This window comes from Pseudophryne corroboree, chromosome 3, assembly GCF_028390025.1.
Source record: "Pseudophryne corroboree isolate aPseCor3 chromosome 3, aPseCor3.hap2, whole genome shotgun sequence".
Classification (NCBI taxonomy): Eukaryota; Metazoa; Chordata; class Amphibia; order Anura; family Myobatrachidae; genus Pseudophryne; species Pseudophryne corroboree.
In genome coordinates, this window is record NC_086446.1 from 348749864 (window position 1) to 348815857 (window position 65994).

The 65994-nt window shown below is 47.2% G+C and overlaps 1 long non-coding RNA gene across 1 annotated transcript; it reads right to left on the bottom strand.

The window, feature by feature from the left end:
• Positions 1 to 19382: 19382 nt before the first annotated feature.
• On the bottom strand, positions 19383 to 60461 carry LOC135055538 (uncharacterized). The gene is made up of 4 exons (XR_010243770.1): positions 59924 to 60461; positions 40869 to 41007; positions 26474 to 26867; positions 19383 to 21637 (listed from the first exon to the last, which is right to left on the bottom strand). It is a non-coding gene; the product is annotated as an uncharacterized LOC135055538 (long non-coding RNA).
• Positions 60462 to 65994: the final 5533 nt, after the last annotated feature.

Here is a 65994-nt window from a genome sequence, read left to right on the forward strand (position 1 = left end):
AAGCTGGAGCCACTGGATGAGCTCCTTGTCTCGTCTATAGGGTTATATATCACTGCCAGTGCTGCTACTGCTCAAATTTACTGCAGTAGTGTATAAACAGTTACAAGAACCCAAAGTGATAACGACAACGTGTCTCCCGATACTGCGGCAGCCATTTATCTGGAGACAAGGCTAGAAGAGTCAGGTTGTGTCTATGTTCCCTCATGGTATTCGTTGCAGAGTAACTGAAAAATGTCCTGGCTAGGGATGGCCATCCATCGATGGTGGGAAACCACCTGGTTCTCCTCAATGGTGAAAGTATTCAACATCGTTCATAGACCATCGATGATTTTGAATCATCGATGGTCGATGGCCATCCCTACATAGGAGCCAGTGCCGCACTACCAAAAGCCGCCGACCGCTGCCTCCCCTGTTGCACTGCCGCCGCCCTCAGCCTCCTCTGCCACCCTCAGTCCTTCTCTGCACCACCTCTGAGGCCCACAGCCTCCTCTGCCCCGCGCCAACCACAGCCTCCTCCGCCCTGCACTGACCACAGCCTCCTCATGCACCGCAGACCACAGCACCCTCAGCACCTCCGCTGCTAAAAAGGTAATCTTACCCTGCTGCCTTTCTCTCTCCCTAGTCCCTACTGTATACCCTTGCTGTCCCTCTCTCTGTCACTCTCCCCATCCCTATGTCCCTGCTGTCACTCTCCATGAATTTTGTCTCATTCCATGTGGTATAATGTGAATATCGGCTCATTCATTGTGCTATAATGTGAATTTCGGCTCTTACTGTGTGCTATAATTTGAATTTTGGCTCATTCTTTGTGCTATAATGTGAATTTCGGCTCATTCTGTGTACTATAATGTGAATTTTGGCTCATTCTGTGTAGTCTAATGTGAATTTTAGCTCATTCCGTGTGCTATAATGTGAATTACGACTCATACTGTGTGCTATAATGTGAATTTCAGCTCATTCCGTGTGCTATAATGTGAATTACGACTCATACTGTGTGCTATAATGTAAATTTCAACTCATACTGTGTGCTATAATGTGAATTTCGGCTCATACTGTGTCCTATAATGTGAATTTCAGCTCATACCGTGTGGTATAATGTGAATTTCGGCTCATACTGTGTTCTATAATGTGTTTTTCGGCTCATACTGTGTGCTATAATGTGAATTTTGGCTCATACTGTGTGGTATAATTGAAAGGGGCACCAGTACTAGATAGTATAAGGGGTCCTACTATTGTGGTGTATAAGGGGTATGTGGGGGGTAATTCAGACCTGTGATCAGATAGTCACCTCCTACAGGGGGAGGATATATGGTGTGTGCAGGTGTGCGATCGCATTTGTAGCAGAGCTGCACAAACATCAGTTTGTGCAGTCTCTGCTCAGCCCAGGACTTACGCAACCGCTGCGAAGGATTCCTGGTAATCGGTGCCGGAGCTGACATCAGACACCTTCCCTCCAAACAAAAAAAAAGAAAAGAAAAAGGTTACAGGTGCACAATTCAAACATTACCAATTTATTAATAATAATCATTGCAATAACATTTTGCATTTTGAGCGAGGTTCTTCGCATAGTTATGGCCATAAGTAACAGCTTGCCCACTGCATCCAGGTGACCTCATTAGTCGGGCAAGTCCCTAAAATTTTGGGGGGTACATTTTAGAGCGCGGGACTTCCCAACATGAAGCAGCTGAGTGACCCCAGGGCAACACAAAAGTGAAAAAATATATAGTGAAAAAGTGAAAATAGGTTAGTGAGAGAGGCTGCTGAAAAGAGTAGGGGTAAATTAGTGAGAGGTAATGAACTGAGAAATAAAGTAGTGAGAGGTAAAGTAGTGAAAAGTGAAGGTAGGAAATGAATTACATTGAAACAAAACACCCGATAGGGATGAAAGTAAATATGAAAGTAAGTGTTAATATGTGTTGCTCCTGAGGCCAAACAGCCACAACAGTCCAGGGGGACCCACACCCCGGAAATGCACCCCCATCTGATAATCCAATATACATTTGTGCAGGACTCACCTTGCTCTGCATGCAGTCTAAGAAATGTCAGGATCCTAATTAAAACCAATATATAGGACAGGTGGGCATGGGTGCTACCACCAGGCAGAAGGGGTCTCTGGCCTTCTATTGTGTATGTAAATACACAGCATTAGGTATACAGGGGAGGGGTCCTGGGGTGCACACCGGTAATGATAGGTGCAACCCTGCGGAGACCTTTCAGTAGAACTGCATACAAAGAAAAAGATTGCAGGTGCACAATTCAAACATTACCAATTTATACTAATAATCATTGCAATAAAATTTTGCATTTTGAGCGAGGTTCAAGCCGTTACTTATAGCCATAACTATGCGAAGAACCTCGCTCAAAATGCTAAATTTTATTGCAATGATTATTATTAATAAATTGGTAATGTTTGAATTGTGCACCTGCAATCTTTTTCTTTGTATGCAGTTCTACTGAAAGGTCTCCGCAGGGTCGCACCTCTCATTACCGGTGTGCACCCAAGGACCCCTCCCCTGTATAGCTTCCCTCCAAACGCCTGATCTCACCTGTGTTTTTCCGGACACTCCTGCAAAATGGTCAGTTGCCACCCACAAACGGCCTCTTCCTGTCAATCACCTTGCGATCGCCCGTGCGATCACTTTTTCGCACCATCCTGTTCCTAGGCACCGACGCCCGATGCAGTCATACACATGCGCAGTTCAGATCTGATCACATGCTGTTCGAAAACACACAGCAGCGTTCAGGTCTGAATTACCCCCATGGTGTGGTAAACTACACTAAATGATACACCCCCTTTTGTATGTATGTGTATATATATATATATATATATATATATATATATATATATATATATACACACACACACACGTGTGTATATGTGTGTGTATATATATGTGTGTGTGTGTGTGTGTATATATATACACACACACACACACACACACACACACACAAAGGCTGTTGGCACTTACGGCTCCATGCAAAAAACGACTCAATCCAGTCTTGTGTGCATCAACGTTTCAATGTTTATATTAAAACATTTTCATCAGGACAAAGACATACCACATACAGCTTACCTATATATATATATATATATATATATATACCCCCGCCAGACTGTCCGTGCCGCCCAGCGTCCACCGAGCCCGCTCAGTAAAGATGACATCATAACAGGTCGCCGGCCCCAGCAGCGTCACGGAGAATCCACACCTGAGATGATTAAAACAAAAATCAAACCGCTCAAACCACTGCAAAACACATACATAGTATCAAAAACATGTTATACAGTGACATACTATTTTTTGCTGGCATGTCTAGTTACATAATTGCAATAAATAAGTTAGTGTCAATTTTAAATGCATAGATTATGCTGACGATTGGTGTCCGTTTAAATACAAAAAAAAAATACAAAAAACATACATGTGTCCAAGTATTAATTCCCATAAAGGACGTATCTAAAAGGTATGAAGGATTCCGCAAATCACATAGATACTACTGAATGCGTCTCATCAATAATGACAGCGCATAATTAGGAACCACCTATACCTTATCTTATGGTTACATAAAAAATATTTACGAACATCACTGTATTGCTGTTAATAAACGGATCATCAGTCACATGGAACAGTAAGAGCTGTCACCAGTGAATGTTGCTGATAGATTCTCACAAAAAGCAAACGAGACCTGACTGTTCATTTAAACCTCTATGTCAGTGATTTTCAACCTTTTCAAACTCGTGGCACACTGATCAAGATTTTAAAATTGCCAAGGCACACCATCAGTTTTTTTCCACACATAGCCTGCTCCCCCCAGTAATGCCACACACAGCCTGCCCCCCCCCCCCCAGTAATTCCCCACATAGCCTGCCCCCCCAGTAATGCCACACACAGCCTGCCCCCCCCCCAGTAATTCCATACAAAGCCTGTCCCCCCAGTAATGCCACACACAGCCTGCCCCCCCCCCCCAAGTAATTCCCCACATAGCCTGCCCCCCCAGTAATTCCATACATAGCCTGCCCCCCCAGTAATGCCACACACAGCCTGCCCCCCCCCAGTAATTCCATACAAAGCCTGTCCCCCCAGTAATGCCACACACAGCCTGCCCCCCCCCCCCAAGTAATTCCCCACATAGCCTGCCCCCCCAGTAAATGCCACACACCGCCTGCCCCCCCAGTAATTCCCCACATAGCCTGCCACCCCCAGTAATTCCATACATAAATAAAAACATGATTATTTGAATTTAACCTGTGGCTGTATAAAAGCTCTCCCGCTCAGCCTGTGGCGCGAGCAGTGAGGACTGAGGAGCGCTGAGAAGGAATGGAGACTCCGGAGTCCTGCAGCACGGAGCAGCAGTGGGCGGGCGGCAAGGCTACGTGGCGTGTGAGACCTATGAGTCACGCACGTCACCATAGGTCATGGGCCGGCTTGCGGAAGAGGACAGCGCTGCCCGAGACAGCTAGTGACAGCGGCGGTAGCCGGCAGGTACCTCTGACAGGCGACGGCATCTCTGGTGGGTGGTGGCAGCGGGCATGTCTGGTGGGCAGCGGCACACTTGGCAACCGCTCACGGCACACTAGTGTGCCGCGGCACAGCGGTTGAAAAACACTGCTCTAGGTGATAGTGTGTCTAGTAAAAACATCCATTTAGCCTCAGCTTTTAGTAAGCATAATCCCCGATTTCCTCCATGTGTCAAGGGAGGGATGTGGTCAATAATGCGGTGTTTAAGTACCGCCAATGTATGTCGGGCATTTAAAAAATGTCTGGCGACGGGCTGATCACTGTGCCCCGTCGCCAATGCTGCCCTAATAGATGTTCTATGTCCCGCCATACTTTCCTTGAAAGTGCATTCAGTCTTCCCAACATAATGGAGACCGCAGGGAATGCTTAAGAGGTAAATGACAAATTTGGTAGAACAGGTGACACGTGTTTGATCTTATAACGTTTTCCAGTATATGGGTGACAAAAACTGTCACCCGCCAGCATATAGCTGCAAGTTGTGCACCCAAGACAACGGAAGCAACCTGGTTTAGTTGTATTAAGAAAACCTCCCACTGGGGTATTATTAGCTAAAGGGAAACGTACATTGGTTTTAACCAAATAGTCTCAGAGATTCTTGCCCCGTTTATATTCTGGCATCAAGTTAGTATTGGGCAAAGATGAAAGGTGTTTACTGATATGTCTTATGTTGTTAAGGGTCCCATAACTAGAACGATATGTCTGAGGCTGAAGTCGGAGGCGATTTCCCTTGAACTCTCCCAGGAGCTTCCCAGGAGTGGTTCCATATGATTCCAAACGATTTGGTACAATTTAACTTTTTTTCGTATGCAATATATCGCCTGCGATATGTCACGAGGCGACATATCGCAGGCGATTTATCGCAGTGCATTCACAGGTACCATAAGATATATCTGATGGGCTGAATTAGGGTGCTAGGGGGGCTGGCTCAAAGGCAAATTAACTAACAGCAGCCAGCCCTGTGTACACTGCATTTATACAGTATGTGATTGGCTGGATTGGTGCTAGGGGCAGGGCCGGGTTAACAATGGGGCGGGTGGAGCTGCAGCTCCAGGCCCTCCCATGAAATTAGGCCCACAGAACTCCCTGCAGTGCTGTGCAGCCAGTATTGACAGAAGAAAAATCCTGTCACCAGCAACAGCCCAGCTCACCTCCCAGCCACCCCACGATCAGCAGGAGCTGTCACTCACATCTACACACAGAGCAGTCTGTAGCTCCGCCCCTTGGTCGTCTGTAGCTCCGCCCCTTGGTCGTCTGTAGCTCCGCCCCTGGCCGTCCGTAGCTCCGCCCCCTGTCTGTCTGAAACTCTGTCCCCTTTGTCTGAGGCTGTGACGTACCTCAGTTGGCTGAAGCCCATTCACGGCCCCTCCAGACCTCAGCCTCTTGGTTTAGTTAGCAACAAGGCACTAATGGTCTGATAGTAAATGCTGCTGTGGGTGGAGGCTGGAGCACAGGAGGAAATACAGTTGTCACTGGCTGTGCAGAAACCAGCAGACATGCCTGAACTACCTTCCCACAGGTCAGTGTAAGGTCTCTCCCCTGTCTATGTATTTGCATGTATCTGCCCCATAACGAGGCATCTGTGCGCCCTGTGCAGCACACGCCCCCTGATCGGCACCCTTAAATCTCTGCCCCATGAGGTGGGTGGGTGAAAGTGCCTTCTAGGGTGCAGAGGTTGTGGCAGCGAGTGAGTAGTGGCGTAACTCCCACCCCCGCAGGAACTGCGGAGGCGCCGCCACTGATTCAGAGCAGATTGACATGCGGACTAGCCGTCCGCATGTCAGTCTGCTAAATGTACCTTCCAAAATGGCCCACACTCACTACAACCTTCAGCGGAAGCAGCAACGGGGGGATCGGGCAGTTGTGCCCGCGGCTCACTACAACCTTCAGCGGCAGCGTGAAGGGGGGATCGGGCAGCATTGCCCGCGGCTCACTTAACAGGGGGGAGCGGTTTGGTCAGCATTACTCCCTAGCAACAACTAACAAGCATACACCCAGTGCATGAAATCCCTAGCAACAAGCATTAACCCCTGGCAACGAGCTTGACACCCAGCACATGAAACCTCTGGCAACGAGCATAACACCCAGCGCATGAAACACCTGGCAACGAGCATGATACCCTGAGCATGAAAACCTGTGGCACCGTGCATGGAACCAAGATCATGAAACCCCTGGCAACGATCAGGTAATTTAAAAGTAATTAGAAGCCTTACTGTAGGGCTTAATGTGTAATGGACATTGCGGTGTGTGGCATAATATATAACGGGCATTGCGATGTGTGGCATAATGTATCACGGACATTGCGGTGTGTGGCATAATATATAACGGGCATTGCGATGTGTGGCATAATGTATCACGGACATTGTGGTGTGTGGTATAATGTATAATGGGCATTGCGGTGTGTGTCATATTGTGTCACAGGCATGACAGTGTGTGGTATACTGTATCACGGGCATTGTATGTGGTATAATATCTCAGGGGCATTGTGTGTAGCATAATTTATAACGGGCATTGTGATGCATGGCGTAATGTGTCACAGGCATTATGGTGTGTGGTATAATGTCTCAGGGACACTGCAGTGTGTGGCATAAATTATAACGGGCATTGCGGTGTGGCAAAATGTGTCGCAGGCACTATGGTGTGTGACATAATGCGTCGGGGGCATTATGGTGTGTGGCATAATGTGTCACCGGCATTACGGTGTGTAGCATAATGTCTAAGGGCCATTGCAGTATGTGGCATAATGTATACTGGGCATTACTATAAGCAGGAATAATGACAAATAATGTAAGGGGCATGAATCAGGATTATTATTTTTTCCTGTGGTCGCCAATGTCTCAGCGTGCAGGTTGCAAAACTATGGTATAAGGTAGTCTTTTCCTGCAACGCCACACCCCTTTCAGTGAAGCCACACCCCTTTTGGCTTCAGCGCATGCAAATTCTTCACTTTGGATTGAGGGAGAAAAATTTCTAGTTACGCCACTGTGAAGGAGTATGGTTGACTCTGCCCTGCCCTTCTTAAAGCCCTGGCGTTTATATACAATACAGTGTGTGTAAACTGTGTATATATAGAGATATATGGGTGGGATGCAGCATTTATGCATATCGGATTTTACAAACACTGTATGCATGAAGAAAATTACAATGGACAGCTCTTGATGTAAGAGCTGTCCTTTGTGATGATAGGAATTCTGGGTTTAGGACCCGGAGTCCTATCTGCGTATGTGTTGAGTGACGCATGCCGTGAGGTGTCCGGTTTGATCCCTCTCATCTGAAGATGGCGTTGCCCACCACATCCAAGCATTCCGGGGCTTGGTGCATATGCAGCACACGGCCAAACCTCCAGAAACTGCATTTTCGGAGGTCTTATTGCAATTTTCCACTTTCTGCATCTCGCCCATTGTGTGTAAGACAATATATATATACTCCTCCTTCGCCAGGACATTGATACATATACAGTGCATCCGGAAAGTATTCACAGCGATTTGCAAAAAATCTCAAAAAAACTTTATTCACGTTGTCATTATGGAGTATTGTGTGTAGAATTTTGAGGGAAAACATTTATTTATTCCACTTTGGAATGAGGCTGTAACATGACAAAATGTGGAAAGAGTGAAGCGCTGTGAATACTTTCCGGATGCACTATATATATGTGTGTGTGTATATATATATATATATATATATATATGTGTGTGTGTGTGTATATATATATATATATATATATATCCACGGTGATCCTGCACTCTCATCCCATAAATTCCAACGTTGCGGGTGCTCCTAATGAACCCGGTCAGGTCCACTTGAACAACAAAATTTCCACAAGGTGGAAGGTGCACTCTCGCTATTAATAAATGAAGTCTTTTCATAAAAAGATTTTATTGTGAAAATCGAAAAGCCTGATGAGTCGACGTTTCGGTCCGTATGACGAACCTTTTTCAAGACTAATAGCTCTTTAGGTTAACATCATTCATCATAATCAAGTGTCTGTGAAAAAAACAACAAAGTATAGACATATTCACTTATGCAGGGAACTACGCCTCCCAGGCCAAATCACATCTGCTAAGCTTCCCAGAATAAATTCAACTGTGAAGCCAATCACCAAGACCAAATGTGTCAAACCATAATAATATACTTTGATTCACCACCATCACCTGTGCCAGAGCCTCCCAGACTCATAATGCCATGTGATATAAAACATAAAGCTCACCTGTGATCAGATCAGACTTAATCAAAGGAATGTAGCACAATGAGGTAGCATATCATGACGCAGCCATACTGGTCTAGGAAGTGGGTATAGAATATACATCTAAAATTCAAATTTCAACAATGAGTTATACTCAGAGTGAGCCAAAGGTACTCTCTAGTGCATCATAAAAGGTATTCACTCACATACCTGTTCAATCAGGTCCTGCTACCTAGGTACAGCTACAGGGTCACAGTCTATACGACATGCTGTATAAAAATCACAAAAACTGCATCCGTATCTCATCTCAATTGATGTTAAGTATAAGTAAATCACTCAAATCATAACACTTACTGGAGTCTGGAGGAGAGTAGGGCGTCCCTGTGCTGCATGCTAGATTGCTGCTGCGGGACTGCTATTTAAATGTCCCGGACCGGAAGTGACCGGATCCGTGTGGAGCACCTTGTAAAAACCTCCCTCGAATCAGTGTAAATAACCAAAGCCCCATACAGGGCCCTCAAGAGCACCTCCGATGGAACCACAGACTGTGTACCATAGGGCGCTACGTAGGGCTACCCACAACTCAGTCTGCAGAGGCTGACTCGGCCGCTCCGGCTGGACGCGGCCTTCATGCGTTCCACCTACCGGAAATGCGTTCCACGCAACCGGAAGTGTCGCGAGCGTGTTCACGAAAGCTCAGACGGGCTGATACTGAATTGAGATGCTTATAGATATTGGTTCCCAACCACTCGGGGCTGGAAATCAGGTGTCTGGGAGTAATGCATAGAGACATGTAACAAATCTCAAATGGCGGGCCATTAACGTAATGATGGTGGTGAAGGATGTGAAATACAGATGTCTAGGCCTGGGAGATAGTCCATGCAGACGAGAATAGCACAAAGGATCCATAATACACAGAAAGGATATGATATACAAAATGATAATAAAAAAATAAAAAAAATAAAAATGAAAAAAATAAAAAAATAATAATGAGTGAACAAAATCAATGAAAAGTTAGAAATAAAAAATAAAGAATTGTGGACTTATATCTTGGTGATTATTTTGATATAGACCATTGCAGCCTATTGGAATTAGGCTACCAATGTATACTCTACATAGAAGTATCAAATAACCAATGCTTCATACAGTTAGATCGAACTTGTATACTCAGTTTCATAACCTAATGTGGTCAATTCAGCATAGAATGGAGATAATCATCCTCAACAACATTAATATATGTCAAATGTTCTTAATAGTACAAATTCTGTATTTACCAAAACAATTTATATACGTGAATGGGCACCGAAACAGGAAGAGCTATTGAACAGTGTTACAAAAACACATTAAATGGATTGGATTCATTAAGTCCTCTGGGGGAGACCGTATCCAACCGATGTATCCAATAGCTTTCGCATCTCTTCAACAACAGGGTCCGGTCGCCTCCAGTCGGACATGGTGGGATCCAATCTATCAATTTGCATTTTAAACTGGCTACTTGATGTTTGGCAGATAAAAAGTGCCTGGCTACCGGTTTATCAGTTTTGCCTGTGATCAATGCAGTATGAATCGAGGACCGATGGTTAGCCATCCGGTCACGAAAAGGCCGTGTGGTCAGACCTACATATACTAACCCGCAAGGACATTTAAGTATGTAAATTACGTGGTCTAACCGGCAGTGTAGATGATATTTTAGCTTGATCACCTTACCAGAGTGAGGGTGATAGAACACTGGGCCAGTCAACATTGATCTACATGCGGTGCAGCTGCCACAAGAGTAGCTGCCTGGTCTGGACTGCATCACTTGAAATGGAGTTAAATCCTTTTTAGGGAACATGGTGGGGCGCATCAATAGTTGTCTGAGGTTCGCGCCTCTACGGTAGGCTACCATGGGTGTGTTCATTTTGGAAAAGGGAAGATTGGCGTCTGAGGCCACAATTGGCCAGTACTTTCTTAATGATTTGCGTATCGTGGTGGAGTTATCAAACTGCGTGGGAAAAATCATACGATCTGTGCTTTTGTTTGTCCTGCTCTGTTGACCTAAAAAGATCTTAGTAGCTCTTTTCAGACATTTGGCTAATGTTTTTGGTGAGTATCCACGATCCAAAAATCGAGAGGTCACTTCAGTACACTGTATGTTTCTACGATCAAGGTCGGAATTGATGCGCATGATTCGTAGATACTGTGAAATGGGAAGGCTTTCTTTTAAGGCCGGGGGATGAAAGCTATCCGCCTGTAATAGCAGATTTCGATCTGTAGATTTACGAAAGACCGTGGAGATGAAACCAACCTCTGTTTTAATAATTGTGACATCAAGGAAGTTGATTTCGGTGGAGGAGATGGTATATGTCAAACGAATAGGGCTGTCTAATGCATTTAATTCCTCGACCATACGAATGAACTCAAATTCAGTGCCCCGCCAAAGTAAAAAAATATCGAACTCAGATGTTTCCCAAAGAATTTGGGTCTTCTGTTTCCACCTCCGACGCTGATTACACCGAAGGACCTTCAGATTCAGTTAATTTTTTAGAGTCCGGACCGGAGAATACCACCGGACCCGGCAAATTCCTCAGAAGCGGCACCGACCGCACACGAGGAGGGGTGGCGGTCAAGCGAAGAGGTCGACAGAAACGCAAGTAAACACCGTTTTCAATTTGTCTTCCAAACAATTAAATGAGGCTGAAATAAAACTTTTATCCAGAGGGCTAACGTTTGTGCCAGTCTGTAAAACACAAACCTTCACTAAATTAGTGGACCAATACAAGTTTGGCAGGTCTATGAGGCTTCGTGAATACTTTTCAGGTAAATCTACCGTTGGGGAAAAGAGTAGATTCCGTGGTAAATCTAATTTCGACCCCCCATCTTCAAATTCAAGTATTAAAACATTTTTGAGATTAGTACAATCTGACATTGAGTCAGACCAAGCACCTAAGATGCATGATAATTTGACCCCCCCTGAACGTTTGGCTCTTAAAGCCCTTAGAGATAATACCTCAATAGTTATCCGTCCAGCGGATAAAGGGGGTGCGGTCGTAGTCCAGGATTGGGCTGACTATGACCAGGAAATCTTACGACAACTAGCGGATGCTAGCACGTACAGACCACTAGATAGCAATCCAATGATGAAAATAAAGAGTAAGGTTGATTCCACCATCCAATTCGGCTATGAGCAGGGTTGGATAAACGACGATTTAAAAAGCTTTTTGAGAGTTGAGCACCCCAAATGCCCAATACTTTATACTCTCCCGAAAATACATAAAACCTTGGTCCATCCCCCTGGAAGGCCTATTATAGCTGCCGACGGGTCCATTTTACAACCACTAGCTATTCTAGTTGACAGCATTTTACAACCACTGGTATTAAACATTGATAGCTATCTAAAGGATACTGGCGACTTTTTGACCCAGTTACATGGGGTACAGGTGGATGGTGAAAATTTGATGTTGGCATCCTTAGACGTCTGTTCATTATACACAGTAATTCCACACCAATTAGGGCTTGACACCATTAAGAAAAATCTGCTGAAGGTTGAGAACCTTGAATTCCCCATTGAATTCATACTAGAACTTACTGAAATAGTATTAACTCAAAATCATTTCCTTTATAAGGATAAATATATTTTGCAAGTTGCAGGCACCGCGATGGGGTCTAATTTGGCCCCTGCCTATGCCAATCTTTATATGGCCGATTATGAGAACTCACACTTATTGCCAAATTATGGCCATAAGATTATCTTCTACCGAAGATTTATTGACGATATTTTTTTACTTTGGCGGGGCACTGAATTTGAGTTCATTCGTATGGTCGAGGAATTAAATGCATTAGACAGCCCTATTCGTTTGACATATACCATCTCCTCCACCGAAATCAACTTCCTTGATGTCACAATTATTAAAACAGAGGTTGGTTTCATCTCCACGGTCTTTCGTAAATCTACAGATCGAAATCTGCTATTACAGGCGGATAGCTTTCATCCCCCGGCCTTAAAAGAAAGCCTTCCCATTTCACAGTATCTACGAATCATGCGCATCAATTCCGACCTTGATCGTAGAAACATACAGTGTACTGAAGTGACCTCTCGATTTTTGGATCGTGGATACTCACCAAAAACATTAGCCAAATGTCTGAAAAGAGCTACTAAGATCTTTTTAGGTCAACAGAGCAGGACAAACAAAAGCACAGATCGTATGATTTTTCCCACGCAGTTTGATAACTCCACCACGATACGCAAATCATTAAGAAAGTACTGGCCAATTGTGGCCTCAGACGCCAATCTTCCCTTTTCCAAAATGAACACACCCATGGTAGCCTACCGTAGAGGCGCGAACCTCAGACAACTATTGATGCGCCCCACCATGTTCCCTAAAAAGGATTTAACTCCATTTCAAGTGATGCAGTCCAGACCAGGCAGCTACTCTTGTGGCAGCTGCACCGCATGTAGATCAATGTTGACTGGCCCAGTGTTCTATCACCCTCACTCTGGTAAGGTGATCAAGCTAAAATATCATCTACACTGCCGGTTAGACCACGTAATTTACATACTTAAATGTCCTTGCGGGTTAGTATATGTAGGTCTGACCACACGGCCTTTTCGTGACCGGATGGCTAACCATCGGTCCTCGATTCATACTGCATTGATCACAGGCAAAACTGATAAACCGGTAGCCAGGCACTTTTTATCTGCCAAACATCAAGTAGCCAGTTTAAAATGCAAATTGATAGATTGGATCCCACCATGTCCGACTGGAGGCGACCGGACCCTGTTGTTGAAGAGATGCGAAAGCTATTGGATACATCGGTTGGATACGGTCTCCCCCAGAGGACTTAATGAATCCAATCCATTTAATGTGTTTTTGTAACACTGTTCAATAGCTCTTCCTGTTTCGGTGCCCATTCACGTATATAAATTGTTTTAGTAAATACAGAATTTGTACTATTAAGAACATTTGACATATATTAATGTTGTTGAGGATGATTATCTCCATTCTATGCTGAATTGACCACATTAGGTTATGAAACTGAGTATACAAGTTCGATCTAACTGTATGAAGCATTGGTTATTTGATACTTCTATGTAGAGTATACATTGGTAGCCTAATTCCAATAGGCTGCAATGGTCTATATCAAAATAATCACCAAGATATAAGTCCACAATTCTTTATTTTTTATTTCTAACTTTTCATTGATTTTGTTCACTCATTATTATTTTTTTATTTTTTTCATTTTTTATTTTTTTTATTTTTTTATTATCATTTTGTATATCATATCCTTTCTGTGTATTATGGATCCTTTGTGCTATTCTCGTCTGCATGGACTATCTCCCAGGCCTAGACATCTGTATTTCACATCCTTCACCACCATCATTACGTTAATGGCCCGCCATTTGAGATTTGTTACATGTCTCTATGCATTACTCCCAGACACCTGATTTCCAGCCCCGAGTGGTTGGGAACCAATATCTATAAGCATCTCAATTCAGTATCAGCCCGTCTGAGCTTTCGTGAACACGCTCGCGACACTTCCGGTTGCGTGGAACGCATTTCCGGTAGGTGGAACGCATGAAGGCCGCGTCCAGCCGGAGCGGCCGAGTCAGCCTCTGCAGACTGAGTTGTGGGTAGCCCTACGTAGCGCCCTATGGTACACAGTCTGTGGTTCCATCGGAGGTGCTCTTGAGGGCCCTGTATGGGGCTTTGGTTATTTACACTGATTCGAGGGAGGTTTTTACAAGGTGCTCCACACGGATCCGGTCACTTCCGGTCCGGGACATTTAAATAGCAGTCCCGCAGCAGCAATCTAGCATGCAGCACAGGGACGCCCTACTCTCCTCCAGACTCCAGTAAGTGTTATGATTTGAGTGATTTACTTATACTTAACATCAATTGAGATGAGATACGGATGCAGTTTTTGTGATTTTTATACAGCATGTCGTATAGACTGTGACCCTGTAGCTGTACCTAGGTAGCAGGACCTGATTGAACAGGTATGTGAGTGAATACCTTTTATGATGCACTAGAGAGTACCTTTGGCTCACTCTGAGTACAACTCATTGTTGAAATTTGAATTTTAGATGTATATTCTATACCCACTTCCTAGACCAGTATGGCTGCGTCATGATATGCTACCTCATTGTGCTACATTCCTTTGATTAAGTCTGATCTGATCACAGGTGAGCTTTATGTTTTATATCACATGGCATTATGAGTCTGGGAGGCTCTGGCACAGGTGATGGTGGTGAATCAAAGTATATTATTATGGTTTGACACATTTGGTCTTGGTGATTGGCTTCACAGTTGAATTTATTCTGGGAAGCTTAGCAGATGTGATTTGGCCTGGGAGGCGTAGTTCCCTGCATAAGTGAATATGTCTATACTTTGTTGTTTTTTTCACAGACACTTGATTATGATGAATGATGTTAACCTAAAGAGCTATTAGTCTTGAAAAAGGTTCGTCATACGGACCGAAACGTCGACTCATCAGGCTTTTCGATTTTCACAATAAAATCTTTTTATGAAAAGACTTCATTTATTAATAGCGAGAGTGCACCTTCCACCTTGTGGAAATTTTGTTATATATATATATATATATATAGCGTTGGGTATGCATTGCCGGCTGCCAGAATCCCAGCGGTCATCATACCGGCACGGGATCCAGGCAGCAGAATGCCAGTGGGGGGAAGGGGGGACAGGTGAGTGCAGCAAAGCCCCTTACAGGCTTGCTGCGCTCGCCACAGGTTCTATTCCCAATTTATGGGTGTCATGGATATCCATGAGTGGGACTAGTCCCTGTGGGTCATTCCGTCTGCCAACATTTTTAGCATTCAGGATTCCGGCATTGGCATGCTGACTGCTGGTAACATAACCACATCCCATATAAAGCACTTATCCACGTCACTCACCTATTCCTAGATTTGGGGTGCAGCATGGTGTGTTACCACATTGTTTAAATACTCACATACATACATAGACCCACAATTGGAAGGGCACAGGAGCTTGAGGCACACAAGTGAAAAGGAGGGTGGACAGTATGGAAGGCGTCAGAAGCCCTCCAAACACCATATAGAGTACTTGGGCACCTCCACTGCGCTGTGTGATGTTACACACCACTGCACCCAGCACAGAGGCAGAGTATCTACCTGTCACCTGATAGAGTTGAAGCTGAGGTAAATAATCTGAATTCTGAATTCTAGATTTTTTTGTCATTATAATATGTGGATTCTGGAGGGTAGATTAATGTATTTATATTTATGCCTTTTTTCCTCATGTTTTTATGTGTATATATATATATATATATATATATATAAAATATATATATACACTGGGGTGTACAGGACGGGTGGGGTATGTCACCCAGGTGATGGAGAACAGGGTGGCTGGGAGTGAGCTGCGGTGCATAGGTGACGTGGACCGCGGCTGGTCCTGCCTTGGCTCGGCTTTACTACAGCGCAGGCTCGGTGTGTTTGTGCTGACACTGGAGTAGATGTAAGATTAGTCGTTATGGGGGAGAAGTGGTATCAGGGCATGTTATGCACGCTGACTCCGCTTCTCCCCCTTGTATTACTGTGGAGATGTGTGTTGCGCTTGCCACAGGATCTGTTCCGGTGTCGTGGACACACACGAGTGGAAATAGCCCTGGTGCGCCGGTATTCCAGCTGTCGGCATTTCAACGTCGGTATCCTGAATGCTGGGATCTCAACAGCCGGCATTTTAACTGCATCCCATACATGCACGATCCATGTCAGGATAATTTATCTCCCCCACTGTCTCTGGTGCACACAGTATCAAGGGGAGCCAGGAGGACAGAGGCGGGAGTAAAGACGAGAGAAGGGAGGCAGGACTGTGCCTGGTGTGCCTTGTTTATCCAAGCATTCTTCCAGTGAGGTGTCTGACCAAAGCCACTGCCAGTGCCCAAAGCTAAAAAGTGTGAATTCCAATAATTTCCTATTATAGATAGACACTGTAGATATACTTGCAGTCTGATTTATTTAATTCCAGATGACAGGTAATAGTGTGTGGCTGTAATGTCTTCTGTATTTTGTGGTGGTAGTTGGAGTTCTCTATTTTATATGGGACTCATTACAATGTTCTTTGCATTGTATGGCGGTCACTTGGATGCTCTCTAAATAATTTGAATGTCACTGTAATGTTCTCTGTATTATCTAGCCATTACTGTAATGAGCTCTGTATTATATGGCATTGACTGCAATGCTCTCTAATTTATATGGAGGTCACTGCAATGATCTCTGCATTATTAATTTAGTTAATTTACTTTTGTGGCTAGGTATGAGGGATGAACACTAATAGAAGTATGGAGATACACATGGCACAGGCCACACCCCCTATATAGACCACACCTCCACATCACTAGTCATACTGCCACAACGCTAGTCACATTGCGGCATGCAATAGGCCTTTCCTGATTTTCAGCTCCAGGCCCATGTGGACCTTAATCTGGCACTGCCCACAGGTATCAACTTCTGTTAGCCTATGGTTATACGAAGCTGAAGCGTGAGAGGGATCTGAAATGGAAGAGGTTTTGGAGCAAGGAGTGGCTGTTGAAGAGGGGGACTCTCTCTCACATGTCGCTCCTGTCTGAGATTAGGGAGAACAATACCGAGGACTATCGGAACTACCTGCGAATGGATGATGCTACTTCCCAGGAGTTGCTGGTCCTTGTGACTTCCTACATCGAGAGGCAGGATACCAAGATGCGGAGGACCATCATGTTGAGGAGAGGCTGACTGCTACTCTGGGGTTCCTGGCTACAGGGCGGTCGTTGGACGACATGAAGTTCGGGATCCTCATCTCCCCCCAGGCTTTGGGTCGGATAATCCCTGACACCTGCAAGGTCATTGTGAAGGTGCTGCAGGACCAGTATTTAAAGGTAAATAAAATACACACCACATCTAAACAATAAATGGAAATTGGTACTGTTTTTTCTTGCGCACAAATGGGCAGCTCTAATGAACCAGAGAAAATGGGATCACACCCAGGATCCCCCACACTAATACAGCAAAAAATTCTTAACTCCAGTTCATATGTGCGCCCCAATAAGCAAAATGGTGAATAATAGGGATAGAATGTACTCCCCTGGTTTAGCACTCCTCTTCACAACTCCAATTTTCTTCCAGAGTGATGTTTATAACATGAAAGGGAAGAGAAAATGCAAAAATCCTTGTGTAGTATTGTTTGGATATAAATGCACATTCAAAGGCGGTTAACAAATCATCACACCAGTAGTGATATATAATTTATATCGGGGTCTTCACCCCCTAAATCAAACCACTCACAGTCGTGAGGAAAAGAAGAAGCATAAATAATCATTCATTGATGAAACACCGTCACCATAAATTTCAGGGGATGCCCCCTTCAGCAGAGAACTCACAGGAAAATAATTTAAGTAAAGCGTGATAAACACTTCGTCCTCATAACTCCATCACATAGGGAAATTGAGAAACAGGGGAAATCCCCTTCACCAAAAAACTCACAATCTGAAACTTGTAAAAAATGCAAAGCAGGTGGGTCTTTATTTTCCTCTGAGATTCACAATCAGCTTCCAAGATAAATCCTCAATGTAAAACGAGAGAATATACTGGTTGTGGATAGTATAAAACACTTTATTAAAAATTTTTCTTAAAAACAAGAACTTTAGAGGGCATACCCGGGTTGGAGAGATATCCAGGAATATGATGATGCAAGCATGAAAACGGGGCCCCGTTTCAGCAATCCCAGAATCCTCTCCTTACCAAGTAACGTCCCTCTTAGTGTCACAGGTGCCCCCACCAACGCGTTTCAATCCACGGATCTTTTTCAAGGTGTATCCACACCACATCTGTTTAGTTACTTTTAAACTGCTTATAGAAAAAAAGTATTATTTTTTTTTTTAACCACCTGTGCAAATTTGTGCAATTATTTGCCAACATGGCACATAGAACTTTGGCCCTCATTCCGAGTTGTTCGCTCGTTCTTTTTCATCGCATCGCAGCGATTTTCCGCAAACTGCGCATGCGCACTGTTTGCACTGCGGCTGTGCCAAGTAAATTTGCTAAGAAGTTTGGTATTTTACTCACGGCATTACGAGTTTTTTTCTTCGTTCTGGTGATCGTTGTGTGATTGACAGGAAGTGGGTGTTTCTGGGCGGAAACAGGCCATTTTCTGGGAGTGTGTGAAAAAACGCTACCGTTTCTGGGAAAAACGCGGGAGTGGCTGGAGAAACGGAGGAGTGTCTGGGCGAACGCTGGGTGTGTTTGTGACGTCAAACCAGGAACGAAACTGACTGAACTGATCGCAGTGGCAGAGTAAGTGTCGAGCTACTCAGAAACTGCTTAGAAATTTCTATACGCAATTTTGAGAATCTTTCGTTCGCAATTTTGCTAAGCTAAGATTCACTCCCAGTAGGCGGCGGCTTAGCGTGTGCAATGCTGCTAAAAGCAGCTTGCGAGCGAACAACTCGGAATGAGGGCCTTTATGCAATTAGTTGCCAACATGGCAGATAAAAATGTTAAAAACCAGCATATCACATTTTGTATGTATATATGTATATACAGTCAGGTCCATAAATATTGGGACATCGACACAATTCTCATATTTTGGGCTCAGACTTTCCACTTTAATTTGAGGGTATTTACATCCAAATCAGGTAAACGGTGTAGGAATTACAATGGTTTCTATATGTGCCTCCCACTTTTTAAGGAACAAAAAGTAATGGGACAATCAACTCAAAAGCTATTTCATGGACAGGAGTGGTCTAATCCCTCATTATTTCATCATCCGTTAAGCAGGTAAAAGGTCTGGAGTAGATTCCAGGTGTGACATTTGCATTTGTAATCTGTTGCTGTCGACTCTCAATATGAGATCCAAAGAGCTGCCACTATCAGTGAAGCAAGCCATCATTAAGCTGCAAAATCAAAACAAACCCATCAGAGAGATAGCAAAAACATTAGGTGTGTCTAAATCAACTGTTTGGAACAGTCTTAAAAAGAAAGAACGCACCAGATAGCTCAGCAACAGCAAAAGATCCGGAAGACCACGGAAAACAACTGTGTGATTGTCAGAAGAATTATTTCCCTGGTGAAGAAAAACCCCCTCACAACAGTTGCCCAGATCAAGAGCACTCTCCAGAAGGTAGGTGTATATGTGTCAAAGTCAACAATCAAGAGAAGACTTCACAAGAGTGAATATAGAGGGTTCACCACAAGATGTAAACCATTGGTGAGCCACAAGAAGTCCAGATTAGAGTTTGCCAAACAACATCTAAAAAAGCCTTTACAGTTCTAGAACATCCTATGGACAGATGAGACAAAGATCAACTTGTACCAGAGTGATGGGAAGAGAAGAGTATGGAGAAGGAAAGGAACTGCTCATAATCCAAAATATACCACCTCATCAGTGAAGCATGGTGGTGGTAGTGTCATGGCGTGGGCATGTATGGCTGCCAATGGAACTGGTTCCCTTGTATTTATTGATAATGTGACTGCTGACAAAAGCAGCAGGATGAATTCTGAAGTGTTTTGGGCAATATTATATGCTCATATTCAGACAAATGCTTCAGAACTCATTGGACGGCGCTTCACAGTGCAGATGGACAATGACCCGAAGCATACTGCGAAAGCAACCAAAGAGTTTTTTTAAGGCAAATAAGTGGAATGTTATGCAATGGCCAAGTCCATCACCTGACCTGAATCTTGAGCATGCATTTCACTTGATGAAGATAAAACTGAAGGGAAAATGCCCCAAGAACAAGCAGGAACTGAAGACATTTGCAGTAGAGGCCCGGCAGAGCATCACCAGGGATGAAACCCAGCGTTTGGTGATGTCTATGCGTTCCAGACTTCAGGCTGTAATTGACTGCAAAGGATTTGCTACAAAGTATTAAAAAGTGAAAGTTTGATTTAGGATTGTTTAGTTTGTCCCATTACTTTTGGTCCCTTAAAAAGTGGGAGGCACATATAGAAACACTTGTAATTCCTACACCGTTCACCTGATTTGGATGTAAATACCCTTAAATTAAAGCGGAAAGTCTGCAGTTAAAGCACATCTTGTTTGTTTAATTTCAAATCCATTGTGGTGGTGTATAGAGCCCAAAATATGAGAATTGTGTCAATGTCCCAATATTTATGGACCTGACTGTATGTATGTATTAAAAGGATTAAATAATGGATTATTTTACTTTTCACTCCCAATAAATATGGTGCAGTACTTTCACTCCTAAAATGGCGAGCTATATGGTGTTTTGGGCACAGATTAGATTGGGAGAATACACACATGCTGTAGAGTGCAGAATGAATGGTCCCGTCCCCATTATTATGCACCTACAGCATGCGTGTATCCTACCCCAAAAATCTGGGACCAAAACACCATATAGCCTATACCGCACCATATTTATTGGGAATTACAAGATGCCTACAAATCTTCAAACTGGGGCATGTCCTCCTCTGCCTCCAGCATAGCAGTATATGGCTGAGGAGCAGGTGGGTAGGGGAGTAGGCTGTGGTTGGGTTGGCGGAATGAGATGGGGTTGGGTGGGTGGAATAGCATGGGATTGGGTGGGAGGAAGAGAGAGAGGACGGCGGTCGAATAGTACGACATCATCATGTAGTTTCGATTTTCGGGCTTTGTTCAGCATTTTGAGACAAAGCCTCTCAATCTGCTCCGCTTGACCCGGGGGTAGTTTGCGCATTGAACAGGCCATAAAATCCCCAAAATTGGAGTAGTGGTCGGGGAGGCGGGCAAGTCTTGCCTTTATCTCCTCAAATATTATGTCTTCGCCCTCCTGGGTGGTGTTATATTTGGGGGGGGGGGGCTCTCTAACGGGGGTGCGGCAGAGGAGCTGGTTCTGCAGAGGTATCCCGGGTAGCGGGTGTTTCAGGGGTAGGAAGTTGGGGCTGTGATTTCTCCGTATCAAGGTTGAGACTCAGGTCTGGGGTGGGGGGTATCTCCACACTTGTATTCTGTAGTAGATTAAAAAAAAACAAAAAAAAAAACACTGTTTAAATACATGTTTTATTATTTTTTATTTCTATTTTTTTATAGCTTCCTGCAAGTACAACTGAATGCAAAGCCGTGGAAGAGGAGTTTGCCACAACCTGGCATTTCCCGAACTGTGGTGGAGCGATAGATGGCAAGCACGTCCGCATCAACCCTCCTGCAAACAGCGACTCCCTTTAAGTTAATTATAAAGGGTATTTCAGCATCATGCTGATGGCAGTGGTGAATGCCAACTATGAATTCATATTTATTGACGTTGGCAAAAACGGTCATGCATCAGAAGGTGGCTCTCTGAAGAATACCACCTTCTACGAGCGGCTCACCACAAAGACCCTGAGCTTGCCATCTAGGGAGCAAACCCAGCATGGCCTCAATTTTGTTTTCGTGGCTGATGAGGCATTCGCACTCCATGAGAACATTATGAAGCCGTACCCCCAAAGGCAGCTGACAAGGGAGAAGTGCATCTGCAATTTTAGGCTATCCCGGGCACACCGAATTGTAGAGAACACTCTTGGGATCCTGTCTAACCGCTTCCACATATTCCTTATGGCTTTCAATTTGCAGGTGGAGAAGATTGATTGGGTGGTGACTGCGTGCTGTATCCTGCATAACTATTTGCGCAGCAAAACCACCCAGCATAGGACACAGCCCAGAGGAGTGCCAGGAGACCCAGACCCTGAACACCCAGAGAAGACTTCACCATTTCCCTCTGTGGAGCCACCTCCACTCCATTCTAGGGCGAATCTACGTGCAAAACAGGTCAGGGATGAGTACCTGGCCTATTTTAACGGGGTGTGTGCAGTTGATTGGCAGGAGGCCCACATTTAATTAGTGTACTGTGTTGGATTGATGGTGGAACTTTGATTAACTTAAAAACGTATTTTCTCAAACGTCCTAGAGGATGCTGGAGACTCCGTAAGGACCATGGGGTATAGACGGGATCCGCAGGAGACATGGGCACACTATAAGACTTTGAATGGGTGTGAACTGGCTCCTCCCTCTATGCCCCTCCTCCAGACCTCAGACTGTGCCCAGGAGTGACTGGACACACACTATGGGAGCTCTACTGAGTTTCTCTGGAAAGACTTTTGTTAGGTTTTTTATTTTCAGGGAGACCTGCTGGCTACAGGCTCCCTGCATCATGGGACTGAGGGGAGAGAAGTCAGACCTAATTCTTCTTAGTTCAAGGGCGCTGCTTCTTAGGCTACTGGACACCATTAGCTCCAGAGGGTTCGATCACTTGGTGCGCCTAGCTGCTTGTTCCCGGAGCCGCGCTGTCACCCCCCTCACAGAAGCCAGAAGAAAGAAGCCGGGTGAGTATATAGAAGAACAGAAGACTTCAGTGACGGCAGAAGACTTCAGTAACGGAGGTACAGCGCAGCGGTCGCGCTGCGCTCCATGCTCCCACACACCAACGTCACTCACAGGGTGCAGGGCGCTGGGGGGGAGCGCCCTGGGCAGCAAGTTACTGATGGTCTCTCCACTGGCACAAGTTCAGTATTCGGTGCCCGGGCACCGTGTACGATACCCCCGCCAGTATATGCATAGCAGCAGTCGCGCTGCGCGCCATTGCTCCCGCACACCAACGGCTTTACAAGGGTGCAGGGCTCTGGGGGGGGTGCCCTGGGTGGCAATATTTTACCTTAAATTAGGCTGGCAAAGTATGTATACAGTGCATAGGCACTGTATAAGGACCCCTGCCAGCATAAAAATATATATTTATAACGGGGATGAAGCACGCCGAGAAGGGGCGGGGCTTAGCCCTCACAACAGATGTCAGCGCCATTTTCTCAATGTCCCCGCAAAAAAGCAATGTATACAGTACAAACGAGGGGGGGGGGCACAGTTTGTTAGTGCTTTATAGAGGAAATATAGCACTATTTTAGAAATGGTCATCTAATCTTTGTGTTCTGCTCATATATCTGTGTGTTCCCTGTCAGATATACCCACTATAGCATTTTAGTCCACATATGTCGACACAACCGACTGTGGGGATCACTGTCGGCATTGCCGGTGCCTGTGGGTACTTGAAAAGGTAGATGCAGTATCAGCTGGTCGGTAGTTGTATGCTTATCAAAAGTAAACACTGTATGGGAACCACGGTAGTAGGTGGGTGTCCCTGTCGGCACCAACTGTTATTACTGGTAAATTAACATGTGTAACTACCTTATACCTGTATATATATATTTATACAGACATGGTAGTATATGTGGGGGAGTGTTATTAAAATTATTTATGTATACTTCCCTCGGACCCCTCGGGGTTGCAAGAATGTTATTTTGCCTGGTTACTACTCCCTGCTTTCGACGAATACTAGGTTTTCTGTCAACCTTAACGTTTCCTGGTAGATCCACACCTGGGGCATTCAGTACATGGTCATACACATTCAGAACACATTAATGTCATCAGGGCTGCCACCAGAAATTGTGGGGCCTGGGACTGATAAAATAGGAAGCCTCCCGCCCCGAAAAAAAAGTAAAATAAAAATAAACATATATTCCAAAAAATAAAAAATAATATTTCTATTCCAGTGCCAGATATGCCCCCAGCACCAGATACAGAAATGCCCCCAGTGCCAGATACAGAAATGCCCCCACTGTGCCTGCCAGATATGCCCCCAGTGCCAGATACAGAAATGCCCCCAGTGCCAGATACATATATGCCCCCAGTGCCAGATATGCCCACAGTGCCAGATACAGAAATACCCCACAGTGCCAAATACAGAAATGCCCCCAGTGCCAGATATGCCCACAGTGCCAGATACAGAAATACCCCCACTTTGCCTGCCAGATATGCCCCCAGTGCCAGATACAGAAATGCCCCCACTGTGCCTGCCAGATATGCCCCCAATGCCAGATATGCCCCCAGTGCCAGATATGTCCCACTCCCCAGTGCCAGATATGCCCCCAGACCCCAGTGCCAGGTACACATGTCCTCAAAACTCCGGGCCCCCTTTTCATAAAACACACAGTCACAGACATACATACTTACCTGTGTAAAGGAATACTTACCTACAAATCCATCCTATCTGCTCTCTCTGTCTCTCCCACGCTATCTGCTGCTGCCGGCCGCCTCCTGTCCCTAGCTCCGAGGCTCCTCTTCACCCGACGCGGCGTGACGTCATGACGTCACGCTGCGTCGCATTTGAATAAAATAAACTTTATTTAGCCGAACAGCAAGCTGCAGCTTGCTGTGATCGGCGGCAGGACGCGAAGGGGCAAAAGCCGCGCTGCGGTCAGTGTCACCGGCGGCGGTCGCAGCCGGGTATAGCCGCTGTGTGTGCAGCCCGGGCCCTCCACGCTGTCAGAGTGGCCGGGCCCGGGACAACTGTACACAGGGCACCCCCTTGATGGCGGCCCTGAATGTCACTAGGGACCCGTAGGTTCCGGACAATCCGCTTATATGTATGTTCTATATATATAGATGTAAACGACGGAGAAATGGATTCCTCTGCAGACGTGATCTCCATCCGGGAGAAATACAGTCGTCATCGAGAAGTTCTCACTGAAGTGACAAGTCTTTGAGGAGTGCCTCAAGTGGACATGTTGGCGTCTCGCCTCAATGAGAGATATCAGGGATATTGTTCCAGGTCAGGGGACACTCAAGCTATGGCAGTGGATGTTCTCGGGACACCATGGGTGATTTCAGTCGGTCTATGTGTCCCCTCCGTTTTCACTCTTCGGAAGGTGATAAACGTAAGAATAACAAAAGTTCAGGCGATCCTCATTGTTCCGCTCTAACCAAGGAGGGCTTGGTATCCAGTTCTTCAAGATTTACTCATAGAAGATCCATGGCCTCTTCCTCTACGTGAGGAACTGTTACAGCAAGATCTGGGCGTGTATCAAGATTTACCGCGGCTGCGTTTGACGGCATGGCGGTTGAACGCCATATCATAGCCAGAAAGGGTATTCCCAGTGAAGTCATGTCCACACTTCTTCAGGCTAGAAAAGAAGTAATGGCAAAGCCTTACCACCGTGTTTGGAGACAATATGTGTCTTGGTGTGAATCCAAAAAGGCTACTACGGAAGACTTTCAGCTGAGTCGTTCTTCTCCATTCTTTGCAAGCAGGTGTGGGTGCAGGCCTAAAGTTAGGCTCCATTTAAGTGCGTTTTTGGCCTTATAAATTTTCTTTCAAGAAAGAATTGGCAACCTTTCCAGAAGTTCGGACCTTCGTGAAAGGAGTACTGCACATCCAACCTCCATTTGTGCCCCCGTTGGCACCGTGGGACCTTGACGTGGTGTTGCGTTTTCTTGTCTCACACTGCTAGGAACCTTTGTCCGTAGAGGATGCTGGGCGCCCATTCCAGTGCGTACTGTGTCTGCAGTTATTGGTTATGGTTACACTCTTGTGGTGTTTCTTTTCTGTCAGGCTATTGCTGACGTTTCATGCCATGGCATGCGGTGTCTTCTTATTGGTTGTGTTGACACACAGGTTGTGTTACATATTCTCTCAGCATGTGGCTGTATATATTTTCATACCGTTGGCTGGTATTCTATTGAATGCCACGTTTTGCGGTATGTTCGTGGTGTGAGCTGGTATGACACTCACCGTGTTTAAACAATAAATTCTTTCCTCGAAATGTCCGTCTCCCTGGGCACAGTTTCTAACTGAGGTCTGGAGGAGGGGCATAGAGGGAGGGGCCAGTTCACACCCATTCAAAGTCTTATAGTGTGCCCATGTCTCCTGCGGATCCCGGCTATACCCCATGGTCCTTACAGAGTCCCCTGCATCCTCTACGGACTAAGAGAAAAGGATTTACCAGTAGGTATTAAAATCCTATTTAAAAAAATATACTTACAGATGGTGACAGAGATGGCTCACCGTCTTCAGGCTCTGGTGTAGCAGTCCGAGGGAGGGAGGTGAAACCTGTCCGGGCATGCTCCTAGTCCAGGACAAACTCCAGCATGCTGTAGTACCAGAGCGAGGTTTTGTAAATCTGGGCAGAACCTGCTCCAGACTTTTTCGACTGCTCAATTTTTTTGTGTTCTTTAAGGAACGCCGTGCAAAGGTTCTGGATCTTTTTCTTGACCCATTCTTTGTCCGCAGTGGACACAAAGGGCCTGCAATACTCCACTAATTCCTCCAATGCCGCATTCCGGAGCACTTCATCAGAATAGCCCAGAGACATTCATGTCCACGGTACATCTATAGTAGGCCAGTGATTAAGTCTATGTCACTATCTAGAGACATATCTGTAATGATAAAAAAGTTTTGCACATATTTAGTGTTTTACAAATGGTTTTACTTAAGGTATATAGTTAAATGTTTATATGGTTACATGTTTTTTTGTTTACATGATGTTTAATTTGTACAATATATATTTTTTTTTTATTAAAAAATTTTCATAGTAATACTTTCCTCATTACACAAATATCAATGGAACAGCATTGGGGTACAGTGGAGGGGAAAACACATGGCCATAAGGGGGTTTAAATGATTTGGGGCCCCTGAAACACTAGGTACAGCATGGGGGTACAGTGGTGGTGAAAACACATGGCCATTAAGGGGTTAAAATTACTTTGGGGCCCCTGAAACACAAGGTACAGCATGGGGGTACAGTGGCAGGGAAAACTCATGGCTTTGGGGGTAAAAATTACTTTGGCCACACAGAAACACATGGTGCAGCATGGGGGTACAGTGGCGGTGAAAACACAGGCCAATAGGGAGTTGAAATGTCTTTGGGGCCCCTGAAACACATGGTACAGTGGCAGGGAAAACACATGGCTTTAGGAGGTAAAAATGGCTTTGGGCACACAGAAAAGCATGGTGCCGCATGGGGGGTATAGTGGCGGTGAAAACACATGGCCATTAGGGAGTTGAAATTACTTTGGGGACTCTGAAACACATGGTGCAGCATTGGGGTACAGTGGCAGGGAGAAACACATGGCCATTAGGGGGTTTACATGACTTTGGGGCCCCTGAAACACAAGGTACAGCATGGGGGTACAGTGGCGGGGAAAACACATGGCCATTAGGGGATTGAAATTACTTTGGGGACCCTGAAACAGAAGGTACAGCATGGGGGTATAGTGGCAGGGAAAATTCTTGGCTTTAGGGGGTAAAAATTCTTTTGGCCACACAAAAACACATGGTGCAGCATGGGGGTACAGTGGCAGTGAAAACACATGGCCATTAGGGATTGAAATGTCTTTGGGACTCCTGAAACACATGGTGCAGCATTGGGGTACACTGGGCCGGATTAACAATGGGGCTAATGGAGCTGCAGCTCCAGGCCCACACTCCAAAATAGGCCCACTGCACTTGCAGATCTCTTTGCCTCAGTAGACAGGATAAAGAAATTCCTTCTACTACAGCGCTATAGCCCCCCTCCGCCTTTACACCCGAGACAACCTCTACTCTCCCCCCTCTCTGCTGCGGTGCCTTGTGAGTCAAATGCTGCCGCTGGCATAGATATTTTGGCAATGATGGCGGCGCAGTGGAAGGTTTTCCCAGCCCTCCCTGCGCCGCATGTGCACGCTGTGGCTTGGCGCCTCCTCTTCCCTGCATGATGTCACGGCATAAGCAGGTTCAGGCGAGGGGGGGTAACCAAAGGCGCTTGGCGGGCTAGCAGCTAGAGTTGACCCTGGAAGAGGTCAAACAGGAGCTGTGCTGCTTACCAGATGATGACCAGCAGAAGGGCAAGAAGCTGGGGGATGGCAGAGGGTCGGAAGGCACACCACGGGATGATATGAAAGGAGGTGGGGGCTTACCAGCAGCAGCTGAAGGACCTGGTGACAAAGCAGGAGGCTCTGTTCAGGTACTGGCTCACAGAGTTCCATCGGACAGCAGGAGTAGTCTGGGGATGGGAGCAGCACCTCCACCACAGGAGCATCCTTAATTGGCTTAATGGTAAGTACCTGGCTCCCCATGCAGAGCTGACTTTGTCAATAGTGCTGCTCTAGTGATTTGTGTTTTATGTCCTCAGGATAGTATGCACTTCGATGGAAACAAGCAGCAGTATGCTGTTCTGAGAGGATCCTGGCTGTCAAAATACCAACGCCGGAATCCCAACACGGATCAGAATGAGAGTGTCAGCATCCTAAATGCCGACGCCAGCATCCCAACAGCTGGGATCCCAATTGACGGACTGCCGGGCCGCCGGAGGGGTAAACTGCGTGGGAGGGGGGAGGGGGATTTTAGGTTCAGGCTGCTGGGGGAGGGTTAGGGTTAGGCTGCGGGAAGGTGGGGGTTAGGTTAAGGCAACAGGGAGAGAGGGTCAGTGTTAGGCACCCCTGGGAGGATTATTTCTAGGGGGAGTGTTAGGGTTAGGCTGCGGGAAGGTGGAGGTTAGGTTTAGGCAGCAGGGAGTGGGGGTCAGTGTTAGGCAACCCTGGGAGGATTATTTCTAGGGGGAGTGTTAGGGTTAGGCTGCAGGAAGGTGGGGGTTAGGTTTAGGCAGCAGAGAGAGGGGGGTCAGGGTTAGGCACCCCTAGGAGGATTATTTCTAGGGGGAGTGTTAGGGTTAGGCTGCAGGAAGGTGGGGGTTAGGTTTAGGCAGCAGAGAGAGGGGGTCAGGGTTAGGCACCCCTGGGAGGATTATTGCTAGGGGGAGGGTTAGGTTTAGGCTCCGGCAAGGGAGCATTAGAAGGTTGTTTACGCCCCCTCCGTCGGCTGTGCATGAAGCTCAATCTGATGATATCGTCAGATGCTGCATGTTCGCGGCACGATGTTACTGTGAGATACTGCTAATGATATTGTATAGTGACACTGCATACTGTCGGCAGACCGGGAGAGGAAACACCATGCGATGTCTCTCCTGGAGCGAATCGGCCAGTGTGTATGCACCTCAACAACTGGGATGCCGTGGATGGTTTTTTGACCGCTGGTATCCCATCCTCCGGCATTTCAGCCCCAATATGTCCTGACTTACCACTAAAATAACCAATAAAATAAAAAAATATTTTTTATTTCTAGAAAGTTACTTCACAAAGGGACTGGCACCATCAATATGTGCTCTACACCAGAAAATTTCTAGTTTTTCTATTTGCAATGAACACTTTGTGCATCTATTTGTTTATTATTTATTGTATTCTGTTAGCCACTGCCAAGCAGCACAGAGTACTGTACATGCTGCACTGTTCTTACAATATTTACACAAATGATTAATCCTACTACCCTAGGGGGGGTACACACGGGGAGATCCGTGCTTAAATTCTAAGCAATCTAACTAGATTGCTTAGAAATTAAGCACGGATCTCTCTGTATGTATGCGCATAGCGATAGCACTGCGCAGGCCCATGCGTCGCTATTGCTGACTCTAGATTTGGCATGCATACATGCCAAATCTAGCACATCGCTCATTTCACCGCTGGGTGAAGTGAGCATCCCCCCGTCTCTCCCCCTCACTCAGCACACATTGCGCTATGTGCTGAGCGGGGGAGAGATGTGTGATGAGCAGTCTGTGCTGGATCGCTCATCACATATCTCCCCGTGTGTGTACGGTTCTTAAGGCTGGGTACACATTAGACAATATGTCATCTGATATCAGAGCAATATAATGTACTTATCGTCTAATGTGTACGCACTAACGCACGTCCTGTGCTGCATGGCAGATGGGACAACCCGGCATCTGACAGCATACAGCTGAATGCAACCATAAAAGATATAGCGTGTGATTGCACACTATATTGTTCAGAGTGTATGGCTGACTAACATCTTGTCCTGTTGGTCGCGCCATCGGGACAGGGTTGTAGTGTGCACCCAGCTAACATTAACACCCCACAAAGTGCCATCTGTAAAGCTGAGCTAAGGCAACTGCAGGGACTCCCAGCTAGGCCAACTTCCATAACCACAAGGACACCACAGTCCAGATGCCCAGCAAGCTTTGCCACGAGGAGGACGCCGCGCCAGACCTGAATCAGAAGATAATGCCACAGCTTTCTTCAGTTTATGATCGGTGAGTAGGGGGCAGATGTATTAATCCTGGAGAAGTGATAAAGCAGTGATAAGTGGAAGGTGATAACGCACCAGCCAATCAGCTCCTGTCATGTTTCCAACCTGTAATGATTGATTGGTGGGTTATCACCTTTCACTTATCACTGCTTTATCACTTCTCCAGGCAGCCTCCTCCGTGTGGGCCTCCTCCTCTCTGCTAGCAGTGCTGACAGTCTGAGCAGTAGAGTGCTCATGGAATCAAGGGGTTTGCGTGGAGCGCACAGTATGTGTATCTTGTTCAAGGGGGCTGCTGGTATCAGGAGAGTTGTCCAGACTCTAGGGCTAGTGTTATCGTACAGGTTTTGGATACCTGCGCTCACCCTCTATTTGGTGTTTGTATGTGAGAAATGATGTATCTCTATGATCTGTAAATACCTTTATAAGTCACAATGCTTAGTATAACAGATGGTACAATAATTCATATATAATAGATGATATTGTGATTACACATAAATGCCCTTATAGTAACATGCATATTGTGTGAACATCCGATGTATAGGGAAATTAAACACAAGATGAAATAAAATATGGTATTGCCGCTTGATGAATATCCTTAAAAAAAAAAAAAAAGTCTTGTGAGAAAAGGAGTATCTTTGTTCCAGATATATAGGAGTCAGTCTTTATCTGAAGGGATTTCCTTTCCCCTCAGTGTGAGTCTAAACAGTGTGCCCAGAGGCGGTTCTTTTGTCAATAATTGATCGTAGGTGGAGGTCGTGTTCTGGGAGGCCGGCGTCCCAGCCTGCCAGGTGCAACTTACCCTCACGATGTGATGTTTAGTTCTCTTTGTTCACTCTGTGGTAAGTGATGATGTGGCCACTTGCGCTGTTTCCGCTGTATCCGTCCCCGGTGGTGTTCCTCAGCAGACAGGGCTGGAAGCCTTCCTGGCTCTGCTGCTAGGCTGCCGGGTCCCGCCGAAAGCCGCACTGAACAACCGGAAGTTGCGTTGCCGCAACGCTCAGCTTCTTCCTATGTCCTGTGCGGTCTCAATGGCCGCTCCACTCGCTGGCCGGCGAGGAGTCTTGTGGATGTAGTTTGCGGTGATGTGCTGGCAAGTTTGAGGTGTCTGCATGGATCTGTTTCCAACCGGTTTCGGCCGCAACTGGCCGTCTTTTTAGATCACTTTTTGCAGCCTTGTGTTGAAACGAGAAATACCTGTCTTAAAGATAAGCCACTACACTACTTAACAATCTACTATCTATTAAATGTGTTCCTTCAGGCAACCTTAATGTAAAAAGATGGACACACTTTGATAAAGCGACCCCCTAGCTGAGATGATGGGTTGAGCTGGAGGGGTATGGCTATTTTTGTATATTGTCGGGAGAGAATACAGAATAGGTGTTATTGGAACTGAGGTAGTCAGCGCCTCAAATGCCGGTGGTGAAAGTCTACTGTCAGCAAGGGCAACCTTTAGGATGGTATCCAATACTTCCTTGAACTGTTGAATAGGGTCAATAAACGGACACGTATCGTCAGTGTCAATTTTTACTGCATACATTATGCTAACTTATTTATTGCAATTGTGTAACTAGACATGCCAGCGATAAATAGTATGTCACTGTATAGCATGTTTTTGATACTATGTATGTGTTTTGCACTGGTTTGAGCGGTTTGATTTTTATGTAAATCATCTCAGGTGTGGATTCTCTGTGACGCTGCGGGCCGGCGACCTGTGATGACGTCATCTTTACTGAGCGGGCACAGATGGTCTGGTGGGGGTATATAGGTAAGCTGTATGTGGTATGTCTTTGTCCTGATGAAAATGTTTTAATATAAACATTGAAACGTTGATGCACACAAGACTGGATTGAGTCGTTTTTTTGCATGGAGCCGTGAGTGCCGCCAACAGCCTTTGTATGTATTTGGGAATTGCACAAGTTACCCAGTGCCGTAACTAGACATTTTAGCGCTGTGTGCAAGAAACAGCATTGGCGCCCTTCCCCCCACCCATATACAAATCAAGGCCAGTGCGTGCCATAGGCTCACGCCAAAAATATAGGGGCGTGGCTTCACGGGAAAGGGCATGGCCACAAACCTCCCTTTTACACATTACGGCAGGCAGAGTCCCCCTTTTTAAACATTACGGCAGGCAGAGTCTCCCTTTTTACACATTACGGTAGGCAGAGTCCCCCTTTTTACACATTACGGCAGGCAGAGTCCCCCTTTTACACATTACGGCAGGCAGAGTTCCCCTTTTTACACATTAGGCAGGCAGTGTCCCCTTTTTTACACATTAGGCAGGCATAGTCCCCCTTTTTTAAACAGGCAGCAGAGTCCCCCTTTTTTATACATTATGGCAGGCAGTCCCCTTTTTCGCACAGTATGACAGGCAGTTCCCCTTTTTTACACAATATGGCAGGCAGTCCCCTTTTTTTACACAGTATGACAGACAGTCCCCCTTTTTTACACATTAAGACAGGCGGGGGGGAGGGGGGGAGAGGGACTCACCTGTGACGAGCCGGCATGGTAGAGATGCGCCTTCCCTCTCCTCTTCCTGCCCTATTCTGCGCTCTTCGCAGGGCATTGTGGATTGTCTGGGGGCGGGCTGGAAGAGACGTCATCTCTCCCAGCACAAGGGAAGGGAGGGAACTGTGGGGAAGCTGCAGCGCCAGCGTTGCCCGGCTACCTATGTGAGAGGTGATGGCGGGCGGGGGACGTGGGCGGCGGATCGGGCAGGTGTTTCTAGGGGTCCTGCGCCTCCAGCGCATCTGTGCTGTGCGCCAGGCACCACTAGCGCACACGGAGTTATGGCTGTGAAGTTTCATATGGAGGGCACCGCCCATTACAGTGATGTTTGCTTAATATCGAAAGGAGTGCCACTGACTGTTTATGTATGTGTGTGTATATATATATATATAATAAGATTTTACTTACCGATAAATCTATTTCTCGTAGTCCGTAGTGGATGCTGGGGACTCCGTAAGGACCATGGGGGATATAGCGGCTCCGCAGGAGACAGGGCACAATAATAAAAGCTTTAGGATCAGGTGGTGTGCACTGGCTCCTCCCCCTATGACCCTCCTCCAAGCCTCAGTTAGGATACTGTGCCCGGACGAGCGTGCATAATAAGGAAGGATATTGAATCCCGGGTAAGACTCATACCAGCCACACCAATTACACCGTACAACCTGTGATCTGAACCCAGTTAACAGTATGATAACAACGAAGGAGCCTCTGACAAGATGGCTCACAACAAGAATAACCCGATTTTTGTAACAATAACTATGTACAAGTATTGCAGACAATCCGCACTTGGGATGGGCGCCCAGCATCCACTACGGACTACGAGAAATAGATTTATCGGTAAGTAAAATCTTATTTTCTCTAACGTCCTAGTGGATGCTGGGGACTCCGTAAGGACCATGGGGATTATACCAAAGCTCCCAAACGGGCGGGAGAGTGCGGATGACCCTGCAGCACCGAATGAGAGACTCCATGTCCTCCTCAGCCAGGGTATCAAATTTGTAGAATTTAGCAAACTTGTTTGCCCCTGACCAAGTAACTGCTCGGCAAAGTTGTAAAGCCGAGACCCCTCGGGCAGTCGCCCAAGATGAGCCCCCTTCCTTTTGGAATGGGCTTTTACAGATTTTGGCTGTGGCAGGCCTGCCACAGAATGTGTAAACTGAATTGTATTACAAATCCAGCGAGCAATCGTCTGCTTAGAAGCAGGAGCACCCATCTTGTTGGGTGCATACAGGCTAAACAGCGAGTCAGATTTTCTGACTCCAGCCGTCCTGGAAACATATTTTTCAGGGCCCTGACAACGTCAAGTAACTTGGAGTCCTCCAAGTCCCTAGTACCCGCAGGTACCACAATAGGTTGGTTCATGTGAAAAACAGAAAACACCTTAAGGAGAAATTGAGGACGAGTCCTCAATTCTGCCCTGTCAGAATGAAAAATTAAGTAAGGGCTTTATATATGATAAAGCCGCCAATTCTGACACACGCCTGGCTGAAGCCAGGGCTAATAGCATCGTCACCTTCCATGTGAGATATTTTAAGTCCACAGTGGTGAGTGGTTCAAACCAATGTGACTTTAGGAAACTCAAAACAACATTGAGATCCCAAGGTGCCACTGGGGCACAAAATGAGGCTGTATATGCAGTACCCCTTTTACAAACATCTGAACGTCAGGCACTAAAGCCAGTTCTTTCTGGAAGAAATTCGACAGGGCCGAAATTTGAACCTTAATGGACCCTAATTTTAGGCCCATAGACAGTCCTGTTTTCAGGAAATGTAGGAAACGACCCAGTTGGAATTCCTCTGTAGGGGCCTTCTTGGCCTCACACCACGCAACATATCTTCACCAAATGCGGTGAAAATGTTTTGCGGTTACATCCTTCCTGTCTTTGACCAGGGTAGGGATGACTTCATCTGGAATGCCCTTTCAGGATCCGGCGTTCAACCGCCATGCCGTCAAACGCGGCCGCGGTAAGTCTTGGAACAGACAAGGCCCCTGCTGGAGCAGGTCCTTTCTTAAAGGTAGAGGCCACGGGTCTTCCGTGAACATCTCTTGAAGTTTCGGGTACCAAGTCCTTCTTGGCCAATCCGGAACCACGAGTATCGTTCTTACTCATCTCCCTCTTATGATTCTCAGTACTTTTGGTATGAGAGGCATAGGAGGGAACACATACTCTGACTGGTACACCCACAGTGTTACCAGAGCGTCCACCGCTATTGCCTGAGGGTCCCTTGACCTGGCGCAATATCTGTCTAGTTTTTTGTTCAGGCGGGACGCCATCATGTCCACCTTTGGTTTTTCCCAACGGTTTACAATCATGTGGAAGACTTCCCGATGAAGTCCCCACTCTCCCGGGTAGAGGTCATGCCTGCTGAGGAAGTCTGCTTCCCAGTTTTCCACTCCCGGAATGAACACTGCTGAGAGTGTTATCACATGATTTTTCGCCCAGCGAAGAATCCTTGTAGTTTCTGCCATTTCCCTCCTGCTTCTTGTGCCGCCCTGTTTACGTGGGCGACTGCCGTGATGTTGTCCCACTGGATCAATACCGGCTGACCTTGAAGCAGAGGTCTTGCTAAGCTTAGAGCATTGTAAATTGCCCTTAGCTCCAGTATATTTATGTGGAGAGAAGTCTCCAGACTTGATCACACTCTCTGGAAATTTTTTCCTTGTGTGACTGCTCCCCAGCCACTCAGGCTGGCATCCGTGGTCACCAGGACCCAGTCCTGAATGCCGAATCTGCGGCCCTTTCATAGATGAGCACTCTGCAGCCACCGCAGAAGAAACACCCTTGTCCTTGGAGACAGGGTTATCCGCTGATGCATCTGAAGATGCGATCCGGACCATTTTTCCAGCAGATCCCATGGAAAGGTTCTTGCGTGAAATCTACCGAATGGGATCGCTTTGTAAGAAACCACCATTTTTCACAGGATCCTTGTGCAATGATGCACTGATACTTTTCCTGGTTTTAGGAGGTTCCTGACTAGCTCGGATAACTCCCTGGCTTTCTTCTCCGGGAGAAAACATCCTTTTCTGGACTGTGTCCAGAATCATCCCTAGGAACAGTAGACGTGTCGTCGGAAAAAACTGCGATTTTGGAATATTTAGAATCCACTCGTGCTGTCGTAGAACTACTTAAGATAGTGCTACTCCGACCTCCAACTGTTCTCTGGACCTTGCCTTTATCAGGAAAGCGTCCATATTTCTTTTAAGAAGAATCATCATTTCGGCCATTACCTTGGTAAAGACCCGGGGTGCCGTGGACAATCCAAACGGCAGCGTCTGAACTGATAGTGACAGTTCTGTACCACGAACCTGAGGTACCCTTGGTGAGAAGGCAAATTTGGACATGTAGGTAAGCGTCCCTGATATCCAGTGACACCATATCGTCCCCTTCTTCCTGGTTCGCTATCACTACTCTGAGTGACTCCATCTTGATTTGAACGCTTGTATGTAAGTGTTCAAATATTTCAGATCTCACCGAGCCGTCTGGCTTCAGTACCACAATATAGTGTGGAATAATACCCCTTCCCTTGTTGTAGAAGGGGTACTTTGATTATCACCTGCTGGGAATACAGCCTGTGAATTGTTCCCAATACTGCCTCCCTGTCGGAGGGAGACGTTGGTAAAGCAGACTTCAGGAACTTGTGAGGGGGAGACGTCTCGAATTTCCAATGTACACCTGGGATACTACGTGTAGGATCCAGGAGTCCACTTGTGAGTGAGCCCCCTGCGTGCTGAAACTCTTGAGATGACCCCCTACCGCACCTGAGTCCGCTTGTACTGCCCCAGCGTCATGCTGCGGACTTGGCAGAAGCTGTGGAGGGCTTCTGTTCCTGGGAATGGGCTGCCTGCTGCAGTCTTCTTCCCTTTCCTCTACCCCTGGGCAGATATGACTGGCCCTTTTGCCCGCCTGCCCTTATGGGGACGAAAGGACTGAGACTGAAAAGACTGTGTCCTTTTCTGCTGAGATGTGACTTGGGGTAACAAAAGGTGGATTTTTCAGCTGTTGCCATGGCCACCAGGTCCGATGGACCGCCCCTTTATACGGCAATACTTCCATGTGCCGTCTGGAATCTGCATCACCTGACCACTGTCGTGTCTTCGTCTGGCAGATATGGACATCACATTTACTCTTGATGCCAGAATGCAAATATCCCTCTGCGCATCTCGCATATATAGAAATGCATCTATAGTCAATAAAATCTTGTCCCTGTCAAGGGTATCAATATTTTCAGTCAGGAAATCCGACCAATCCCCCTCAGCGCTGCACATCCAGGCTGAGGCGATTGCTGGTCGTAGTATAACACCAGTATGTGTGTATATACTTTTAGGATATTTTTCAGCTTCCTATCAGCTGGCTCCTTGAGGGCTGCCGTATCTGGAGACGGTAACGCCCCTTATCCACCCTAAGGTGTGTTTCCCAACTCGCCCTAACTTCTGGCGGGAAAAGGTATACCGCCAATAATTTTCTATCGGAGGAAATCCACGTATCATCACACACTTCATTTAATTTATCTGATTCAGGAAAAACTACAAGTAGTTTATTCACACCCTACATAATACCCTTATTTGTGGTACTTGTAGTATCAGAAATATGTAACACCTCCTTCATTGCCCTTAACATGAAACGTGTGGCCCTAAAGGAAAATACGTTTGTTTATTCACCGTCGACACTGGAGTCAGTGTCCTTGTCTGTTTCCTAAATAAGCCATCCATTCCAGTGTCGACTCCCTAGAGAGTGACATCACCAATACAGGCAATTTGCTCCGCCTCCTCACCAACATCGTCCTCCTACATGTCGACACACACGTACCGACACACAGCACACACACAGGGAATGCTCTGATAGAGGACAGGACCCCACTAGCCCTTTGGGGAGACAGAGGGAGAGTTTGCCAGCACACACCAAAAACGCTATAATTATACAGGGACAACCCCTTATACAAGTGTTTTCCCTTATAGCATTTTTATATATGTAATCATATCGCCAAATAAGTGCCCCCCCCTCTCTGTTTTAACCCTGTTTCTGTAGTGCAGTGCAGGGGAGAGCCTGGGAGCCTTCCTCACAGCAGAGCTGAGCAGGAAAATGGCGCCGTGTGCTGAGGAGAATAGGCCCCGCCCCCTTTTCGGCGGGCTCTTCTCCCGGAGTTTGTGAGATCTGGCAGGGGTTAAATACATCCATATAGCCTCAAGGGCTATATGTGATGTATTTTAGCCATAAAAAGGTATTATACATTGCTGCCCAGGGCGCCCCCCCCCAGCGCCCTGCACCCTCAGTGACAGTTGGTGACTGTTGGTGAAGTGTGCTGACAACAATGGCGCACAGCTGCAGTGCTGTGCGCTACCTTATGAAGACTGAAAGTCTTCTGCCGCCTGTTTCTGGATCTCTGGACCTCTTCAACTTCGGCATCTGCAAGGGGGGTCGGCGGCACGGCTCCGGGACGAACCCCAGGGTGAGACCTGTGTTCCGACTCCCTCTGGAGCTAATGGTGTCCAGTAGCCTAAGAAGCAAATCCATCCTGCACGCAGGTGAGTTTACTTCTCTCCCCTAAGTCCCTCGTAGCAGTGAGCCTGTTGCCAGCAGGTCTCACTGAAAGAAAAAAACCTAACTTAAACTTTTATTCTAAGCAGCTCAGGAGAGCCACCTAGATTGCACCCTTCTCGGCCGGGCACAAAAATCTAACTGAGGCTTGGAGGAGGGTCATAGGGGGAGGAGCCAGTGCACACCACCTGATCCTAAAGCTTTTATTATTGTGCCCTGTCTCCTGCGGAGCCGCTATATCCCCCATGGTCCTTACGGAGTCCCCAGCATCCACTAGGACGTTAGAGAAATATATATATATATATACACAAACAACCACAGCACTCTCCCCCCCAGAAGCGGGGTGCAATGATGTCTGCACTCACCACTCATAGGATGGGGTGCATGTAGCCCATGGCCACCTACTTAAACATATACAAACAGAAAATTCAGCACTGTGTGAGGATAAGTGAGCTTGCTATGGTGAGTGCTAAATTTACTGTTTGTATACACATATATACGGTGTACGCAGACTTGCATGGGGCGGATTTCCACTCTGTCTGGGCGGCGACTATCCAAATGCAAACCTCTGCAAATTCACAGAGGCGTGATCAGGTCTCAATTAAGTCCTAGGTCACACCATCTGTGTAGCCCATAAATAAAATATTTGAAGAAAGCACATACTCTCTACTTCAGCAAATGCAACTTATTTAATAAAGTGTTTACATAATCTTGCAGTAAATCATCTGTCATCAAAGTACATAGTAATCTCAGAAGGTATACCGTGTGGTGCAATGTGGCTAGGAGGCTCTAGTGTGTGGTGTAACGTGTATAAGGGACACTATTATGCGGTGTAATGTAAGGGGCACTATGTGGTATAATTTGAATTGGTACTTTGTGTGGCTACACCATTCCCCAGGAGATCATGCCTCTCTTCCGGGGGCACATGCTGTTCCTATTTAAAATATGATGCTGGCACCAAAGCTCTTTCGGGCACAGGGCACCAAAAATGTCTACTTACGGCACTGTATATGTACACAGAGTAAACAATAATTGGTTGTTTGATGGACTCAGCTGGAGGTTTGCACCCCCCAGAGGAAGTCCATATGCTGTATATATAAAGTGGAAAAGATGCCTTCTAGTGCAGGCACCCACAAAATCTATAGAAGGGAATGCCAGTTATTGTGAGACTTTATTATTATTGCTGAACCAGTATGTGTTCTTAATCAGATGTGGGGGTCACATTTGAAGAACATATGTACAAATTTTACTATCTATCTGTGTATGTGTATATATATATATATATATATATATATATATATTCATATCACTGTATTGGGAGTAATGCCCTTTTTTCCCACTGAAAAAACTGCTGTATGTAATAGATATACCACTCTTGGGTGTGTGCTCACGCTGTGATAGATGCGTGCCTTTGTGGCATTCAACCACCCAACAGTGGTATGTCTTTCTCAGGGCCTGTTCTAGACCTTCTGGTGCCCAGGGCGAAAGTTTCCTTTGAGCCCCCCCCCCCCCCAACAGGTAAAACAGAGTTGGTGCACGCCGAAGGCGCACGCCCAAAAATAGGGGTGTGGCTTCATAGGGAAGGGGTGTAGCCACAGATATAGCCCCTGTAGCTGTGCCCCCTGTAGTTGTGCCCCCAGTAGCACCACTTGCAAACACAAAAACAAAACCACACAATACTTACCAGCCCTGCTCCTGCTTCCCGAGCGCTGCTGTGCTGCCCTCCGTCTCTGGCTGCCCGCTCCTCTCTATGAGAGAGACGTCATGACGTTTCTCTCCCATAGCAGCGCCGCACAGACACTAGAGGTCAATTATGACCTCTAGCATCTGACAGTGGCGCTGGCTGCAGCGGGTGCTCACACAGCCCATGGCACATGCTGTAGCCGGGGAGCGGGATGCAGGGTGCAGTTGGACGTGGGTGACTGCGGCCGCAGCACCCCGGGCGCCTGCCCTGCTTGCCCGTGCCTAGAACCGCTCCTGATCTTTCTTATAAAATGGCCCCTGTTGTGACAAAATAGGGTGAAACGGATATATATAAACATGAAAAAATAATCAGGAATAGCCTGTTTTATTTAAATAACCCCCTTGCTCTGCTCTGGGGTAGCTGTTCGAGAGAGTTACTATCAACTACCTTTGTGCCTCCACCCAAACTATTAACTATTGTGTTATACCACCCGGCTTGTTTGGGTAAGCCGTATCTAATGTGTATGCGCCTATGTGTATAGATAATGCATTACACACAATCCAATAATTCATTTACCTGTTTTCTCTCCATTAGGCCTTTCGGGTCCCCTAGCAGAAGAGTCAGGCAGTGGTAAGTATAACAGCTTTATTGTACAACTATAGTTGGGTTATCAGCGTCAATAAATTCTTTAGACCGTTCCAACAAACATTCCCACCTATATAATAATTATTACACAAGTTAATCACTATACTCTCCCCGTCCTATACAATGTATTCGCATGCAGTACAAAAAAAATACCTCTGGTACCATATCGGATCTTTTAAAAATGAGATCGACCCGGGTGTTTTCTCTAACGTCCTAGTGGATGCTGGGAACTCCGAAAGGACCATGGGGAATAGCGGGCTCCGAAGGAGGCTGGGCACTCTAGAAAGATTTAGGACTACCTGGTGTGCACTGGCTCCTCCCACTATGACCCTCCTCCAAGCCTCAGTTAGATTTTGTGCCCGGCCGAGGTTGGATGCACACTAGGGGCTCTCCTGAGCTCTTAGAAGAAAGATAGTCTAGGTTTATTATTTTCAGTGAGACCTGCTGGCAACAGGCTCACTGCAGCGAGGGACTAAGGGGAGAAGAAGCGAACTCGCCTGCTTGCAGCCGGATTGGGCTTCTTAGGCTACTGGACACCATTAGCTCCAGAGGGATCGACCGCAGGCCCAGCCTTGATGTTCGGTCCCGGAGCCGCGCCGCCGTCCCCCTTACAGAGCCAGAAGCAAGAAGATGGTCCGGAAAATCGGCGGCATGAAGACATCAGTCTTCACCAAGGTAGCGCACAGCACTGCAGCTGTGCGCCATTGCTCCTCTCACACTTCACACTCCGGTCACTGAGGGTGCAGGGCGCTGGGGGGGGGGCGCCCTGAGGCAGCAATAAAAACACCTTGGCTGGCAAAAATACCTCAATATATAGCCCCAGGGGCTATATATGAGGTAAATACCCCAGCCAGATTCCATAAAAAGCGGGAGAATAGGCCGCGGAAAAGGGGCGGAGCTATCTCCCTCAGCACACTGGGCGCCATTTTTCCCTCACAGTTCCGCTGGAAGGAAGCTCCCTGGCTCTCCCCTGCAGACTACTCTACAGAAAAGGGTAAAAAAGAGAGAGGGGGGGCATTTAATTTGGCGCAGTATATAGTTTATATTAAAAAGCAGCTATAAGGGACATAACTCAGTTAGTCCCTGCCTTATATAGCGCTCTGGTGTGTGCTGGCATACTCTCACTCTGTCCCCCCAAAGGGCTTTTGTGGGTCCTGTCCTCTATATTGAGCATTCCCTGTGTGTGTGGAGTGTGTCGGTACGGCTGTGTCGACATGTTTGATGAGGATAATGAGGTGGAGGCGGAGCAGATGCCTATAGAAGGGATGTCACCCCCTGGGGGGCAGACACCTGAGTGGATGTGCTTATGGAAGGAAATGAGTGCACGTATAGACTCATTACATAAGAAATTTGACGACATGCCGACTGCGGGACAGCCGAGTTCTCAGCTCGTGCCTGTCCAGGTGTCTCAAAAGTCTTCAGGGGCTCTGAAACGCCCGCTATCTCAGATGGCACAAGTAGATGTCGACACGGATACTGAAACCAGTGTCGACGACGAGGAGTCAAATTTAATGCCCATTAAGGCCATTCACTGCATGATTGAGGCAATGAAAGAGGTGTTAAATATCTCTGATTTACATCCAGGTACCACAAAAAAGGGTATTATGTTTGGGGAGAAAAAACTACCTGTAGTTTTTCCCCCGTCAGATGAATTAATGAAGTGTGTGAAGAAGCGTGGGCTTCCCCTGATAAGAAATTGGTAATTCCTAAGAAGGTACTAATGGCGTTCCCTTTCCCGCCAGAGGATAGGTTACGTTGGGAAACACCTCCTAGAGTGGATAAAGCGCTCACACGTTTGTCTAAAAAGGTGGCACTACCGTCTCAGGATACGGCCGCCCTTAAGGAACCTGCTGATAGAAAGCAGGAGGCGATCCTGAAGTCTGTATATACACACTCAGGCATTATACTTAGACCAGCGATTGCGTCAGCATGGATGTGCAGTGCTGCCGCTGCGTGGTCGGATAAACTGTCAGAAAATATTGACACACTAGACAGAGACACGATTCTGCTAACAATTGACCATATCAAAGACTCAGTCTTATATATGAGAGATGCACAGAGGGAAGTCTGACGGCTGGCATCTAAAATAAGTGCATTGTCCATCTCTGCTAGGAGATGCTTATGGACTCGCCAGTGGACTGGAGATGCAGATTCCAAAAGGCACATGGAAGTTTTGCCTTATAAGGGGGAGGAATTATTTGGGGATGGTCTCTCCGACCTAGTTTCCACAGCAACGTCTGGGAAGTCAGCATTTTTACCCCATGTCCCCTCACAGCCTAAGAAGGCGCCATTTTATCAGGTTCAGTCCTTTCGGTCCCAGAAAAACAAGCGGGGAAAAGGAGGGTCTTTTCTCTCTAGAGGCAGAGGTAGGGGAAAAAGGCTGCAACAAACAGCAGGTTCACAGGAGCAAAAGTCCTCCCCCGCTTCCTTTTCCAAGTCCGCCGCATGACGGTGGGGCTCCACAGGCGGAGCCAGGTACAGTGGGGGCCCGCCTCATGAATTTCAGCGATCAGTGGGCTCGCTCACAGGTGGATCCCTGGATCCTTCAAATAGTATCTCAGGGGTACAAGCTAGAATTCGAGGCGGCTCCACCCCACCGGTTCCTAAAATCTGCCTTGCCGATTGCTCCCTCAGACAGGGAGGCGGTGCTAGCAGCGATTCACAAGCTGTATTCCCAGCAGGTGATAATCAAGGTACCCCTACTTCAACAAGGCCGGGGTTACTATTCCACACTATTTGTGGTGCCGAAACCGGACGGTTCGGTTAGACCCATTTTAAATTTGAAATCCTTGAACATATACATAAAAAAATTCAAGTTCAAGATGGAATCGCTCAGGGCGGTTATTGCAAGCCTGGAGGAGGGGGATTACATGGTATCCCTGGACATCAAGGATGCTTACCTGCATGTCCCCATTTAACATCCTCACCAGGAGTACCTCAGATTTGTGGTACAGGATTGCCATTACCAATTCCAGACGCTGCCGTTTGGACTCTCCACGGCACCGAGGGTATTTACCAAGGTTATGGCGGAAATTATGATACTCCTTCGGAAAAAAGGGAGTTTTAATTATCCCATACTTGGACGATCTCCTAATAAAGGCACGATCCAAGGAACAGTTGTTAGTGGGAGTAGCACTATCTCAGGAAGTGCTGCGCCAGCACGGCTGGATTCTGAATATCCCAAAGTCACAGCTGGTCCCGACGACACGTCTAATGTTCCTGGGAATGATTCTGGACACAGTCCAGAAAAAAGTGTTTCTCCCGGAGGAGAAAGCCAGGGAGTTGTCTTCTCTAGTCAGAGACCTCCTAAAAAACCCTGTCCCCAAGAACCAGGGTGTCTCTTCTGTGGTGGCTGCAGAGTGCTCATCTTTTGGAGGGCCGCAGATTCGGCATACAGGACTGGGTCCTGGTGACCACGGATGCCAGCCTACGAGGCTGGGGGGCAGTCACAAAGGGAAGAAACTTCCAAGGACTATGGTCAAGTCAGGAGACTTCCCTTCACATAAATATTCTGGAACTAAGGGCCATTTACAATGCCCTAAGTCAAGCAAAATCCCTGCTCCTACACCAGCCGGTGCTGATCCAGTCAGACAACATCACGGCAGTCGCCCATGTGAATCGACAGGGCGGCACAAGAAGCAGGATGGCAATGGCAGAAGCCACAAGGATTCTCCGATGGGCGGAAAATCATGTACTAGCACTGTCAGCAGTGTTCATCCCGGGAGTGGACAACTGGGAAGCAGACTTTCTCAGCAGGCACGACCTCCACCCGGGAGAGTGGGGACTTCATCCAGAAGTATTCCAAATGATTGTAAATCAGTGGGGTCGTCCACTGGTGGGCATGATGGCGTCCCGCCTAAACAAAAAACTAGAGAGGTATTGCGCCAGGTCAAGGGACCCTCAGGCGATAGCTGTGGACGCTCTAGTGACACCGTGGGTGTACCAGTCAGTTTATGTGTTCCCTCCTCTACCTCTCATACCAAAGGTATTGAGAATAATAAGAAAGCGAGGTGTAAACACAATTCTCGTGGTTCCGGATTGGCCAAGAAGAGCGTGGTACCCGGAACTTCAAGAGATGATCTCAGAGGACCCGTGGTCTCTGCCGCTCAGACAAGACCTGCTACAGCAGGGGCCCTGTCTGTTCCAAGACTTACCGCGGCTGCGTTTGACGGCATGGCGGTTGAACGCCGGATCCTGAAGGAAAAGGGCATTCCGGAGGAAGTCATTCCTACGCTTATTAAAGCTAGAAAAGAGGTTACAGCAAATCATTATCACCGCATATGGCGGAAGTATGTTGCATGGTGTGAGGCCGAAAAGGCCCCAACAGAGGAATTTCAACTAGGTCGATTTCTGTATTTCCTGCAAGCAGGAGTTAATATGGGCCTAAAACTAGGCTCCATTAAAGTACAGATCTCTGCTCTGTCGATTTTCTTTCAAAAAGAACTAGCTTCAGTACCTGAAGTTCAGACATTTGTGAAAGGAGTGCTGCATATTCAGCCCCCATTTGTGCCTCCTGTGGCACCTTGGGATCTCAACGTGATGTTGAGTTTCTTAAAATCACATTGGTTTGAGCCACTAAAAACCGTGGATCTGAAATATCTCACGTGGAAAGTGGTCATGTTATTGGCTTTGGCTTCAGCCAGGCATGTGTCAGAATTGGCGGCTTTATCATGTAAAAGCCCTTATCTGATTTTCCATATGGATAGGGCAGAATTGAGGACTCGTCCCCAATTTCTCCCAAAGGTGGTGTCAGCGTTTCACCTGAACCAGCCTATTGTGGTGCCTGCGGCTACTAGGGACTTGGAGGACTCCAAGTTGCTAGACGTTGTCAGGGCCCTGAAAAATAAGAATTTACTTACCGATAATTCTATTTCTCCTAGTCCGTAGTGGATGCTGGGGACTCCGTCAGGACCATGGGGAATAGCGGCTCCGCAGGAGACAGGGCACAAAAGTAAAAGCTTTAGGATCAGGTGGTGTGCACTGGCTCCTCCCCCCATGACCCTCCTCCAAGCCTCAGTTAGGATACTGTGCCCGGACGAGCGTACACAATAAGGAAGGATTTTGAATCCCGGGTAAGACTCATACCAGCCACACCAATCACACTGTACAACCTGTGATCTGAACCCAGTTAACAGCATGATAACAGCGGAGCCTCTGAAAAGATGGCTCACAACAATAATAACCCGATTTTTGTAACAATAACTATGTACAAGTATTGCAGACAATCCGCACTTGGGATGGGCGCCCAGCATCCACTACGGACTACGAGAAATAGAATTATCGGTAAGTAAATTCTTATTTTCTCTGACGTCCTAAGTGGATGCTGGGGACTCCGTCAGGACCATGGGGATTATACCAAAGCTCCCAAACAGGCGGGAGAGTGCGGATGACTCTGCAGCACCGAATGAGAGAACTCCAGGTCCTCCTCAGCCAGGGTATCAAATTTGTAGAATTTTTCAAACGTGTTTGCCCCTGACCAAGTAGCAGCTCGGCAAAGTTGTAAAGCCGAGACCCCTCAGGCAGCCGCCCAAGATGAGCCCACCTTCCTTGTGGAATGGGCATTTACATATTTTGGCTGTGGCAGGCCTGCCACAGAATGTGCAAGCTGAATTGTACTACACATCCAACTAGCAATCGTCTGCTTAGAAGCAAGAGCACCCAGTTTGTTGGGTGCATACAGGATAACAGCAAGTCAGTTTTCCTGACTCCAGCCGTCCTGGAAACCTATATTTTCAGGGCCCTGACAACATCTAGCAACTTGGAGTCCTCCAAGTCCCTAGTAGCCGCAGGTACCACAATAAGCTGGTTCAGGTGAAACGCTGACACCACCTTAGGGAGAAACTGGGGACGAGTCCGCAGCTCTGCCCTGTCCGAATGGACAATCAGATATGGGCTTTTGTGAGACAAAGCCGCCAATTCTGACACTCGCCTGGCCGAGGCCAGGGCCAACAGCATGGTCACTTTCCATGTGAGATATTTCAAATCCACAGATTTGAGCGGTTTAAACCAATGTGATTTGAGGAATCCCAGAACTACGTTGAGATCCCACAGTGCCACTGGAGGCACAAAAGGGGGTTGTATATGCAGTACTCCCTTGACAAACTTCTGGACTTCAGGAACTGAAGCCAATTCTTTCTGGAAGAAAATCGACAGGGCCGAAATTTGAACCTTAATGGACCCCAATTTGAGGCCCATAGACACTCCTGTTTGTAGGAAATGCAGGAATCGACCGAGTTGAAATTCCTCCGTGGGGGCCTTCCTGGCCTCACACCATGCAACATATTTTCGCCAAATGCGGTGATAATGTTGTGCGGTCACCTCCTTCCTGGCTCTGACCAGGGTAGGGATGACCTCTTCCGGAATGCCTTTTTCCCTTAGGATCCGGCGTTCAACCGCCATGCCGTCAAACGCAGCCGCGGTAAGTCTTGGAACAGACATGAGCCTTGCTGAAGCAAGTCCCTTCTTAGTATCTCTTGAAGTTCCGGGTACCAAGTACTTCTTGGCCAATCCGGAGCCACGAGTATAGTTCTTACTCCTCTCCGTCTTATAATTCTCAGTACCTTGGGTATGAGAGGCAGAGGAGGGAACACATACACCGACTGGTACGCCCACGGTGTTACCAGAGCGTCCCAGCTATTGCCTGAGGGTCTCTTGACCTGGCGCAATACCTGTCCAGTTTTTTGTTCAGACGGGACGCCATCATGTCCACCTTTGGTCTTTCCCAACGGTTCACAATCATGTGGAAGACTTCCAGATGAAGTCCCCACTCTCCCGGGTGGAGGTCGTTCCTGCTGAGGAAGTCTGCTTCCCAGTTGTCCACTCTCGGAATGAACACCGCTGACAGTGTTATCACATGATTTTTCGCCCAGCGAAGAATCCTTGCTGCCATTGCCCTCCTGCTTCTTGTGCCGCCCTGTCTGTTTACGTGGGCGACTGCCGTGATATTGTCCGACTGGATCAGCACCGGTTGACTTTGAAGCAGAGGTCTTCCTAGGCTCAGAGCATTGTAAATTGCCCTTAGCTCCAGTATATTTATGTGGAGAGAAGTCTCCAGACTTGACCACACTCCTTGGAAATTTCTTCCCTGTGTGACTGCTCCCCAGCCTCTCATGCTGGCATCCGTGGTCACCAGAACCCAGTCCTGAATGCCGAATGTGCTGCCCTCTAGTAGATGAGCACTCTGCAGCCACCACAGAAGAGACACCCTTGTCCTTGGAGACAGGATTATCCGCTGATGCATCTGAAGATGCGATCCGGACCATTCGTCCAGCAGATCCCACTGAAAAATTCTTGCGTGAAATCTGCCGAATGGAATCGCTTCGTAAGAAGCCACCATTTTTCCCAGGACTCTTGTGCATTGATGCACTGACACTTGGCCTGGTTTTAGGAGGTTTCTGACTAGCTCGGATAACTCCCTGGCTTTCTCCTCCGGGAGAAACACCTTTTTCTGGACTGTGTCCAGAATCATCCCTAGGAACAGCAGACGTGTCGTCGGACACAGCTGCGATTTTGGAATATTTAGAATCCACCCGTGCTGTCGTAGAACTACTTGAGATAGTGCTACTCCGACCTCCAACTGTTCTCTGGACCTTGCCCTTATCAGGAGATCGTCCAAGTAAGGGATAATTAAGACGCCTTTTCTTTGAAGAAGAATCATCATTTCGGCCATTACCTTGGTAAAGACCCGGGGTGCCGTGGACAATCCAAACGGCAGCGTCTGAAACTGATAGTGACAGTTCTGTACCACGAACCTGAGGTACCCTTGGTGAGAAGGGCAAATTGGGACAGAGGAGGGAATACATAAACCGACTGGTACACCCACGGTGTCACTAGAGCGTCCACAGCTATTGCCTGAGGGTCCCTTGACCTGGCGCAATATCTAGTTTTTTTGTATAGGCAGGACGCCATCATGTCCACCTGTGGCCTTTCCCAATGGTTTACCAACAGTTGGAAGACTTCTGGATGAAGTCCCCACTCTCCCGGGTGTAGGTCGTGTCTGCTGAGGAAGTCTGCTTCCCAGTTGTCCACTCCCGGAATGAACACTGCTGACAGTGCTAAGACGTGATTTTCCGCCCATCGGAGAATCCTTGTGGCTTCTGCCATCGCCATCCTGCTTCTTGTGCCGCCCTGTCGGTTTACATGGGCGACTGCCGTGATGTTGTCTGATTGGATCAGTACCGGCTGGTTTTGAAGCAGAGGTCTTGCCAGACTTAGGGCATTGTAAATGGCCCTCAGTTCCAGAATATTTATGTGTAGGGACGACTCCTGACTTGACCAAAGTCCTTGGAAATTTCTTCCCTGTGTGACTGCCCCCCAGCCTCGAAGGCTGGCATCCGTGGTTACCAGGACCCAGTCCTGTATGCCGAATCTGCGGCCCTCTTGAAGATGAGCACTCTGCAGCCACCACAGTAGAGATAACCCTGTCTCCAAGGACCAGGGTATCAGCCGATGCATCTGAAGATGCGATCCCGACCACTTGTCCAAGAGGTCCCACTGAAAGGTTCTTGCATGGAACCTGCCGAATGGAATTTTGCTTCGTAAGAAGCTACCATTTTTCCCAGGACTCGTGTGCAGTGATGCACCGATACCTGTTTTGGTTTCAGGAGGTCTCTGACTAGAGATGACAGCTCCTTGGCTTTCTCCTGCGGGAGAAACACTTTTTTCTGTTCTGTGTCCAGAACCATCCCCAGGAACAGTAGGCGTGTGGTAGGAACCAGCTGTGACTTTGGAATGTATAGAATCCATCCGTGCTGTTGTAGCACTTCCCGAGATAGTGCTACTCCGACCAACAACTGCTCCTTGGACCTCGCCTTTATAAGGAGATCGTCCAAGTACGGGATAATTAAAACTCCCTTTTTTCGAAGGAGTATCATCATTTCTGCCATTACCTTGGTAAAGACCCTCGGTGCCGTGGACAGTCCAAACGGCAGTGTTTGGAATTGGTAATGGCAATCCTGTACCACAAATCTGAGGTACTCCTGGTGAGGATGGTAAATGGGGACATGTAGGTAAGCATCCTTGATGTCCAGGGACACCATATAGTCCCCTTCTTCCTGGTTCGCTATCACTGCTCTGAGTGACTCCATCTTGATTTGAACCTTTGTATGTAAGTGTTCAAAGATTTCAGATTTAGAATAGGGCTCACCGAGCCGTCTGGCTTCAGTACCACAATATAGTGTGGAATAATACCCCTTTCCTTGTTGTAGGAGGGGTACTTTGATTATCACCTGCTGGGAATACAGCTTGTGAATTGTTTCCAATACTGCCTCCCTGTCGGAGGGAGACGTTGGTAAAGCAGACTTCAGGAACCTGCGAGGGGGAGAAGTCTCGAATTTCCAATCTGTACCCCTGGGATACTACTTGTAGGATCCAGGGGTCCACTTGCGAGTGAGCCCACTGCGCGCTGAAACTCTTGAGACGACCCCCCACCGCACCTGAGTCCGCTTGTACGGCCCCAGCGTCATGCTGAGGACTTGGCAGAAGCGGTGGAGGGCTTCTGTTCCTGGGAAGGGGCTGCCTGCTGCAGTCTTCTTCCCTTTCCTCTACCCCTGGGCAGATATGACTGGCCTTTTGCCCGCTTGCCCTTATGGGGACGAAAGGACTGAGGCTGAAAAGACGGTGTCTTTTTCTGCTGAGATGTGACTTGGGGTAAAAAAGGTGGATTTTCCAGCTGTTGCCGTGGCCACCAGGTCCGATGGACCGACCCCAAATAACTCCTCCCCTTTATACGGCAATACTTCCATGTGCCGTTTGGAATCTGCATCACCTGACCACTGTCGTGTCCATAAACATCTTCTGGCAGATATGGACATCGCACTTACTCTTGATGCCAGAGTGCAAATATCCCTCTGTGCATCTCGCATATATAGAAATGCATCCTTTAAATGCTCTATAGTCAATAAAATACTGTCCCTGTCAAGGGTATCAATATTTTCAGTCAGGGAATCCGACCAAGCCACCCCAGCGCTGCACATCCAGGCTGAGGCGATCGCTGGTCGCAGTATAACACCAGTATGTGTGTATATACTTTTTAGGATATTTTCCAGCCTCCTATCAGCTGGCTCCTTGAGGGCGGCCGTATCTGGAGACGGTAACGCCACTTGTTTTGATAAGCGTGTGAGCGCCTTATCCACCCTAAGGGGTGTTTCCCAACGCGCCCTAACTTCTGGCGGGAAAGGGTATAACGCCAATAATTTTCTATCGGGGGAAACCCACGCATCATCACACACTTCATTTAATTTATCTGATTCAGGAAAAACTACAGGTAGTTTTTTCACACCCCACATAATACCCTTTTTTGTGGTACTTGTAGTATCAGAAATATGTAACACCTCCTTCATTGCCCTTAACATGTAACGTGTGGCCCTAATGGAAAATACGTTTGTTTCTTCACCGTCGACACTGGAGTCAGTGTCCGTGTCTGTGTCTGTGTCGACCGACTGAGGTAAATGGGCGTTTTAAAGCCCCTGACGGTGTTTGAGACGCCTGGACAGGTACTAATTGGTTTGCCGGCCGTCTCATGTCGTCAACCGACCTTGCAGCGTGTTGACATTATCACGTAATTCCCTAAATAAGCCATCCATTCCGGTGTCGACTCCCTAGAGAGTGACATCACCATTACAGGCAATTGCTCCGCCTCCTCACCAACATCGTCCTCATACATGTCGACACACACGTACCGACACACAGCACACACACAGGGAATGCTCTGATAGAGGACAGGACCCCACTTGCCCTTTGGGGAGACAGAGGGAGAGTTTGCCAGCACACACCAAAACGCTATAATTATACAGGGACAACCTTATATAAGTGTTTTCCCTTATAGCATCTTAATATATAATAATATCGCCAAATAAGTGCCCCCCCTCTCTGTTTTAACCCTGTTTCTGTAGTGCAGTGCAGGGGAGAGCCTGGGAGCCTTCCTAGCAGCGGAGCTGTGTAGGAAAATGGCGCTGTGTGCTGAGGAGAATAGGCCCCGCCCCCTTTTCGGCGGGCTTCTTCTCCCGTTTTTCTGACAACCTGGCAGGGGTTAAATACATCCATATAGCCCCAGAGGCTATATGTGATGTATTTTTAGCCAGCATAGGTACTTTCATTGCTGCCCAGGGCGCCCCCCCCAGCGCCCTGCACCCTCAGTGACCGTTGGTGTGAAGTGTGCTGAGAGCAATGGCGCACAGCTGCCGTGCTGTGCGCTACCTTAAGAAGACTGGGAAGTCTTCAGCCGCCGATTTCTGGACCTCTTCTCTCTTCAGCATCTGCAAGGGGGTCGGCGGCGCGGCTCCGGTGACCCATCCAGGCTGTACCTGTGATCGTCCCTCTGGAGCTAGTGTCCAGTAGCCTAAGAAGCCAATCCATCCTGCACGCAGGTGAGTTCACTTCTTCTCCCCTAAGTCCCTCGTTGCAGTGAGCCTGTTGTCAGCAGGACTCACTGAAAATAAAAAACCTAACAAAACTTTTACTCTAAGCAGCTCTTTAGGAGAGCCACCTAGATTGCACCCTTCTCGGCCGGGCACAAAAACCTAACTGAGGCTTGGAGGAGGGTCATGGGGGGAGGAGCCAGTGCACACCACCTGATCCTAAAGCTTTTACTTTTGTGCCCTGTCTCCTGCGGAGCCGCTATTCCCCATGGTCCTGACGGAGTCCCCAGCATCCACTTAGGACGTCAGAGAAAATAAGATTTTACTCACCGGTAAATCTATTTCTCGTAGTCCGTAGTGGATGCTGGGAACTCCGTAAGGACCATGGGGAATAGACGGGCTCCGCAGGAGACTGGGCACTCTAAAAGAAAGATTAGGTACTATCTGGTGTGCACTGGCTCCTCCCACTATGACCCTCCTCCAGACCTCAGTTAGGATACTGTGCCCGGAAGAGCTGACACAATAAGGAAGGATTTTGAATCCCGGGTAAGACTCATACCAGCCACACCAATCACACCGTATAACTCGTGATACTACACCCAGTTAACAGTATGAAATATAACTGAGCCTCTCAACAGATGGCTCAACAATAACCCTTAGTTAGGCAATAACTACATACAAGTATTGCAGACAATCCGCACTTGGGATGGGCGCCCAGCATCCACTACGGACTACGAGAAATAGATTTACCGGTGAGTAAAATCTTATTTTCTCTAACGTCCTAGTGGATGCTGGGAACTCCGAAAGGACCATGGAGATTATACCAAAGCTCCCAAACGGGCGGGAGAGTGCGGATGACTCTGCAGCACTGAATGAGAGAACTCCAGGTCCTCCTCAGCCAGGGTATCAATTTTGTAGAATTTAGCAAACGTGTTTGCCCCTGACCAAGTTGCAGCTCGGCAAAATTGTAAAGCCGAGACCCCTCGGGCAGCCGCCCAAGATGAGCCCACTTTCCTCGTGGAATGGGCTTTTACTGATTTAGGATGCGGCAATCCAGCCGCAGAATGCTCCAGCTGAATTGTGCTACAAATTCAGCGAGCAATATTCTGCTTAGAAGCAGGAGCACCTATTTTGTTGGGTGCCTACAGGATAAAAAGCGAGTCAGTTTTCCTGACTCCAGCCGTCCTGGAAATATAAATTTTTAAGGCCCTGACTACGTCCAGTAACTTGGAATCTTCCAAGTCCCTAGTAGCCGCAGGCACTACAATAGGTTGGTTCAAGTGAAAAGCTGATACCACCTTAGGGAGAAACTGGGGACGAGTCCTCAATTCTGCCCTATCCATATGGAAAATCAGATAAGGGCTTTTACATGACAAAGCCACCAATTCTGACACACGCCTGGCCGAAGCCAAGGCCAATAACATGACCACTTTCCACGCAAGATATTTCAAATCCACAGTTTTAAGTGGCTCAAACCAATGTGATTTTAAGAAACTCAACACCACGTTGAAATCCCAAGGTGCCACAGGAGGCACAAAAGGGGGCTGAATATGTAGCACTCCCTTTACAAATGTCTGAACTCCAGGCAGTGAAGCCAGTTCTTTCTGGAAGAAAATCGACAGAGCCGAAATCTGGACCTTAATGGAACCCAATTTTAGGCCCATAGTCACCCCTGACTGTAGGAAGTGCAGAAAACGACCCAGCTGAAATTCCTCTGTTGGGGCCTTCCTGGCCTCACACCACGCAACATATTTTCGCCAAATACGGTGATAATGGTTTGCGGTTACTTCTTTCCTGGCTTTTATCAGCGTAGGAATGACTTCTTCCGGAATGCCCTTTTCCTTTAGGATCCGGAATTCAACCGCCATGCCGTCAAACGCAGCCACGGTAAGTCTTGGAACAGACAGGGCCCCTGCTGTAGCAGATCCTGTCTGAGCGGTAGAGGCCATGGGTCCTCTGATATCATTTCTTGAAGTTCTGGGTACCAAGCTCTTCTTGGCCCATCCGGAACCACGAGTATCGTTCTTACTCCTCCTTTTCTTATTATTCTCAGTACCTTTGGTATGAGAGGCAGAGGAGGGAATACATAAACCGAGTGGTACACCCACGGTGTCACTAGAGCGTCCACAGCTATTGCCTGAGGGTCCCTTGACCTGGCGCAATATCTAGTTTTTTGTTTAGGCAGGACGCCATCATGTCCACCTGTGGCCTTTCCCAATGGTTTACCAACAGTTGGAAGACTTCTGGATGAAGTCCCCACTCTCCCGGGTGTAGGTCGTGTCTGCTGAGGAAGTCTGCTTCCCAGTTGTCCACTCCCGGAATGAACACTGCTGACAGTGCTAAGACGTGATTTTCCGCTCATCGGAGAATCCTTGTGGCTTCTGCCATCGCCATCCTGCTTCTTGTGCCGCCCTGTCGGTTTACATGGGCGACTGCCGTGATGTTGTCTGATTGGATCAGTACCGGCTGGTTTTGAAGCAGAGGCCTTGCCAGACTTAGGGCATTGTAAATGGCCCTCAGTTCCAGAATATTTATGTGTAGGGACGACTCCTGACTTGACCAAAGTCCTTGGAAATTTCTTCCCTGTGTGACTGCCCCCCAGCCTCGAAGGCTGGCATCCGTGGTTACCAGGACCCAGTCCTGTATGCCGAATCTGCGGCCCTCTTGAAGATGAGCACTCTGCAGCCACCACAGTAGAGATAACCCTGTCTCCAAGGACCAGGGTATCAGCCGATGCATCTGAAGATGCGATCCCGACCACTTGTCCAAGAGGTCCCACTGAAAGGTTCTTGCATGGAACCTGCCGAATGGAATTTTGCTTCGTAAGAAGCTACCATTTTTCCCAGGACTCGTGTGCAGTGATGCACCGATACCTGTTTTGGTTTCAGGAGGTCTCTGACTAGAGATGACAGCTCCTTGGCTTTCTCCTGCGGGAGAAACACTTTTTTCTGTTCTGTGTCCAGAACCATCCCCAGGAACAGTAGGCGTGTGGTAGGAACCAGCTGTGACTTTGGAATGTATAGAATCCATCCGTGCTGTTGTAGCACTTCCCGAGATAGTGCTACTCCGACCAACAACTGCTCCTTGGACCTCGCCTTTATAAGGAGATCGTCCAAGTACGGGATAATTAAAACTCCCTTTTTTCGAAGGAGTATCATCATTTCTGCCATTACCTTGGTAAAGACCCTCGGTGCCGTGGACAGTCCAAACGGCAGTGTTTGGAATTGGTAATGGCAATCCTGTACCACAAATCTGAGGTACTCCTGGTGAGGATGGTAAATGGGGACATGTAGGTAAGCATCCTTGATGTCCAGGGATACCATGTAATCCCCCTCCTCCAGGCTTGCAATAACCGCCCTGAGCGATTCCATCTTGAACTTGAATTTCTTTATGTATGTGTTCAAGGATTTCAAATTTAAAATGGGTCTCACCGAACCGTCCGGTTTCGGTACCACAAACAGTGTGGAATAGTAACCCATTCCTTGTTGAAGTAGGGGCACCTTGACTATCACCTGCTGGGAATACAGCTTGTGAATTGCCTCTAGCACAGCCTCCCTGCCTGAGGGAGTTGTCGGCAAGGCAGATTTGAGGAAACGGCGGGGGGGAGACGCCTCGAATTCCAGCTTGTACCCCTGAGATACTACTTGAAGGATCCAGGGATCCACCTGTGAGCGAGCCCACTGATCGCTGAAATTTTTGAGGCGGCCCCCCACCATACCTGGCTACGCCTGTGGAGCCCCCGCATCATGCGGTGGACTCAGAGGAAGCGGGGGAAGAATTTTGATTCTGGGAACTGGCTGACTGGTGCAGCTTTTTCCCTCTTCCCTCGTCTCTGTGCAGAAAGGAAGCGTCTTTGACCCGCTTGCTTTTCTGAAGCCGAAAGGACTGTACCTGATAATACAGTGCTTTCTTAGGCTGTGAGGAAACCTGGGGTAAATTTTTTTTTTTTTTCCAGCTGTTGCTGTGGATACGAGGTCCCAGAGACCATCCCCAAACAATTCCTCACCCTTATAAGGCTCTATGTGCCTTTTAAAGTCAGCATTACCTGTCCAGTGTCGGGTCTCTAATACCCTCCTGACAGAATGGACATTGCATTAATTCTGGATGCCAGCCGGCAAAATATCCCTCTGTGCATCCCTCATATATAAGACGACGTCTTATGTTCGCAAAATAGTATCCCTGTTTGACAGGGTTACAGACCACACTGCAGCAGCACTATCTGCAGGTCTCAGTCTAGTACCTGAGTGTGTAAATACAGACTTCAGGATAGCCTCCTGCTTTTTATCAGCAGGTACCTTCAAAGTGGCCGTATCCTAAGACGGCAGTGCCACCTTTTTTGACAAACGTGTGAGCGCCTTATCCACCCTAGGGGATATCTCCCAGCGTAATTTATCCTCTGGCGGGAAAGGGTACGCCATCAGTAACTTTTTAGAAATTACCAGTGTCTTATCGGGGGAACCCGCTCTTTTTCACACTTCATTCACTCATTTGATGGGGGAACAAAACACTGCCTGCTTTTTCTCCCCAAACATAAAACCCTTTTTTAGTGGTACTTGGGTTAATGTCAGAAATGTGAAACACATTTTTTATTGCCGGGATCATGTAACGGATGTTCCGATTGGATTGTGTATATGTCTCAACCTCGTCGACACTGGAGTCAGACTCCGTGTCGACATCTGTGTCTGCCATCTGAGGGAGCGGGCGTTTTTGAGCCCGATGGCCTTTGAGACGTCTGGGCAGGCGCGGGCTGAGAAGCCGGCTGTCCCATAGCTGTTACGTCATCCAGCCTTTTATGTAAGGAGTTGACACTGTCGGTTTATACCTTCCACCTATCCATCCACTCTGGTGTCGGCCCCACAGGGGGCGACATCACATTTATCGGCATCTGCTCTGCCATCACATAAGCCTCCTCATCAAACGTGTCGACACAGCCGTACCGACACACCGCACACACACACAGGGAATGCTCAGACTGAGGACAGGACCCCACACAGCCCTTTGGGGAGACAGAGAGAGAGTATGCCAGCACACACCAGAGCGCTATATAATTTTGGGATTAACACTATATTGAGTGAATTTTTCCCAATAGCTGCTTGTATATACAATATTGCGCCTAAATTTTGTGCCCCCCCTCTCTTTTTAACCCTTTGAGCCTGCAAACTACAGGGGAGAGCCTGGGGAGCTGTCTTCCAGCTGCACTGTGAAGAGAAAATGGCTCCAGTGTGCTGAGGGAGAAGCCCCGCCCCTTTTTCAACTGACTTTCTCCCGCTTTTTCTGGAATACTGGCAGGGGTAATTTTACATCTATATAGCCTCTAGGACTATATATGATGTAGATTTGCCAGCCAAGGTGTCATATATTGCCCTCAGGGCGCCCCCCCCCAGCGCCCTGCACCCTCAGTGACCGGAGTGTGAAGTGTGCATGAGGAGCAATGGCGCACAGCTGCAGTGCTGTGCACTACCTTGGTGAAGACTGATGTCTTCTGCCGCCGATTTTCCGGACCTCTTCTTGCTTCTGGCTCTGTAAGGGGGACGGCGGCGCGGCTCCGGGAACGAACACCAAGGCCAGTTCCATGCGGTCGATCCCTCTGGAGCTAATGGTGTCCAGTAGCCTAAGAAGCCCAAGCTAGCTGCAAACAGGTAGGTTCGCTTCTTCTCCCCTTAGTCCCTCGATGCAGTGAGCCTGTTGCCAGCAGGTCTCACTGTAAAATAAAAAACCTAAAATAAACTTTCTTTCTAGGAGCTCAGGAGAGCCCCTAGTGTGCATCCAGCTCAGCCGGGCACAGAAATCCAACTGAGGTCTGGAGGAGGGTCATAGTGGGAGGAGCCAGTGCACACCAGATAGTACCTAATCTTTCTTTTAGAGTGCCCAGTCTCCTGCGGAGCCCGTCTATTCCCCATGGTCCTTACGGAGTTCCCAGCATCCACTAGGACGTCAGAGAAATATATGTTTCCAGGACGGCTGGAGTCAGAAAATCTGACTCGCTGTTTATCCTGTATGCACCCAACAAGCTGGGTGCTCCTGCTTCTAAGCAGACTATTGCTCGCTGGATTTGTAGTACAATTCAGCTTGCTCATTCTGTGGCAGGCCTGCCACAGCCAAAATCTGTAAATGCCCATTCCACTAGGAAGGTGGGCTCATCTTGGGCGGCTGCCCGAGGGGTCTCGGCTTTACAACTTTGCCGAGCAGCTACTTGGTCAGGGGCAAACACGTTTGCAAAATTCTACAAATTTGATACCCTGGCTGAGGAGGACCTGGAGTTCTCTCATTCAGTGCTGCAGAGTCATCCGCACTCTCCCGCCCGTTTGGGAGCTTTGGTATAATCTCCATGGTCCTTTCGGAGTTCCCAGCATCCACTAGGACGTTAGAGAAAATAAGAATTTACTCACCGGTAATTCTATTTCTCGTAGTCCGTAGTGGATGCTGGGCGCCCATCCCAAGTGCAGTTTATCTGCAATACTTGTACATAGTTATTGTTAACTAAATCGGGTTATTGTTGAGCCATCTAATGAGAGGCTCAGTTGTTTCATACTGTTAACTGGGATTCATATCACGAGTTGTACGGTGTGATTGGTGTGGCTGGTATGAGTCTTACCCGGGATTCAAAATCCTTCCTTATTGTGTACGCTCGTCCGGGCACAGTGTCCTAACTGAGGCTTGGAGGAGGGTCATAGTGGGAGGAGCCAGTGCACACCAGGTAGTCCTAAATCTTTCTAGAGTGCCCAGCCTCCTTCGGAGCCCGCTATTCCCCATGGTCCTTTCGGAGTTCCCAGCATCCACTACGGACTACGAGAAATAGAATTACCGGTGAGTAAATTCTTATTTATACAAACATTCGTGCACTGTTGGGGCCCATGGTTTCCGAGTTGTTACATGCTACAGTTATACTGCCTCAGTTATAGAATATATCCACCTTGGACTGCTTCCTTTACTTTACTCAGCGATGACACTGTTATTATAACTCACGTTTCCTCTTAACCTCCAGTTAGGGTTAATTTTCCACTCTGACTGGTCGGGCTGGTTATTACTGACTTTCCTCTCTGATGGTAAATGGTCACCAGCTGGCTATATCAAAGCATATACACATCCTATTGTCCCTGACAGATATCCGGATTTAGTATCATCAGTTTCTCTGTGTCGTGAGGCTTTACTAGTAAAGTCTATCATTACTCTCAGGCGCTTCTATCTTTTTGTTATGCTGGTAGATAAGGGAAACGGTATGACTTCAGTTCGCTAAATAGTTACTTCTCTTTCAGTCTATAACTGCCCCTCCTTCAGGAATGTCTCTATTTCAATAGCTATCCCGATATGGGTGCTTCCTTTCGCATCTTTCTACTTTAACAGGCTCTATAGTTCTGGGCTTTCAGTCTATATGTGACAATAGTGCACCTGTAGCATCTCTGGGTATGTAGTATATAATCGGCCACAGTCTATATAGTAATGTGTAGTCTATAACTGGCCACAGTCCATATAATACTGAAGAATGTTTATGGTGACTCTAAAATTAAAGTTCATTTGAAAAGATTTATAATATATACAGTTAATGCAGTGAGGATTCAAGCATTTGGCACTTTAGTACTGAAGGAGTTAACTTGTCAGGGGGAGGCGACACAACGGATAGTTGCTCACCTCTGGTAGCTCCCCCGACTCCTCCTGTTCCTCTTGTTCCTCTATGCTCTGCCTCTCCACCCCCTCTGATTATTGTAAGACAGATAGTGCAGGTACCTCTTATTGTAGTTCTTGTACTAATCAGTGAGTCCTCAGCACTGACAGGATCTCACTCCTCACCGTTCTCCCTCTTACTCTGGTTGCCTGCGCCTCTACTGCACAGCTCTCTGGCTCTCCAACCTCGCCGTCACCGGGACTGCCTCTCCGCCAGGGGCTATTTGTCTGCCTGCAGCTTTCTCCAGCCTCACTTTCACCGAGACTACCTCTCTGCCAGCGTCTCCGTACCCCACTCTCTGCTCTGTCACTGGAGCTGCCCGCCGGGATGCTGCGTCTCTCACAGGTACCGTTTGTGGGGGACTAACTGTCACAGCATGCGCAGGGGCCCCTTTCCCTTCACTCCTCATGCTCTCCCCAACGATCTCCTGGCCTCATGGCAATCTAGAAACTTCTCCCCACATACTGCAGTACATGAGGTTAACTCCTTCACCTCATGCCCTATGTAATATGACAGACTACATATGCATATGTATACACAATATATTACAATATATATATATTAAAATTACCAGTAGGGCTACATTATATTTAATGAATAGACATTTAACTGCCTTACAGTATAAATGAATAAAAGACGTGAAATGTTTCTGAAATGTGTGTGTCTGTCATTGAGGTGGGGATGTGCCGCTGTCAGTGAGTAATGTCTCTGTATCTGATGCTGCTGTTTACAGATGGTCATGTGCAGGGGCGGATTGGGAACAAAAAGCGGCCCTGGAAAAATTTGTACTAGTGGCCCCACATGGGTAAGGTCTAGCCATGAGCCATGGCAGCATCACCCTCCCCCCAAGACTTTCCAGATAGTGGGCATGTCCAGCATCAAGGGGGAAGTTAAAAAGAAATCAAATTAAATATTATGAGCACATTATATGATACACTTTCAGAATTTAGGAAACTATATCATTCTTTAGAAAGATATATTTTCTTGCTTATTACACCAACCGTATCCCAATCACTATTCACTCAATCTTATATGTCAGCCAAGCAGGCAGACAGAGCATACACTAGATCATCTGCAATCACAGGCTAAGTGGCAAAATGATTTTCATATATGCAAATTATTTAGCATCTTATTCATTATGTCTATAAAAAGGACCACATGTCCTCAAACAAAACAGGCCCCACGGGTGCGTCGGCCCACCGGGAATCTTCCCTGTGAACCCTATGGCCAATCCGCCTCTGGTCATGTGTCAGTTGGAAGTAGTGCAGGTATATGGTTATGCTGGAAAGTGCGGTCCTTGTGGAATAATACACAGCTATGTGATCTACAGTATGTTGTCCAATTGTGTTAGTGAGTTTTATATTAGTTTTATTATTGTACCCTTTGGCGATAAGTAGATAGATATAGTACAGTATAGGTGACATACATTTTCCATACAGTATGTTGCAGCATGTGTGGTGTGATGGTCACCATAATGTCACGCCAGCTGCTAACTACTATCATTTCATTGCCAGCAGAATGTTTATTTTCTGTTTTTTGGGTTTGTTTGTTTTTTAATTGCTATATTCCATTTATTGCACCTGAACGTTTTTATTATCAGTGATATCAACAGATAGAAGAGGAGTGACATTATGTAAATGTAACCCTGGCACTAGTGATGGGTTACTGTGAACTGACAGTGTGCCTCCACCCGAGCTATTTGGATGTGTATATTTCCAGGCGAGCTTGGGAGCGCCTCTAGAGTAGATATGTGGTCAATCCTACTCCTATCTATATAATATATTTATTCCCCTTAAGGGACCCCAGAATGATGACCGGGTGACTAATGGAATTACCGTTTTCCCTTTCAGGATCCAACTCCAAGAAACAGACAACTCCACTGGTAAGTATATGGGTGTTTACTTGTTAGCAATCAACTATAGTAAATTTTACCAATCGTACCTTTCATCTCCTTAGAGCAGGGGTGGGGAACCTTTTTTCTACCGAGGGCCATTTGGATATTTATAAAATCCTTCGGGGGCCATACAAAAATTCTCAACTTAAAAAATTACCCTGCCCCCCAGTAGATCTGCCCCTTAGAGGTACTGTGTGTGCGTGCCGGAGGCGCGCACGCGCCAAAAAAATGGGTGTGGCCAGTTAAAATGGGACGTGATACACATATGCCCCCAATAGTGCGGTGCCAGATCCACAATTGCCCCCACAGTGCCAGGTATACAAATGCCCCCACAGTGCCAGGTATACAAATGCCCCCCACAGTGCCAGGTATACAAATGCCCCCCACAGTGCCAGGTATACAAATGCCCCCCACAGTGCCAGGTATACAGATGACCCCACAGTGCCAGGTATGCAGATGCCCCCACAGTGCCAGGTATACAGATGACCCCACAGTGCCAGGTATACAAATGCCCCCCACAGTGCCAGGTATGCAGATGCCCCCACAGTGCCAGGTATACAGATGACCCCACAGTGCCAGGTATACAAATGCCCCCCACAGTGCCAGGTATACAGATGCCCCCACAGTGCCAGGTATGCAGATGCCCCCACAGTGCCAGGTATACAGATGCCCCCACAGTGCCAGGTATACAAATGCCCCCCACAGCGCCAGGTATACAGATGCCCCCACAGTGCCAGGTATGCAGATGCCCTCCCCCCTCCCCTCCGTGCTGCTTACCGTGAGACACGGAGGAGAGCGCGGCTGTCGGGTGGGAGCGGCGGCGCCGTGTAGTACTTCAAACCAGCCTCCGGTTCGAGAGCCAATCAGAGCTCGCGGACCGGCAGCCGCGGCTCCTGATTGGCTGCCGGTCCGCGAGCTCTGATTGGCTCACGGACCGGCGGCTGGTTTGAAGTACTACACGCCGCCGCTCCCACTCGACAGCCGCGCTCTCCTCCATCTCCCTGTTCTGACAGCTGAGACACGCTGCCGCCGGACTGAGCGGCAGCGTGTCTCACTGACACCAGCTGGTGGGCCGGACCAAACGGCTTCGCGGGCCGTATACGGCCCGCGGGCCGGAGGTTCCCTACCCCTGCCTTAGAGAGTAGACCTCCGGATGATGTATTCGTCACATTAGCGATCTATTATACAGGAAATAACTGCATGCAATACAAAAAAACTTAACCATTCAATAGTCAAGAAACTATTGACCCGGGTTGGCAAAATGACACAAAATGATACTTATAGCTTATATCATACCCATTAGACTATGGTGCACCATCAGTTGCCTACACAATAAATACATAACCATAGAATAGTAATTATATGAATTTCTATATTAGCAGTCTGATACCTCTGGTAAAGTCAGTAGAGGAGTAGGGTAATTAATCCAAGTTAGAGGTTCAGCTGAGAATAATTTACAGAGAGCCGTTCCAGGGTCACGGTAGCTCCCTTCTCAAAGAGGGACTGACTGGAATTCAGTCCCATGAGTGAATGGGGTACTTAGGTACCTTAATTGGTTATCTCCAATTAGGATTCTTGGCTCGGGTTGATAACCTCGGGTAAATTGTATTCCAGATTTAATTAGAGGTGCTAAGAATAATAGATTAGTCGGGACGGATTAGTTCCCAGTAGCTATTCCAGTGATCCTTCATTAACGACGGTGAGTAGTAGTGAGTCTGCTTAAGGGTTCCGTGGTATATCCTGCTTCCCCCCACCGTATTCAATGTAGTGAGATAAGCAAGGACGGATGCATGCTACAATTTAATATAATGTGTCTGGCCCCTGTATCTTTGCCTGTAGCCGTAGGAGTGGTTTGGAGAGGTATGTGTGGCCGGTGGATAGGCAGCTATAGCCTTGCTCCACGTACAGATACTACGCAATGCTGGTCCCTGCAGTCCGTGGTCTATGCTGCCACAATGGTAGATGACCTAGGCGAACTGATAGTCCCTCATCTGGTGAGACTTATAAGGATATATATATATATATATATATATATAGCGGTAACAATAACTTCCACTCTAGATAAGAGAGGGGTTAATATGTAGTCACTTATACTTGTTAGAATTAATAGAAGTAATGGTTCATATACTGACAGCCCTGGAAGTGATAATGAGTGCTGCAATGAAGTCTGCTTACTTCCTATAAAAGCTGATACTGTAGTCAATGCTATGCAAGGATATACTGGGCTCTCCGCTGCTGAGGGTAGTGTCGGGGCTTGGTTGCCTTACCCATACATTATAGGGAGGTCCCAACTTAATCCGGGAGGCTCTCTCAATTCCTCCCCCGACTCCTCCTCCAGTTCAAATAGATAGTTATGTCCCGCCTCCGGGGCTGTACTAAGGGGTCTGGTTGCTATGCCACCGCTCTCCGGGACGGCCCCGACGACCGCCTCTTCTGTCTGCCACGTAATCTCCGGTGATAGCCTCCCTCTGTTCGAGCGGACCCTAGCCAGTCCGTCTCCGGCCGGCCCCCAGTGATCACTCCACCGCCAGGCAAGTCGTCACTCTGCACCGGGACTCCCGCACTCCTACAGGTACTCACTGCACTCCATCTTTTAGCTGCGCGGCTCCGGGGGTCCGTCTCCTCTCTCCGCTCTCCTTAGCCAATTAGTTTACTGCGTCACTCCTTCACCCTCTCTCTCCTCTAACCGTCTCCTTTCTCGAGCGCGATCTCCGTTGGGGGTACAGCATGCGCTCCTTCACATTCTAGGCACGAGGGCTTCTAGAAAAGTCTCTTCATGCCCTCTAGTGCCAATGTATTCACGCTGATCCCCTGCTCCATTGTTCAACAATATAAGATCAGCACCCGACAACCCCATATACTTATACATAGTAATCATTTATTTACGGCAAATGCTTAATATAAATCCTATGGTCAATATATATATGGATTTTCATTTTAAGAAAACTAATACATGAATCCTATTAATCTTATACCCTAAGGGGCTACATAAATATTTATGATCCTTTTGTGGTGATTTTTTAAAGCAAACACCACTATGGCATAGTATACAGCATTATGGCATGATTGTGAGTCAGATGCAGTGGAGCGATGTTATTTATCTGAGTTCCACCACGCATGCATCCCAGTGGTATTTGTACAGATATCCAGTACACATTCAGATACACACACAAAGAAGTGTGTTGTGCGTTTTTGTGTGGTTACAAGGTGCTGACGTATCAGACTCGCATATAACGCAGTATGGTAGCTTTGCGAGCATGTTGCTGAAAGTGGTTGCGTGCAGAGACGCAAACTTGCTCACACTGGAGGCCATACTCAGATGTATGATCTTCACCTAGCAGATGGTGCAACCGATGGTGGCATCTAAAGACAAACCAAGATGTATTGCAGCATCTGTAGACACTGACAGTTGGCTTCTCAGTCCTTGCACAGTCAGACACACGGCTGTACACAATGCAAGGGGTTTGTAGTGACATTAGCATAAAGTTACAGATGTGACTGTGGCAAAGGATGCACAGACGAGTGCTGCAGCGCAAGGTTCAAAATCAGGCCCTATGAGAGAATCAAAATACAAATAAAATGATTCATTAAGTCTAATGTAAAGCTTTAAGGTGCTGTTTAATTCTTGATTTCTGTGAAGCAATATCAGATTTTCTTGAAGAATAAAGGTTTTAATAAATACTGTTTAAGTTATCATAAAGTCTAAATTCCCACATATACAAGTACAGTAGCCTAATATAGGCAATATCAAATTAACATACCAAAATTTTTTTTTTGAAGTGCAGGAGGAAACTACTCCAAATCGTGTAGACTCCCAGTCGGGAGCTAAGCCATTACCAGCAGGCACAGACCAGGAGGAGAACAAACAAGTCTATTGCTGGAGTACAAGGCCTATTATAGTAATATTTCCTGTCCCTGCAACCAATAAAGGTATTGTAGAAAAACGTAATGGCCATACTGTGTATATAAATCATTAGCTATGGTAAGAATGAGTTAAATATGGAGACAGATATCAAGGTGTACATTTATAAAGCTGGGGGTTTGAAATCCCTGCACATTGAGGGACCAAACCACTGACGTTATTAATCGGTATTTTTGATTTTTGAAAACTGGTTTGATGTCCATCAGTTTTATTATGTGCAC